Genomic DNA, 70,389 nt, shown 5'->3' with positions numbered 1-70,389 from the left:
TTCATATACTGGAGGCAAAGGTTTTTTTTTTTGCATAGATTCAAACTAACAAGTTTTGACACTATCCCAAAGGCTTTACTTGGCACTTTATTGAAATAAAATACACAAACCATGATTAATAAATTAGATTAATCATGTTAACACACAATAACATAATTTAAAAGTGTTGGGTTGTCTCCCAACAAGCGCTTTTCTTTAAAGCCTTTTTAGGTAGGCATGATGATTTCAATGATCTCACGTAAAAATATTGAATTGGAACACAATGGGAGCATCATGAAGCATATGACAAGCACATTTAATTCTAACACTCTTCCTATGCATAGGTATTTTGTGAGCAAACATTTTTTGGGAACAAGAATCAACTAGCATAGGAAGGCAAAACAAGCATATCTTCAAGATTTTCAACACATAGGGAGGAAAATTGATATTATTGCAATTTCTACAAGCATAAGTTACTCCCTCATAATAATTTTCAGTAGCATCATGAAGGAATTCAAAAATATAACTATCACATAAAGCATGATCTTCATGATGCACAAGTATAAAATTTTCTTTACTCTCCACATAAGTAATTTTCTCCCCATTCATAGTAGTGGGAGAAAACTCAGCAAAATAACTTGAGACAATTGATTGACATAACCAAATTCAATACTAAAATCATGATGATAAGTTTCATGGTTATCATTACTCTTTATGGCATACATGTCATCATCATAATCATCATAAATAGGAGGCATGCCATCATCATAATAAATTTTCTCATCAAAACTTGGGGGACTAAAAATATCATCTTCATCAAACGAAGCATCCCCAAGCTCGTGGCTTTGCATATCATTAAAATCATGGACATTCAAAGAATTCAAACTAACAACATTGCAATCATGCTCATCATTCAAGGAATTCTCATTAAATATTCTCACAATTTGTTCGTTTAACAATTGAGGACAATTTTCCAAACCATTATTTTCACGAAAGACATTAAGAAGACTAAACCATTGAGGCAATGTAAACTCCATTTTTTGTAGATTTATTTTATAAAACTAAACTAATGAAAAACAAGAAACTAAAAGATTTAACTGCAAGATCTAAAGATATACCTTCAAGCACTCACCTCCCCGGCAACGACGCCAGAAAATCGCTTGATGTCTACTACACAACTTTATTCTTGTAGACTCGTGTTGGGCCTCAAAGCGCAGAGTTTTGTAGGACAGTAGCAATTTTCCCTCAAGTAGATAACCTAAGGTTTATCAATCCGTGGGAGGTGTAGGATGAAGATGTTGTCTCTCAAGCAACCCTGCAATCAAATAGAAGAAATTTCTTGTGTCCCCAACAAACCCAATACAATGGTAAATTGTATAGGTGCAGTAGTTCGGCGAAGAGATGGTGATACAAGTGCAATATGGATGGTAGATATAGGTTTTTGTAATCTGAAAATATAAAAACAGCGAGGTAACAAGTGGCAAACAGCGAGCAAAATATTGTATTAATGCTTGGAAATAAGGCCTAGGGTACATACTTTCATTAGTGCAATCTCTCAGCAATGCTAACATAGTTGGATCGCTCAACATGGAACAAAGAATCACTCCAAAGTTCCTGTCTAGTGGAGAACAATAAGATGAAATTGGTGTAGGTAGTAGAACCACCTCAAAGGTATTCTTTCTGATCAATCTATTCAAGAGTTCGTACTAAGATAATATCAAGCTATTCTTTCTGTTCAATCTATTCAAGAGTTCGTACTAAGATAACATCAAGCTATCCTTTTCGTTCGATCTATCTAAGAGTTCGTACTAGAATAACACCAATGATACATATCAATCGACCCTAATGTCACCTAGATACTCCAATGTCATCTCAAGTATCCGTGCGTAAATTCTGCGACGTGCATCAAACACTTTTAGAGCTATCATATTCAATCCAACACAAAGAACGTGCAAGGAGCACCCCAAGATTTCTATCGGAGAACATGGTACGAAAACATGCAATCAACCCCTATGCATAGATCCCCAAGGTCATCGGAACCCGCAAGTTGATGCCTCGACATATATCAAGTGAATCAATAGAATACCCCAATGTCACTACGGGTATCCCACGCAAGACTTACATCAAATGCTGTCATACCAATATGCTCAATCCAACATGACGAGATCTTAAAGGAAAATACTCAATTCATCAGAACAAGATGGTATGGGAAATACATCATATGGTCCAACTATATTAACAAAACCCGTGTTCTTGAGATCGTGTCATCTCAAGAACAAGAGAGAGAGAGAGAGAGAGAGAGAGAGAGAGAGAGAGAGAGAGAGAGAGAGAGAAAGAGAGAGATTGAACACATAGCTACTGGTATATACCCTCAACCCGCTGAACTATTCCCTCCTCGTCATGCCTCCGCCGGGATGATGAAGATGGCCACCGGTGATGGTTTCCCCTCTCCGACAAGGTACTAGAGTCGCTCCAAATTGGTTTTTCAGCGATACAGAGAGTTGCGGCGGCAGAGCGGAAGTTCTCTCTTTACTTCTTGGGTTTCTGGTATTTATAAGATTTTTCAGAGTTGGAATCACGCGCAACGGAGCCACATGTGCCCCACAAGCCATCAGGGCGCGACCAAGGCCCAGGTCGCGCCCTGTTGTCTTGTGCCTCCGTGGCAACCCTCCTCTGGTGGTTCTTCGCTCCAATATTGCTCATATGTTTCAGAATTTCGGGCAATTCTGAGAACTTCCATTTTCTACACAAAAAACAACACCACGGTAATTCTGCTGAAAACAACGTCAGTCCGAGTTAGTTCTAAATAAATCATATAAAGTGCAGAAATGCCATATAAAGTTATTATAAACATAGGCAAATATGGCATGAATACTTTATAAACTATCAAGGCGTTGGAGACGTATCAATCTCCGCTGTGGATCATCTCAACCAACTGCTTGCTTGCGTCATCGTACATTGGCTCACTTTGTTGAGACATACATGCGAACAGAGTGCGGGCGTCGAGCTGCTCCACGCTCGTCATCCACATCTGAACACATGGCGTCATGTTGACGTCAACGTAGTAAAGCACGTGCTTAGCAGCGGATGCCTTAGACTGCTTACCGAGTTGTTGCGCAACATAGAAGTGGGGATGCTTTTATAGCTCCGCCAGGATATATGGCGTCTAGACGGATGAAAACGGTGGCAGCGGCACCCTGCGTCCTAGACCTTGCCCTGCACCATCACTAGTAGAAAACAAGGCTTTTGTCCCGTTGGTAAGGGCCTTTAGTCCCGGGTCACCAACCGGGACTAATAACTTGGGACTAAAGGCCCACCCCCTTTAGTCCCGGTTGGCCACGACTCGAGACTAATGACCCTCCACGTGGCTGGCTAGGCGTGCCAGGGGCGGGGACGTTTAGTCTCGGTTGGTGAAACTAACTGGGACTAAAAGGCAGCCATACACTGGGTTTTTTTCCAAAAGGAGGGGTTTAGGGGTTTCATATATCGATCATGGGCATCCATCCACTTTAATCCAATATCATGCCATATAACTCATTATCATCTTACGTACTCATCTAACAACTCATCATCATCTTAATCATATACCAAGTTAAAATCTCATAAAACAGAAAAACATCATAATAGTCATCATGCATCCTAATCGATCATGCCAAGTTAATATAAACGAGAAAAAATTGTCTCTCATAAGAGCTAGTCCTCACTCCTAGGTATAATGACATAAAATAGAATAACACCTATGTCTCTATGATGAAGCACAGAGATCCAACGGTCTCCAACTTGGGGCTTGCGGTCCTTATTTATTTCTCTCCATGTTTCAATTTGGAGAAATTTTGATTTGTGGTCACTTGAGTATGGAGCATCGAACTCAGCCCTCAGCGGGCATTTAATTTTCATATGACCTTTGCCCATCAATAGAGTCACTACATTATTTGGCAGTTGAAGTTGAAGAACATAATAATAACCTAATTCGCAATGTAATCAACACCATTTATGCAATAGTAGAGCGTACTTAATTAGCAAACTCTTACCAAGATATTTCGGCTAATGTCATCCGACCTCAACCTATGCACTAGTAGCATGTAAAATGTATAATTTGGGCCAGTTCCCAAATTATACGGGAAGTTCTCCCTACCAACCAGGACACCAACAAGAAAGTAGATAAGAACATTCTTCTCCTCCCAAGTTAGATGTGATCCATACGTGTAGTGTGTCATGTCAATTAATTTCCGTAATTCACTCAAAGAAACGAAATAAGCTGTAAATTATAATTTAACAAATTTAGTATATGGATGAACACCAACTATTTTCAAAATATAGAATGCAAATTACTTGACAAATATGCATGGTTGACAAACTTACATGAAGGTAAAACACAAAGCATATCGACATCCACCCAAATGTCGATGTTACATGGCATGTTATCTTCACGACGAAGATCGAAGGGTATTTCCATACCCTCCTGAAATCCATATGCCTTGCAAAGATCGTCCCAATTTGGGCACCCTATTTCTGTGTTATAAACTGCATTCATTACTTTGATCAGAACTGTGTGACCATGTATAGTCGTCAGGTTAGCTCTCCTCGTCTCCATACTCTCTGGTTTTCGAAACCGAGCCTCTCCAACATATATCTTCTTGCATGGAAAGGGAGGAACTAGTCAAATTGTATAAAACATAAAATACACATTGAAGCAAAGAAACAGAAGTCATGCTTAATTACGGAAAAACACTTTTCATCGTTGCGTATCATAGAAACTTCGACGGTCTCGTCAAGCTTGATGCTGAAGAACATGTCGTCTTGCAGGTGAGGCATGTCGCACAAACCGCGATAGTCTCCGCAATATTCACACTCCCAATAATCATCGTCAGACATTTCCTGTTTTAATGTGGTAATTTAATTTATAATCTATGGAACATGTTTGTAAATGCGTAAACAACAACCGTGACACTATATGTAAAGAATTTAAAATCTATATATAAACACAATTTCATATAGAATCTAGCATCCACTCTAACCTCTTGGAAAAAATCCTTTGATTTTCATGCCATGTAATCAAACATACACAAAAATCCTATGTTTTTCTATTCCTGATTTACTTAAGAAGCAAGGTTCATATCAGAGTAGAAAAGTGCCAAACTGAGACAAACTGCTCGCTAACATATCACAAAATTCATCAATCTCACTAGCCATCACACTATGAACATCGTACTACCTAACACTATGAACATCGTACTACCTAACACAATGGCAAAAATTTCAAAACATCTATACGAACATCGTACTACCTAACACTATGGCAACAATTCCAAAACATCTATATGAACAATTTCAAAACATCGTACTACCTAATTAATCATATGGCAACAATTTCAAAACATATCTATGAACAATATTTCAAAACATCTATATGAACAATTTCAAAACATCTATATGAACATTTATGAACAATTTCAGAACATCTATATGAACATATGTGAACAATTTCAAAACATCTATATATATATGAACATCTATGAACAATTTCAAAACATCTATATGAACTTTGGCTAGGTAGGCGACCATGGCGCCGCCGCGCTCGGGCAGGCCGCTGGCCATAGCGCTCAGTTCGAGGAGGGAAGGAGGAGGCCGGCGGAGCTCACCATGGGAGAGGAGGGCCGGGGCACAGCAGCAGCTCATCGGTGGGCACAGGGATCATGGAGGAGGCGCAGGCAGCCGACGTCGATGACGGCGGCGACGAGGATGGCTTCGGGGTGGCGGCGACTCCGACAGCCCGGCGGCGTCGGGGCAGGGGGCGTCGGCATCGAGGGGTCGAATGGGAGAGATCGGGGCCGAAACAAGCGCAACGATTTATATGGAGGGACCTTAAGTGACGGTTGGACCCATGAACCTGGACTAAAGGGTCTTTAGTCCCGGTTGGTGGCTCCAACTAGGACTAAAGGTGGGGAACCTTGCCCACTAGTAGGCACCTTTAGTCCCGGTTGTAGCCACCAACTGGGACTAAAGGTCTATTTTCGGCGGCCCAAATTTCAAGCGGGAAGGGACCTTTAGTCTCGGTTGGTGGCTCCAGATAGGACTAAAGGTCTATTTTCTCTTTTTTGGTTTTCTTTGGTTTTCTAAACATGAGAGTTTATATTTTTAGATTTGGAATAACTGTTAGACTATTTGTAGTTTTTGAAAGAATCTTTTTGGTTTAGGTCAAAATAACTACAAACTTTCTGTTAGTGCTAGTACTTTTCAAATTTACATAATTTAAATTTGAGTTTTTTTAAAATTTGTGTGAATAACTTTACTTTAAAAATAGATTTTATAGTCATTCTTTTTTCTCATGTTTAATATTAGTGTGTTTTATCATTATATTAAATTTGGTAATTTTATGTTACTATAAAACTAAATGCCTTTGTGAGAGATTAGTATTCGTCCGAAACCCTCATACTTCGAAAGAGATTGTCCATTTTGTACAAGAAGTACATCCAGCTTTTGTCGTAACACTCCCAACTTTTTATCACATGTTATGTGGTTGAAATGATGATACCATGCCAAGTTTCAGCCTTTTCGGAGTTCATTTGTACTGCTTTTCAATTTCAGGAACATTTAGCTCAAAAAATCATTAAATGCATGAAAAATAGCAAATGATGTAAGAAAGGGTTGAAAACTGATGATATGGCTTTGAATGATGCATACCGAGCACATAAAAAGTCTGGAGTTGAAATAAGTTTAAAAAATGAAATGCCTTCGTAAGAGATGAGTATTTGTGTGAAACCCTCATACTTCGAAAGAGATTGTCCATTTTGTACACAAAGTGCATTCAGTTTTTGTTGTAACCCTCCCAAAATTTAGCACATGCTAGATGGGTGAAATGATGATACCATGCCAAGTTTCAGCCTTCCCAGAGTTTATTTGTAGTGTTTTTCAATTTTACGGTCATTTAGCTCCAAAAATCATTAAATGCATTAAAAATAGCAAATGAGGTGACAAAGGGTTGAAAATTGATGATGTGCCTTTGAATGATGCATATTGAGCACATAAAAAGTCTAGAGTTGAAATAAGTTTTAAAAAAGAAATGCCTTTGTAAGTGATGAGTATTCGTGTGATACCGAGATACTTCGAAAGAGATTGTCCATTTTTTACACGAAGGGCATCTAGTTTTTGCTTTAAACATCCCAACTATTTAGCACATGCTATGTGGGTGAAATTATGATACCATGCTAAGTTTTAGCCTCTTCAGAGTGGGCTTTTCAATTTTAGGGTCATTTAGCTCAAAAAAAATCATTAAATGAATGAAAAATAGCAAATGAGGCGAGAAAGGTTGAAAATTGATGATGTGGCTTTGAATGATGCATATTGAGCACGAAAAAAGTCTGGAGTTGAAATAAGTTTAAAAAATGAAATGCCTTTGTAAGAGATGAGTATTCGTTCGAAACTGTGATGCTTCGAAAGGGATTGTTCATTTTGTACACGAAGTGCATCCAGTTTTTTTGCAACCCTCCCAAATATTTAGCACATGCTATGTGGGTCAAATGATGATACCATGCCAAGCTTCAGCCTTTTTAGAGTTCATTTGTAGCGCTTTTCAATTTCAGGGTCATTTAGCTCAAAAAATCATTAAATTCATGGAAAATAGCAAATGAGGTGAGAAAGGGTTGAAAATTTATGATGTGGCTTTGAATGATGCATAATGAGCACAGAAAACGTCTGGAGTTGAAATAAGGTTAAAAAATTTAAATGCCTTTGTAAGAGATGAGTATTCGTGTGAAACCGTGATACTTTGAAAGAGATTGTCCATTCTGTACACAAAGTACATCCAGGTTTTACCGTAACCCTGACAACTTTTTAGCACGTTCTATGTGGGTGAAATTCTGATACCATGCCAAGTTTCAGCCTTTTTTAGAGTTCACTTGTAGCGCTTTTCAATTTCAGGGTCATTTAGCTCAAAAAAATCATTAAATGCATGAAAAATAGCAAATGATGCGAGAAAGGGTTGAGAATAAATGATGTCGCTTTGAATGATACATACTGAGTACAGAAAAAGTTTGGACTTGAAATAAGTTTAACAAAATGAAATGCCTTTGTAAGAGATGAGTATTCATGTGAAACCCTCATACTTCGAAAAAGATTGTCCATTTTGTACACGATGTGCATCCGGTTTTTGCCGTAACCCTACCAACTTTTTAGCACATGCCATGTGTTTGAAATGATAATACCATGCCAAGTTTCAGCCTTTTCAGATTTCATTTGTAGCGCTTTTCAATTTCAGGGTCATTTAGCTCAAAACAAATCATTAAATGCATGAAAAATAGCGAATGAGGTGAGAAAGGGTTGAAAATCGATGATGTGGCTTTGAATGGTGGATATTGAGCACAAAAAAATTCTGGAGTTGAAACAAGTTTAAAAAAAAATGAAACTCCTTTGTAACTGATGAGCATTCGTCCGTAATCGTGATACTTCGAAAGAGATTTTTCATTTTGTACACAAAATGCATCCAGTTTTTGCCATAACCCTCCCAACATCTTAACACGTGCTATGTGGGTGGAATTATGATACCACGCCAAGTTTTAGCATTTCCAGAGTTGATCTGTAGCGTTTTTTAATTTCAGGGTCATTTAGCTCAAAAAATCATTAAATGCATGAAAAATAGCAAATGACGTGAGAAAGTGTTGAAAATTGATGATGTGGCTTTGAATGCCGCATATTGAGCACAGAAAATGTTTGGAATTGAAATAAGTTATAAAAAATGAAATGCCTTTGAAAGAGATGAGTATTCGTCCGAAACCGTGATACTTCGAAAGAGATTGTCCATTTTGTACACGAAGTGTATCCAGTTTTTGCCTTAACCGTCCCAACTTTTTAGCACACGCTATGTGGGTGAAATTTTGATACCATGCCAAGTTTCAGCCTTTTCAAAATTCATGTCTAGCACTTTTCAATTTCAGGTTCATTTAGCTTAAAAAATTATTAAATGCATGAAATATAGCAAATGAGGTGAGAAAGGGTTGATAATTGATGATGTGGCTCTAAATGGTGCATATTGAGCACCGAAAAAGTCTGGAGTAGAAATGTGTTTAAAAAAATGAAAGGCCTTTGTAAGAGATGAGTATTCGTTCGAAACCGTGATACTTCGAACGAGATTGTCCATTTCGTACACAAAGTGCATCCAGGTTTTACCGCAACCCTCCCAACTTTTTAGCACATGCTAGGTGGGTGAAATGATGATACCATGTCAAGTTTCAGCTTTTCAGAGTTCATTTGTAGCGTTTTTCAATTTCAGGGTTATTTAGCTCAGAAAACCCCATTAAATTCACAAAATATAGCAAATGAGGTGAGAAAGGGTTGAAAATTGATGATGTGGCTTTGAATGATGCATATGGAGCACACAAAAAGTGTGGAGTTGAAATAAGTTTTAAAAAATGAAATGCCTTTGTAAGAGCTGAGTATTCATGCGAAACCCTCATACTTTGAAAAAAATTGTCCATTTTGTACACGAAGTGCATCCAGTTTTTGACGTAACCCTTCCAACTTTTTAGCACATGCTATGTGGGTGAAATTATGATACCACACCAAGTTTCTACATATTCAGAGTTCATTTGTACCGCTTTTCAGTTTCATGGTCATTTAGGTCAAAAAAATCATTAAATTAAAGAAAAATAGCAAACGAGGTGACAAAGGGTTGAAAATTGATGACGTGGCTTTGAATGATGCATATTGAGCACATAGAAAGTGTGGAGTTGAAATAAGTTTAAAAAAATGAAATGCCTTGGTAAGAGATGAGTATTCGTCCCAAACCCTCATACTTCGAAAGAGATTGTTCATTTTATATACGAAGTGTATCCAGTTTGTGTCGTAACTCACCCAACTTTTTAACACATACTATGTGAGTGAAATTATGATACCACGCCAAGATTCAGAATTTTTAGAGTTCATTTGTAGCGCTTTTCAATTTCAGTGTCATTTAGCTAAAAAAAATCATTAAATGCATGAAAAATAGCAAATGAGGTGAGAAAGGGTTGAAAATTGATGATATGGCTTTGAATGATGTATATTGAGCACATAAAAAGTCTGGAGTTGAAATAAATTTAAAAAATAAAATGCCTTTGTAAGAGATGAGTATTCGTTTGAAACCCTCATATTACGAATGGGATTGTCCATTTTGTACACGAAGTATGTCCAGTTTTTGCCGTAAGCCTCCCAACTTTTTAGCACATGGTATGTGGGTGAAATGATGATACCATGCCAAGTTTCGGCGTTTTCAGAGTTCATTTGTAGTGCTTTTCAATTTGAGAGTCATTTAGCTCAAAAAAAATCATTAATTGCATGAAAAATAGCAAATGATGCTAGAAAGGGTTGAAAATTAATGGTGTGGCTTTGAATGATGCATATTGACCAATCAAAAAGTGTGGAGTTGAAATAAGTTTTAAAAAATGAAATGCCTTTGTAAGAGATGAGTATGGTTTCAAAAGAATGATAGTGTTGGGGAACGTCGCATGGGAAACGAAAATTTTCCTACGCGCACGAAGACATATCATGGTGATGTCCATCTACGAGAGGGGATTTCCGATCTACGTACCCTTGTAGATCGCACATCAGAAGCGTTAGTGAACGCGGTTGATGTAGTGGAACGTCCTCACGTCCCTCGATTTGCCCCGCGAACCGTCCCACGAACCGTCCCGCGATCCGTCCCACGAACCGTCCCGCGATCCGTCCCACGACCCGCTCCCATCTAGTGCCGAACGGACGGCACCTCCGCATTCAGCACACGTACAGCTCGACGATGATCTCGGCCTTCTTGATCCAGCAAGAGAGACGGAGAGGTAGATGAGTTCTCCGACAGCGTGACGACGCTCCGGAGGTTGATGGTGATCTAATCTCAGCAGGGCTCCGCCCGAGCTCCGTAGAAACGCGATCTAGAGGTAAAACCGTGGAGGTATGTGGTCGGGCTGCCGTGGCAAAAGTTGTCTCAAATCAGCCCTAAAACCCCACTATATATAGGAGGGAGGGAGGGGAGGAGGCAGCCTCAAAAGCTAAAGGTTTGGCCGAAATTGGAGGTGGAGGAGTCCTACTCCAATCCTACTTGGAGTAGGATTCCACCTTCCCACTTGGAAACTCTTTCCACCTTGTGTTTTTTCCTTCTCAAACCTTATGGGCCTTAGTGGGAACTTATTCCATCCCACTAGGGGCTGGTTTATCTCTTCCCATAGCCCATGAGACCCCTTGGGGCCTGACACCCCTCCTGATGGTCCCCGACACCCCTCCCGGCACTCCCAGTACACTACCGATGAGCCCGAAACTTTTCCGGTAATGCACGAAAACCTTCCGGTAACCAAATGAGGTCATCCTATATATCAATATTCATTTCCAGACCATTCCGGAAACCCTCGTGGCGTCTGTGATCTCATCCGGGACTCCGAACAACATTCGGTAACCAACCATATAACTCAAATACGCATAAAACAACGTCGAACCTTAAGTGTGCAGATCCTGCGGGTTCGAGAACTATGTAGACATGACCCGAGAGACTCCTCAGTCAATATCCAATAGCGGGACCTGGATGCCCATATTGGACCCTACATATTCTACGAAGATCTTATCGTTTGAACCTCAGTGCCAAGGATTCATATAATCCCGTATGTCATTCCCTTTGTCCTTCGGTATGTTACTTTCCCGAGATTCGATCATCAGTATCCGCATACCTATTTCAATCTCATTCACCGGCAAGTCTCTTTACTCGTTCCGTAATACAAGATCCCGCAACTTACACTAAGTCACAATGCTTGCAAGGCTTGTGTGTGATGTTGTATTACCGAGTGGGCCCCGAGATACCTCTCCGTCACACGGAGTGACAAATCCCAGTCTCGATCCATACTAACTCAACGAACACCTTCGGAGATACCTGTAGAGCATCTTTATAGTCATCCAGTTACGTTGCGACGTTTGATACACACAAAGCATTCCTCCGGTGTCAGTGAGTTATATGATCTCATGGTCATAGGAACAAATACTTGACACGAAGAAAATAGTAGCAACAAAATGACACGATCAACATGCTACGTCTATTAGTTTGGGTCTAGTCCATCACATGATTCTCCTAATGATGTGATCCCATTATCAAGTGACAACACTTGCCTATGTTCAGGAAACCTTGACCATCTTTGATCAACGAGCTAGTCAACTAGAGGCTTACTAGGGACAGTGGTTTGTCTATGTATCCACACATGCACTGTGTTTCCAATCAATACAATTATAGCATGGATAATAAACGATTATCATGAACAATGAAATATAATAACAACTAATTTATTATTGCCTCTAGGGCATATTTCCAACACTCTCCCACTTGCACTAGAGTCAATAATCTAGTTCACATCACCATGTGATTCCAACGAATCCAACACCCATATAGTTATGGGGTCTGATCACGTCTTGCTCGTGAGAGAGGTTTTAGTCAACGGTTCTGAAACTTTTTGATCCGTGTGTTCTTTACAAATCTTTATGTCATCTTATAGATGCTGCTACTATGTGCTATTCGGAAATACTCCAAATATCTACTCTACTATACGAATCCGTTTCACTACTCATAGTTATTCGGATTAGTGTCAAAGCTTGCATCGACGTAACCCTTTACGACGAACTCTTTAACCACCTCCATAATCGAGAAAAATTCTTTAGTCCATCAGTTACTAAGGATAAATTTTGACCGCTGCTGGTGATTCAATCATGGATCACTCTCTGTACCTCTCAACAGACTTTGAGTCAAGGCACACATCAGGTGCGGTACCCAGCATGGCATACTTCAGATTCTACGGCCAAGGCATAGAAGACGACCTTCGTCTATTCTCTTTATTCTGCCGGGGTCGGGTTTTGAGTCTTACTAAAATTCACACCTTTACAACGCAACCAAGAACTCCTTCTTTGGTGATCTATTTTGAACTCCTTCAAAAACTTGTCAAGGCATGCATCTTGTTGAAACTTCTATTAAGCGCTTTCGATCTATCTCCATAGATCTTTGATGCTCAACGTTCAAGTAGCGCAATCCAGGTATTCCTTTGAAAAACTCCTTTCAAACAACCTTGTATGCTTTACAGAAATTCTACATTAGTTCTGATCCACAATATGTCAACCACATATACTTACCAGAAATTCTATAGTGCTCCCATTCACCTTTTTGGAAATACAAGTTTCTCATAAACCTTGTACAAACCTAAAATCTTTGATCATCTCATCAAAGTGTATATTCCAACTCCGAAATGCTTGCACCAGTCCATTGAAGGATCGCTGGAGCTTGCATACTTGCTAGTATCTTTAGGATCGACAAAACCTCCTGGTTGTATCACATACAATGTTTGCTCAAGGAAACCGTCGAGGAAACAATGTTTTGACATCCTATGTGCAATATTTCATAAATAATGCAACAACTACTAACATAATTCTAACAGACTTTTAGCATCGCTACGAGTGAGAAAGTCTCATCATAGTCAACTGTTTGATCATTGTCGGAAACATCTTTGCGACAAGTCGAGCTTTTCTTAATAGTGACTTATCACCATCATCGTCTGTCTTCCTTTTAAAGATCCATCTTTACTCAATAGTCCTATGACTATCAAGTAGTTCTTCCAAAGTCTACACTTTTGTTTTCATACATGGATCCTCTCTCGGATTTCATGGCCTCCAGCCATTTGTCGGAATCCGGGCCCACCATTGCTTTCTCCATAACTCGTAGGTTCACTGTTGCTCAACAACATGACCTCCAAGACAGGGTTACCGTACCACTCTGCAGTACTACGCGACTTTGTCAACCTACGAGGTTTGTAGTAACTTGATCCGATGCTCGATGATCACCATTATCAGCTTTCACTTCAATTGGTGTAGGCGCTACAGGAACAACTTCCTGCGCCCTGCTACACACTGGTTGAAGTGATGGTTCAATAACCTTATCAAGTTCTACCACCCTCCCACTCAATTCTTTCAAGAGAAACCTTTCCTCGAGAAAGGATCCGTTTCTAGAAACAAACACTTTGCTTTCGGATCTGAGATAGGAGATGTACCCAACTGTTTTGGATATCCTATGAAGATGCATTTATCCGCTTTGGGTTCGAGCTTATCAGACTGAAATTTTTTCACATAAGTGTCGAAGCCCCAAACTTTCAAGAAACGACAGTTTAGATTTCTGTAAACCTCAGTCTATACTGTCTCATCTCAACGAAAATACACGGTGCCCTCTTTTAAAGTGAATGTGGTTGTCTCTAATGCATAACTCATAAACGATAGTGGTAATTCGATAAGAGACATCATAGCATGCACCATACCAAATAGTGTGTGGCTATGACGTTCAGACACATCATCACACTATGATGTTCTAGGTGGCATGAACTGCGAAACAATTTCCACATTGTCTTAACTGCGTACCAAAACTCGTAACTCAGATATTCATTTCTATGATCATATTGTAGACAGTTTACCCTCTTGTTACGACGAACTTCACTCCGAAACAGAATTGAACTTTTCAATATTTCAGACTTGTGATTCATTAAGTAAATACTCTTGTATCTACTCAAATCGTCATTGAAGTAAGAACGTAATGATATCCACTGCGTGCCTCAGCACCCATTGGACTGCATACATCAAAATGTATCACTTCCAACAAGTTACTATCTTGTTTCATCTCAATGAAAACAAGGCCTTGCTCATGTGGTATGATTTGTATGTCACTAGTGATTCAAAATCAAGTGAGTATAAAGATCCATCAGCATGGAGCCTCTTCATGCAATTTATACCAAAATGACTCAAGCGGCAGTGCCACAAGTAAGTGGTACTATCATCATTACCTCGTATATTTTGGCACCAATATCATGAACATGTGTAACACTACGATCGAGATTCAATAAACCATTGAAGGTGATTATTCAAGCAAATAGAGTAACCATTATTCTCTTTAAATGAATAATCGTATTGCAATAAACACGATCCAATCATGTTCATGCTTAACGCAAGCACCAAATAACAATTATTTAGGTTTAACACCAATCCCGATGGTAGAGGGAGTGTGCGACGTTTGATCATATCAACCTTGGAAACACTTCCAACACGTATCGTCATCTTGCCTTTAGCTAGTCTCCGTTTATGCCGTAGCTTTCATTTCGTGTCACGAATCACTTAGCAACTGAACCGGTATCCAATACCCTCGTGCTACTAGGAGTACTAGTAAAGTACACATCAACATCATGTATATCAAATATACTTCTTTCGACTTTTGCCAGCCTTCTTATCTACCAAGTATCTAGAGTTGCTCCGCCTCAGTGACTGTTCCCCTCATAACAGAAGCACTTAGTCCCGGGCTTGGGTTTAATCTGGGGTCTCTTCATTAGTGCAACAACTGCTTTGCCGTTTCACGAAGTATCCCTTCTAGCCCTTGCCTTTCTCGAAACTTAGTGGTTTTACTAACCATCAACTATTGATGCTCCTTCTTGATTTCTACTTTCGCATTGTCAAACATCGCGAATCGCTCAAGGATCATTGTATCTATCCTTGATATGTTATAGTTCATCACGAAGCTCTCACAGCTTGGTGGCAGTGACTTTGGAGAACCATCACTATCTTATCTGGAAGATCAACTCCCACTTGATTCCAGCGATTGTCGTACTCAGATAATCTGAGCACACGCTCAACGATTGAGCTTTTCTCCTTTACTTCGTGGACAAAGAATCTTGTCGGAGGTCTCATACCTCTTAACAAGGGCACAAGCATGAAATCACAATTTCATCTCTTTAGAACATCACTTATGTTCCGTGACGTTTCAAAACGTCTTCGACGCCTTGCTTCTAAGCCATTAAGTATTTTGCACTGAACTATCGTGTAGTCATCAGAAACGTGTATGTCGGATGTTCACAACATCTATAGACGACGCTCGAGGTGCAGCACACCGAGTGGTGCATTAAGGACATAAGCCTTCTGCGCAGCAACGAGGACAATCCTCGGTTTTACAGACTTAGTCTGCAAAGTTTTCTACTATCAACTTTCAACTAAATTTTCTCTAGGAACATATAAAAACAGTAGAGCTATAGGGCAAGCTACATCGTAATTCGCAAAGACCATTTAGACTATGTTCATGACAATTAGTTCAATTAATCATATTACTTAAGAACTCCCACTCAAAAAGTACATCTCTCTAGTCATTTGAGTGGTACATGATCCAAATCCACTATCTCAAGTCTGATCATCACGTGAGTCGAGAATAGTTTCAGTGGTAAGCATCTCTATGCTAATCATATCAACTATACGATTCATGCTCGAGCTTTCGGTCTCATGTGTTCCGGGGCCATGTCTGCACATGCTAGGCTCGTCAAGATTAAACCGAGTGTTCCGCGTGTGCAACTGTTTTGCACCCGTTGTATGTGAACGTTGAGTCTATCACACCCGATCATCACGTGGTGTCTCGAAACGAAGAACTGTCGCAACGGTGCACAGTCGGGGAGAACACAATTTCGTCTTGAAATTTTAGTGAGAGATCACCTCATAATGCTACCGTCGTTCTAAGCAAGATAAGGTGCATAAAGGATTAACATCACATGCAATTCATAAGTGACATGATATGGCCATCATCACGTGCTTCTTGATCTCCATCACCAAAGCACCAGCACGATCTTCTTGTCACCGGCATCACACCATGATCTCCATCAATGTGTCGTCATCGGGGTTGTCGTGCTACTCATGCTATTACTACTAAAGCTACGTCCTAGCAATATAGCAAACACATCTGCAAGCACAAACGTTAGTTTAAAGACAACCCTATGGCTCCTGCCGGTTGCCGTACCATCGACGTGCAAGTCGATATTAACTATTACAACATGATCATCTCATACATCCAATACATCACATCACATCGTTGGCCATATCACATCACAAGCATACCCTGCAAAAACAAGTTAGACGTCCTCTAATTGTTGTTGCATGTTTTACGTGGTGACCATGGGTATCTAGTAGGATCGCATCTTACTTACGCAAACACCAGAACGGAGATATATGAATTGCTATTTAACCTCATCCAAGGACCTCCTCGATCAAATCCGATTCAACTAAAGTTGGAGAAACCGACACTCACCGGTCATCTTTGAGCAACGGAGTTACTCGTAGCGATGAAACCAGTCTCTCGTAAGCGTACGAGTAATATCGGTCCGAGCCGCTTCGATCCAATAATACCGCGGAATCAAGAAAAAACTAAGGAGGGCAGCAAAACGCACATCACCGCCCACAAAAACTTTTGTGTTCTACTCGAGATTACATCTATGCATGAACCTAGCTCATGATGCCACTGTTGGGGAACGCCGCATGGGAAACAAAAAATTTCCTACGCGCACGAAGACCTATCATGGTGATGTCCATCTACGAGAGGGGATTTCCGATCTACGTACCCTTGTAGATCGCACAGCAGAAGCGTTAGTGAATGCGGTTGATGTAGTGGAACGTCCTCACGTCCCTCGATCTGCCCCGCGAACCGTCCCGCGATCCGTCCCACGATCCGCTCCGATCTAGTGCCGAACGGACGGCACCTCCGCGTTCAGCACACGTACAACTCGACGATGATCTCGGCCTTCTTGATCCAGCAAGAGAGACAGAGAGGTAGATGAGTTCCCCGACAACGTGATGACGCTCCGGAGGTTGGTGGTGATCTAATCTCAGCAGGGCTCCGCCCGAGCTCCGCAGAAAGGCGATCTAGAGGTAAAACCATGGAGGTATGTGGTCGGGCTGCCGTGGCAAAAGTTGTCTCAAATCAGCCCTAAAACCCCACTATATATAGAAGGGAGCGAGGGGAGGAGGCAGCCTCAAAAGCTAAAGGTTTGGCCGAAATTGGAGGTGGAGGAGTCCTACTCCAATCCTACTTGGAGTAGGATTCCACCTTCCCACTTGGAAACTCTTTCCACCTTGTGTTTTTTCCTTCTCAAACCTTATGGGCCTTAGTGGGAACTTATTACAGCCCACTAGGGGCTGGTTTATCTCTTCCCATAGGCCATGAGACCCCTTGGGGCGTGACACCCCTCCTGATGGTCCCCGGCACCCCTCCCGGCACTCCCAGTACACTACCGATGAGACCGAAACTTTTCCGATAATGCACGAAAACCTTCCGGGAACCAAATGAGGTCATCCTATATATCAATCTTCGTTTCCGGACCATTCCATAAACCCTCGTGGCGTCCGTGATCTCATCCGGGATTCCGAACAATATTCGGTAACCAACCATATAACTCAAATACGCATAAAACAACGTCGAACCTTAAGTGTGCAGACCCTGCGGGTTCGAGAACTATGTAGACATGACCCGAGAGACTCCTCGGTCAATATCCAATAGCGGGACCTGGATGCCCATATTGGATCCTACATATTCTACGAAGATCTTATTGTTTGAACCTAAGTGCCAAGGATTCATATAATCCCGTATGTCATTCCCTTTGTCCTTCGGTATGTTACTTGCCCGAGATTCGATCGTCAGTATCCGCATACCTATTTCAATCTCGTTTATCGGCAAGTCTCTTTACTCGTTCCGTAATACAAGATCCCGCAACTTACACTAAGTCACAATGCTTGCAAGGCTTGTGTATGATGTTGTATTATCGAGTGGGCCCCGAGATACCTCTCCGTCACACGGAGTGACAAATCCCAGTCTCGATCCATACTAACTCAACGAACACCTTCGGAGATACCTGTAGAGCATCTTTATAGTCACCCAGTTACGTTGCGACGTTTGATACACATAAAGCATTCCTCCGGTGTCAGTGAGTTATATGATCTCATGGTCATAGGAACAAATACTTGACACGCAGAAAACAGTAGCAACAAAATGACACGATCAACATGCTACGTCTATTAGTTTGGGTCTAGTCCATCACATGATTCTCCTAATGATGTGATCCCGTTATCAAGTGACAACACTTGCCTATGTTCAGGAAACCTTGACCATCTTTGATCAACGAGCTAGTCAACTAGAGGCTTACTAGGGACAGTGTTTTCTCTATGTATCCACACATGTACTGTGTTTCCAATCAATACAATTATAGCATGGATAATAAACGATTATCATGAACAATGAAATATAATAATAACTAATTTATTATTGCCTCTACGGCATATTTCCAACAGATAGTTCGAAAGAGATTGTCCATTTTGTACACGAAATGCATTCATTTTTTGCTGTAACCCTCCCAACTTTGTAGTACATGCTATGTGGGTGAAATGATGATACCCTGTCAAGTTTCAACCTTTTCAGAGTTCATTTGTAGCGTTTTCCAATTTCAGCATCATTTAGCTCAAAACAAATCATTAAATGCATGAAAAATAGCAAATAATGTGTGAAATGGCTGAAAATTGATGATGTGGCTTTGAATGATGCATATTGAGCACAGAAAAAGTCTGGAGTTGAAATAAGTATAAAAAATGAAATGCCTTTGTAAGAGATGAGTATTCACGCGAAACCCTCATACTTTGAAAGAGATTGTCCATTTTGTACATGAAGTGCATCTAGTTTTTGCCGTAACCCTCCCAAATTTTTAGCACATGCTATGTGGGTGAAATTATGATAATACACCAAGTTTCTGCATTCGCAGAGTTCATTTGTAGCGCTTTTTAGTTTCAGGGTCATTTAGGTAAAAAAAATCATTAAATGCATGAAAACTAGCAAATGAGGTGAGAAAGGGTTGAAAATTGATGACTTGGCTTTGAATGATGCATATTGAGCACAGAAAAAGTCTGGACTTGAAATAAGTTGAAAAAAATGAAATTCCTTTGTAAGATATGAGTGTTTGTCTAAAAGAGTGATACTTCGAAAGAGATTGTCCATTTTGTACACGAAATGCATTCAGTTTTATCCGTAACCCTCCCAACTTTTTAGCACATGCTATGTGGGTGAAATGACGATACCATGCCAAGTGTCACCCTTTTCAGAGTTTATTTGTAGGGCTTTTCAATTTCACAGTCATTTTGCTCAAAAATTATCATTAAATGCATGAAAAAGAGCAAATGAGGTGAGAAAGGGTTGAAAATTAATAGTGTGGCTTTGGATGATGCATATTGAGCACAAAAAAAGTCTAGAGTTGAAATAAGTTTAAAAAGTGAAATGCCTTTGTAAGAGATGAGTATTCGTTTGAAACCCTCATGCTTCGAACGAGCTTGTCCATTTTGTACACGAAGTGCATCCAGTTTTTCCGTAACCCTTCCAACTTTCTAGCACATGCTATGTGGGTGAAATGATGATAGCATGCCAAGTGACAGCCTTTTCAGAGTTCATTTGTAGCGTTTTTTAATTTCAGGGTCATTTAGCTAAAAAAAAATCATAAAACGCATGAAAAATAGAAAATGAGGTGAGAAAGTGTTGAAAATTGAAAGTGTGGCTTTGAATGATGCATATTGAGCACAAAAAAGTATGGAGTTGAAATAAGTTAAAAAATGAAATGCTTTTGTAAGAGATGAGTATTTGTCCGAAACCCTCATACTTCGAACGAGCTTGTCCATTTTGTACATGAAGTGCATCCAGTTTTCGCAGTAACCCTTCCAACTTTGTAGCACATACTATGAGGGTGAAATGATGATACCATGCCAAGTATCAATCTTCTCAAAATTCATTTGTAGTGCTTTTCAATTTCACGGTCATTTAGCTCAAAAAAATCATTAAATGCATGAAAAACAACAAATGAGGCCAGAAAGGTTGGAAATTAATGGTGTGACTTTGAATGATGCATATTGAGCAAAGAAAAAGTCTGGAATTGAAATAGGTTAAACAAATGAAATGCCTTTATAAGAGATGAGTATTCGTCCAAAACAGTGATAGTTCGAAAGCGATTGTCCATTTTGTACACAAAGTGCATCCAGTTTTTGCAGTAACCCTCCCAACTTTTTAGCACATGCTATGTCGGTGAAATGATGATACCATGCCAAGTTTCAGCCTTTTCAGAGTTCATTTGTAGCGCTTTTCGATTTCAGAATTATTTAGCTCAAAACAAATCATTAAATGCATGAAAATAGCAAATAATGTGAGAAATGGTTGAAAATTGATGATGCGGCTTTTAATGATGCATATTGAGCATAGAAAAAAGTCTGGAGTTGAAATAAGTTTAAAAAAAGAAATGCCTTTGTAGGAGATGAGCATTCGTCCGAAAGAGTGATACTTTGAAAGAGATTGTCCATTTTGTACACGAAGTGCATCCAGTTTTTGCCGTAACCCTCCCAACTTTTTAGCACATGTTGTGCGGGTGAAATTATGAAACAATGCCAAGTTTTAGCCTTTTTAGAGTTCATTTGTAGCGCTTTTCAATTTCAGGGTCATTTAGCTCAAAAAAATAATTCAATGCATGAAAAATAGCAAATGAGGTGAGAAAGGGTTGAAAATTGATGTTGTGGCTTTGAATGATGCATATTGAGCACAAAAAAAGTGTGGATTTGAAATAAGTTTAAAAAATAAATGCCTTTGTAAGAGATGAGTATTCGTCTGAAATCGTGATACTTCGAAAGAGATTGTCCATTTTGTACACAAAGTCCATCCAATTTTTAACATAACGCTCCCAACTTTTTACCACATGCTATGTGAGTGAAATGATGATACCATGCCAAGTTTCAGCCTTTTCAGAGTTCATCTGTAGCACTTTTCAATTTAAAGGTTATTTACCTCATTTTTTTCTTCATTAAATGCATGAAAAACAGCAAATGAGGTGAGAAAGGGTTGAAAATTGATGATGTGGCTTTGAATGATGCATATTGAGCATAGAAAAAGTCTGGAGTTGAAATAAGTTTAAAAAGTGAAAGACCTTTGTAAGAGATGAGTATTCGTTCGAAACCGTGATACTTCAAAAAAGATTGTACATTTTGTACACGAAGTGCATCCAGTTTTTGTCGTAACCGTCCCAACTTTTTAGCACATGCTATGTGGGTGAAATGATGATATCATGCCAAGTTTCAGCCTTTTGAGAGTTTATTTGTAGCGCTTTTCAATTTCAGGGTCATGTACCTAAGAAATCATTTTATGCATGAAAAATAGCAAATGGTATGAGAAAGGTTGAAAATTGATGATGTGGCTTCGAATGATCATATTGGGCATTGAAAAAGTCTATAGTTGAAATAAGTTTTAAAAAATAAAATGCCTTTGTAAGAGATGAGTATTCGTTCGAAACCGTGATAATTCAAAAGAGACTGTCCATTTTGTACACGAAGTGCATTCAGTTTTTGCCGTAACCCTCCCAACTTTTTAGCACATGCTATGTGGCTGAAATGATGATACCATGCCAAGTTTGAGCCTTTTCAGAGTTTATTTGTAGCGCTTCTCAATTTCAGGGACATTTAGTTCGAAAAATCATTAAATGCATGCAAAATAGCAAATGAGGTGAGAAAGGATTGAAAATTTATGATGTGGCTTTGAATGATGCATATTTAGTACAGAAAAAGTCTAGAGTTGAAATAAGTTAAAAAAATGAAATGCCTTTGTAAGAGATGAGTATTCGTCCGAAACCGTGATACTTCGAAAGAGATTGTACATTTTCTACACGAATTACATCCAGTTTTTGTCGTAACCCTCACAACTTTTTAGCACATCTTATGTGGGTCAAATGATGATACCATGCCAAGTTTCTGCCTTTTCAGAGTTTATTTGTAGCGCTTTTCAATTTGAGGGTCATTTACCTAAAAAACATTAAATGCATGAAAAATAGCAATAGTACAAGAGTTTCTAGGTAAAGCATTTAAATGCAACAACAAATGCGATCAAGATCGCAACTAGGGTAACAATTGATCCAGCAACATAGTGATACCATGCCTCTTTATTAAGGGCATATTTTCATAAAACAAAATACAAGAGTTTCTAGGTAAAGCATTTAAATGCAACAACAAATGCGATCAAGATCGCAACTAGGGTAACAATTGATCCAGCAACATAGTGATACCATGCCTCTTTATTAAGGGCATATTTTCTAATCCTTCTAATCTTCAAGCGCATTGCATCCATTTTGATCTTGATCATCGAGGACATGAGCAACATACAACTCTAATTTCATCTTCTCTTCTTCAAATCTTTTCAATTTTTATTTCAAATACTCATTTTATTTTTCAACTAAATTTAACTTCTCGACAAGAGGGTCGGTTGCAATATCCGCTTCACATACCCCCTAGATAAAAATATCTATGTCAACTTGATGGGCATAATTGTCATATAAACGAGAAATGCAACAAATAATTATAAAAGAGAATATACCACATCTGAATCATAAACCGGATGAGGGCCGATAGGGACGAATATCAAGACCATCGCACTATGTATAACAAACAATCATTCAGGTAAGAAAACTATATAAATCATACAAATAACATTTTTGTGGAATAAAAAGGATAAGAAGAAGAGGATTACCAAGGTGGTGGTGGCGACGAGACGGTGCGGGCGATCGATGGTGGTTAGGACGGGGATGGGAAGGCACTAAGTAAACCAGACCTACACATATGGAAACTAAGAAGTTAATTTGAGCTCAAATTGCATATAAATCAAATAAACTCCCACATAATTACTCTCAAACTAAAATCCACAAATCGCTATAATTATAGAGCATTGCACGAGCTAATCTAGGAATACGAGATGAAAGGACAAAGTTGCTAACCTTTGTGAACCCTTGGATGGATGGGGTGCCTCAAATCTTGAAAAATCTAGAAAGAAAATGAGGATGAACTCGAGCAATGGAAGAAAACAGAAGAGAGAAAGGAGAAAACAGAGAGCTTGGGCTCGGGCTCGGGCTCGACGAAGCACTATTTATAGTGATACTTTTAGTCCCGGTTGGTGATACAAAGCGGGACTAAAGATCTATCTCTAGTCCCGGTTTGTATTAACAACCGGGAATAATTGCCCTCGCACGGGCCCCGACCTGACAAAACCCCGCCACCACCTCTTTAGTCCCAGTTGGTAATACCAACCGGGACTAGAGTTTCCTAATAAACCGGGACATAAAGAATGTCACATGAACTGGGACTAGTGGAAGCATTAGTCCCGGTTTAAAAGCAAACCGGGACTAATGCTTCGAACCAAAGCCCTGTTTTCTACTAGTGCATGCCCGCTCCCTGCACTTCCACCACCACGACCATTGCTCCAGTCGTCCTTCTACTTCTTAAACGACGTTGCCTTTTGTTGGAAATATGCCCTAGAGGCAATAATAAATTAGTTATTATTATATTTCTTAGTTCATGATAATTGTTTACTATCCATGCTATAATTGTATTGATTGGAAACACAGTGCATGTGTGGATACATAGACAAAACACTGTCACTAGTAAGCCTCTAGTTGACTAGCTCGTTGATCAAAGATGGTCAAGGTTTCCTGGCCATAGGCAAGTGTTGTCGCTTGATAACGGGATCACATCATTAGGAGAATCATGTGATGGACTAGACCCAAACTAATAGACGTAGCATGTTGATCGTGTCATTTTGTTGCTACTGTTTTCTGCGTGTCAAGTATTTATTCCTATGACCATGAGATCATATAACTCACTGACACCGGAGGAATACTTTGTGTGTATCAAACGTCGCAACGTAACTGGGTGACTATAAAGATGCTCTACAGGTATCTCCGAAGGTGTTAGTTGAGTTAGTATGGATCAAGACTGGGATTTGTCACTCCGTATGACGGAGAGGTATCTCGGGGCCCACTCGGTAATACAACATCACACACAAGCCTTGCAAGCAAAGTGACTTAGTGTAAGTTGCGGGATCTTGTATTACGGAACGAGTAAAGAGACTTGCCGGTAAACAAGATTGAAATAGGTATGCGGATACTAACGACCGAATCTCGGGCAAGTAACATACCGAAGGACAAAGGGAATGACATACGGGATTATATGAATCCTTGGCACTGAGGTTCAAATGATAAGATCTTCGTAGAATATGTAGGATCCAATATGGGCATCCAGGTCCCGCTATTGGATATTGACCGAGGAGTCTCTCGGGTCATGTCTACATAGTTCTCGAACCCGCAGGGTCTGCACACTTAAGGTTCGACGTTGTTTTATGCGTATTTGAGTTATATGGTTGGTCACCGAATGTTGTTCGGAGTCCCGGATGAGATCCAGGACGTCACGAGGAGCTCCGGAATGGTCCGGAGGTAAAGATTGATATATAGGAAGTCCTGTTTTGGTCACCGGAAAAGTTTCGGGCTCATCGGTAGTGTACCGGGAGTGCCGGGAGGGGTGCCGGGGACCATCGGGAGGGGTGTCACGCCCCAAGGGGTCTCATGGGCTATGGAAAGAGATAAACCAGCCCCTAGTGGGCTGGAATAAGTTCCCACTAAGGCCCATAAGGTTTGAGAAGGAAAAAACACAAGGTGGAAAGAGTTTCCAAGTGGGAAGGTGGAATCCTACTCCAAGTAGGATTGGAGTAGGACTCCTCCACCTCCAATTTCGGCCAAACCTTGAGGGTTTGAGGCTGCCTCTTCCCTCCCCCTCCCTCCTATACATACTAAGGTATTAGGGCTGATTTGAGACAACTTTTGCCACGGCAGCCCGACCACATATCTTCACGGTTTCACCTCTAGATCGCGTTGCTGCGGAGCTCGGGCGGAGCCCTGCTGAGACAAGATCATCACCAACCTCCGGAGCGCCGTCGCGCTGCCGGAGAACTCTTCTATCTCTCCGTCTCTCTTGCTGGATCAAGAAGGCTGAGATCATCGTCGAGCTGTACGTGCGCGGAACGCGGAGGTGTCGTCCGTTCGGTACTAGATCGTGGGACTGTTCGCGGGATAGTTCGCGGGACGGATCGAGGGACGTGAGGACGTTCCACTACATCAACCGCGTTCACTAACGCTTCTGCTGTACGATCTACGAGGGTACGTAGATCACTCATCCCCTCTCGTAGATGGATATCACCATGATAGGTCTTCGTGCGCGTAGGAAAATTTTTGTTTCCCATGCGACGTTCCCCAACACCTTTGCCTTCGTTTCGAGGAGGCTGTTTTGTCGTGTCGCCAAGTTGATTTTCTGGGCGGCCATGATCAACGGATCCTCCGTCGCTGCTGTCTTTGAGCTTTTCGTGACGGTGAAAAAGGGCGAAAATTGACGCGGAGAGTGATGGGATGGTAGAGGAGAGGGACGAGAAGGGTGGATTTTGTCTTGGAAATAATGCGGCCAGGTTCAAATGTTCCATCGCAATTTTGGATGGATGAAGAGTGTCAAAGTCCTACATGTTCGGTGTCCATACTATCATAAAGTCCTCTCGCTTGCTTCCGATTTGCAAGAATACAGACGTTTGAACTGTTCCACGGACGAAACATAGTTCATGGGTCCGAACTACTCGAACCGGACGGATAAGAGAGGTTTGGGAGTCCAGGTTGGAGATATGCGTTGCAAAGAGGGGAGATATGCATTGAAAAAGGCACTCATGGTTTGCCGCTGAATATTCTCAGTGAATCTATTCCCCAATGCTTACACTAATAAAACCTAGGTATGGTACGAAGCCTACGCCTACGCCATGATTCGTCACTGCTTCCAGCGTCCTCGCATCTCATCAGTTCAATTCACAACTCTGTCTCCATCACCATGTCATCTCCAATTAATTTCCAATCCTTTCCCTTGCCTCTTTTAAAGCTATCAATTTCCACGCAAAAGATGTCATCCAGCTCCAGCTCACATTTACACGCACAGGCTCGCAGTAGCAGTACTAGTTGTACTAGACCTATTGCCCACTAGATAAATGCAAAAGCCTCTGTAGCTCACGAGAGCCATGAGTGAGACTCTCCATCCCCACAACGAAAGCTCAAGAACGCTTGACACTATTATTCGCATTGCGTCCAAAGATCACCGGAGCCACATACCATGAGCACCAGCTCAGATGAGAGAATGTTTGAGATGGATGCGGAGCCAGCATCGCCAGCAGACTCCGTTCCTACGCAGCATCAAACTACTTGCCGCATCATCGAGGTGTGTGAATCTACACTGCTCTTGTTCTTTTGAGACACTGTTGATACAAATGCTGGATCTTTGTAGCTTTACTTACCTCTTCTACTCTGCTTGCAAAATCTGTTTGTCATTCGTTAAGGGCATCCTTGGGGGGTGCACACCATTGGAGATGGAGATATATGAGAGGGCCATGGCGCATGTGAGGGAGATGGGGGAGGAGACGAGGAGGAGCAGCTTGAAGAAGAGGCTGGTGGCGAGGCTGAGGAAAGACGGCTACGACGCGTCTCTCTGCAGGTCTTCTTGGGTCGCCACCACCCAGCATCCGGGAGGTAAAATGTCTCTCTCCCTAAAATCATGGCTGTGTTTGCTTCCTCTGATGCTGCTAGCAAAGCATTTCAGCGTCCCCTCCTTTTTTTACCATTTCTGTGTGTGCTTGCTTGCTTCTTTTGTGACCATCCGAAACTGGGCTGGATTGCCTGCAGATAATGCTGCCTTGAAAGAGCATGTTTCTTCTTTTGGTAAGAAAACAGTTCCCGAAATTACCGCCTTTCGTGCGAGCTGCCATGTTATTTAAATAACTGGCCTCCCTATTTCGCCCTTCCCCCTCCTGCTGTTCTTGTCAACACCAACGGGGATGCCTCTTTTTTCAGGATAATAAAAGGGAGAAAACTTCACTGCAAACACTTAGTGCCACCATTAAGCATTTTTGGAGCGGACATTTCTTGGTTGCCATCACCACTCTTTTCATAGCAAATGGTTCACAGCTCTGTTAAAACACATGCTAGTAGTAAACTAGTAATACTGTTCACAGCATTAGTTTCAGTTCCAAATGCTACTGTTCAAATACATACTGATTTTACTACTGTTCTAATGTTCAAATGCATACTACTAGAACTGTAATAGTAGTACTAATTAACCATGATGATGTGCTTAATAGCACTACTGTTTTTAGTTCCAGTTAGCAGCACGCTAGTGGTTGCTCCCCCAAAAGAAACAATGAGCTGCAGCTGCCTGAGATATTTCAACCAGCTATCTATCCATCCATCCATGTCCCTTGCAGGTGAGCACGAGTACATCGACGTCCACGTGGCGGGGGGCGGCGGGGCCGGCCGGACCAGGCTAATCGTGGACATAGATTTCAGGTCCCAGTTCCAGCTGGCTAGACCAGCCCCATGGTACGCCTACCTCTCGGCCCGGCTGCCCGCCGTGTTCGTGGGCCCGCCGGACAGGCTGCGGAAGGCCGTGGCGCTGCTCTGCGTGGCCTCCCGCCGCTCGCTCCGGGAGAGCGGCCTACACGTCCCGCCGTGGAGGCGGTCCAGCTACATGCAGGCCAAGTGGTTCCCTTCCCCCGCCCCGCTGCCGGACGGCGACGGCGCGGTGGCCCAGCAGCAGCAGCAGTCCCAGTGGTCGGTGGCGAACGCCGGACCGGCCGGGTCCCGGAGGTCGGGCCTCTCGATGGAGATGGACGGCCAGGATGGCTCCTCCTGGGCGCAGTGACGTTGTTCTCTTTTTCACTCCTCGCTGTTGGGTTTGGACAGGGTAGAAAGTTTTAGGTTGGATGGAGGTGTGGTGGTGGTGGTGGTGGTGGTGCCGTGGCGCTGCTGGTCAGGGCAGTGGTCAGTGTTCTGTAGGAGCAGTGGTCACCTTTTCGAAATTTTGCTTACACCGTCAACAGTCGCCTCTGATGGCCCCGGCACGGCCGCACCACATTTTGGGGTGCATTTTCTGAGTCGAGCAGAATCCAACTCACAAGCTTAATTCTAGTAGTAACAATGTTTGCAAAAAATTCGCAACGGATACTTCCACGATGTTTTACCGCGGTCCTCATCCATATAACACTGTGGCGGCTGCTGGTAGACGTACGTCTGGGGTTTAGGCGTGACCGGTGGTCACCGGCCGCACAGTGATCTCCTCCCCTTTGGGGGTCGGGCCGCCTGGGCCTGTGCGGCGATAGTGCGGCGAGGCCACGGCGTTCTTATCGTTTCGCTGCAGCTAGCGCGCCGTATTCGCCGCCGGTGGCATGGCCAAGGACGCCTTGCTCACTGCTCGCGTCGTATCCCGCCAATCCGGCCGGCCGCACGAGGCTCCGTGGAGGGTGGATCGATTTGGAGTTTGAATGGAGTGCATCATCAGGGGGGAGCCAGCTTCGCTTTGTGCATGTCCGCCTCCGTCACTTCGCCGTGGTGCACGTACAGCGATTGGATATGCTCGTGCGTGTGAAAGACTGATGAGCTTTTGTCACTTAGCTAGCGCACCAGGTAGGGCATCTTCAATGCTGACCTTAAAATGGACACGTTATTTGTTTACGGAATGCGGAAACCGGATATTCAGCTTTGTTCCTTCAGTGTCCGTCTCTGTTTTTATAATAACACTTTAAATAATTATAGAAAATAACACAATTCATCCGTAAATAACATGCAAATATCCCTATTATAAAAATAGTTCAAATGTAAATATTACAACCGAGATAACCGGATGTTCAAGTATTTGTTTAAACTGTACGATTTCATATTCAATGATATTAGAGTCAGAGCCGGCATGTGTCGTCCCTCAAATATTGCCTCTTCAGCTTCATCCAACCATGTATATGTGTGAATGGCATGCCTTCGGTCATATAGTACATCACGACATCACGGGTAGGATATATAGTATGTAAAGTAACATTGAGTCGGCGGAATAAAATAACCAATATGTAGAGCAAGAGCAAGCAAGCAAGCAGTACTTACACTCTTGATGGTTGACAAGCCTAATGACCACATTGTCTTCATTCGGTGAATCATACTGTGACACTTCATGACGGGGTTTCACATGGTGTCCCGTCGATGCAATGTTGACTTCACATTGCGTTCATAGATGACATGGGTGTTGTAGGGGACGGAGTTATTTTGCTCGCACCTGACACTTCATGACGGAGTTGCAGATGGTGTACCATCGATGGCATGTCGACTTTACATTGTATTCATAGATGACATCCGTCTTGCAGGGACGAAGTTAATTTACTCATGAAACAAAGCATGCATGCGTTGTCAAAAGATCAAGCCCCTTGAGTTTCTGCCTACAGTGTCCGCTGATACGACCAAACACACATCGCACAATGACTTATCCTTCATCACCGAGTACCTCGTCATCGGATTTACTCTAGAAAAGAATGAGGAGTTCAACAAAAGAGCACAATGACATTTGACGGAACACGTGTCAGGTGTGGATTCTGCGATGGACGTCGTCAGTAGAGGGCGGAGGGTACCTGGCCGCAGAGGGGTCCTGGGTGGACGGCGGCACAATCTAAGGTGGCAGGCGCGTTGGTGGGGGCGGCAGACGTTTGACGATGTGTGGGTGGGGCTGCAGACGTCTGGTGATGTGTGGGCGGCGGGCAAAGAGGTACGACCATGACGGTGGATGAGGAGGGTGTGCATGCAAAGAAAAGGGGGAATAGGGGCAGAGTGGAACTAAAGTGAACCGGGAGAGGGATTTGAGTGGGCTATGCATGTCGGAATCCTACATGCGGCAGTCGAGACTCCCACCAAGCCCCCCCCTCCCAACCCCAATTATTTGCCTCCGGTTTGTGGGAAAGCGGACGCCAGAACCAATCCACGGACCGATGGGGTACCCAATTAGAGGGGGGAAATGTGCATGGACCACTCGGTCCAAACGAATGCCAGTCTTTCAAGCGCCTGTGTTGGAGATTCCCTAACAACACGGGTTGGTGCGGGCTGGTGAGTAGGTTTGTAAAGTGCCACGTTCTACTCACCTCCTCTAACTTGTTCACCTAACTCTTTCTAATATACAAATTGATGCTTTGATTTAAGATAATCTCTACATGAAAAAGATGCACAAGCATTGGAATTATGGCCATCCTATCGGTTCTTAATTTTGTTGATTGTAAATATTTAATTTTGTGACACCCGAAAACTAAATTAGTGTTTAACACATGCATGTGTTGTCATCGATGGCATGTCGACTTTACATTGTATTCATAGATGACATGCCTGTTGCTGGGACGAAGTTATTTTTCTCATGAAACAAAGCATGCATGTGATCAAGCCCCTTGAGTTTCTGCCTACAGTGTCCGCTGATATGACCACCCACACATCGCACAATGACTTATCCTCCATCACCGAGTACCTCGTCATCGGATTTACTCTAGAAAACAATGAGGAGTTCAACAAAAGAGCACAATAACATTTGACCGAACACGTGTCGGGTGTGGAGTCTGCGATGGACGTCGTCGGTAGAGTGCAGAGGAGTCATGGGTGGACGGCGACGTAATCTAAGGTGGGCAAGCGCGTTGGTGGGGCGGCAGACGTTTGACAATGTGTGGGTGGTGCTGCAGACATCTCGTGATGTGTGGGCGTAGGGCAAAGAGGTACGACCATGACGGCGGATGAGGAGGGTGTGCATGCAAAGAAAAGGGAGAGTATGGGCAGAGTGGAACTAAAGTGAACCGGGAGAGGGATTTGAGTGGGCTATGGGTGTCGGAATCCTACATGCGGCAGTCGAGACTCCCGACAAGCCCCCCTCCCCACCCCGATTATTTGCCTCTGGTTTGTGGGAAAGCGGACGCCAGAACCGGTGCACGGACCGATGGGGTACCAAATTAGAGGGGGGGTGGAATGTGCACGGGCCACTCGATCCAGACGAATGCCCAATCTTTTGAGCGTCTGTGTTGGAGATTCCCTGACAACACGGGTTCGTGCGGGCTGGTGAGTAGGTTTGTAAAGTGCCACGTTCTACTCACCTCCTCTAACTTGTTCACCTAACTCTTTCTAATATACAAATTGATGCTTTGATTTAAGATAATCTCTACATGAAAAAGATGCACATGCATTGGACTTATGGCCATCCTATAGGTTCTTAGTTTTGTTGATTGTAAATATTTAATTTTTGTGTTGATGTTTAAACTTTTTAAAACAAATTTTGTGAAATACGTTGCACATGATCGACCATTTAGAATTTTCTTTAAGGGATAGATTCATATCATTGTTTCACAGAACTTTTGCTATGTAAGTTTTCTATTTCAATGCCCGTAAACAAGTAGATATATACCCTGTGTGTTGTAGCTTGTATTTGTATAGGTTCATGTGTGTATGTTATGTTAGATGAATTTTTACTACTTCATCACACACGGTCGATCATGATTTTTTTTACAATTAGCTTCATCTCGTTGTTCCAATCAATTATCATGTTGTAAGTTTTTATTTTGATGCTCATAAAAGAAAAAGGAAATCAAGTGTAATGGTATGAGATAAGTTCACCGTATGAACAAGAGGTGTTGTTAACTCTCAGTATGCACGTAACCACACAGTTGAACATTAACTTTGGTGGGCACATACATGGACTATAAGGTCATGCTTATGTTTCTGCACTCATGCACCATGGGGCTTTGTGGGCAACCAAGGGCGTGCTTGGTTACCTGCATTACCCTCAGGCAGCCATGAACTTTAAAGCAGCGCTTAGCTATGCCCGTTAGGAACGGCTGAATCGGCAGTTTCGAGCAAGCCATGCTGGGTGATTCAAAGGAGGAGAACGTCGAGCTGCACAGTTGCGAACAGGGAGATGGCGGGAGCGATGGCGCGTCTCCGAAAAAGTGACAGGACGAATTTGTGTCACCGTCCGCTGATTCACGGTTGTCCTATATAGCCGGGGTGACCAGCGCGCCAAAACTCCCGCCACCACCCCCTCTCGATCTTTCACTCCTGACAGGATCCACCTTGACGACAAGGTAGGCGGCACAACTACTCCGGTGATCGGTTGGCTACGGTGGTGGATCGACTCCTCTCTTCTACTTCATGTCGCACCTCCTGTGCGGCTCCTCCGATGGCGTATGTAAGTTCAATGACTGGCGCCCCTCTACTAGTTCTAGCAAGATCCGGTGATGTGTTGGGGTTAGATCTTCCGATTTGTTCAACTATGATGCTGCAGTAGCTAGTTGGGTGGATTTGAAACATGCTAGGGGTTGTTTTCGTGATTGCTTGCTTGGATGTTCATGGCTGGATTGGTAGTATGCTTAGGTGTTCATGGATGGATTGGTAGTATGCTTAGATGTATAGTAGGGTAGTGTGCAAGTTTTGAACAATATCATACATACGTGTCCAAGATTAGTGTTGTCTTGAACTAGATCATCCATATGTGCATGTTTTATTGTTAGTGCAAACTATCGATGTGTAGTTTGTTGTGTTGTTGATGATGCTTATGTTTGTAGGACATGAGCACGCATTAGTCTAGCCATCATGTCGTCTGAGATCCAGTTCCCAGCGTCCTATGTTGAGGACTCTCATCTTGGAGATATGCCCTAGAGGCAATCATATATGATGATATTTTCTATGTGTTTATGAATAAAGATAGTCCTTAGATATTATCAGTGATGTGTATTAACAAGTACGCGATTTTTTTTGTGAGGCTATGCATTGAATGATGACTGACCTAAAGGGTCCCCAGTCAAAAGGGATGTGTGGGCGCGTAGCCAATCAGACTAGTGTATGACATAGTTGTTGGTCCAGTCTCATTGACCATGTAGCATTGGATGCTAGCCAGATAATATGGACCTAGAAAGATATAATCGGATTCAACGTAGTCGGATCTGACTCAAGATATGGTTTGAGTTGGACAGAACCGACTATGGGATGCAATGATAGGTCATCTGTGAGTCTGTAGTACAACATATGTTCTATGTCCTAAGACATGAGCTGGCGCATGTACTTGGGATGGTGACAGGCCTGCTGCGAGACGAAAGGCTATGTCGTGATTAGGTAGTTACAAAGGTAGCTTTCAGGCCTGTCGAGACCCATGATGCAATACATGGTCGATTAAGATGGGATTTTCCCCTTCAATCAAGAGAGATATACTCTCGGCCCCACGGGTGATCGAACGTGGCTAAGCATGACCATGCGACGAGGATTATGACATAATCCGACATGTTTGTCGGATTCATCGGAATTAGAAAGAGTTTGTGTTGCAACAAGGATGACCGTGTCACCTTGAGAACGACAACATATATCATGTGGCAAAGGGAACTGAAGTGTGAAGTACAGGTTTGCCTAACCAACTTGACCGCCCACTTGGAGTCGGCACGCTTTGCTAGAGGCTGTTACCGACTAGACGAGCTGGATGTGATGTGCCTCACGACCAAGTCGACGAGAAACTATCGGGTCACACGCTTAGGGGGGGACTCGTGGGCTTTAGGATCTGTGCGAGGCCCAAGAGTTGAGCCTGCGACAGATGCCTATATATAGTGGAGGTGTGGCACACAAATACTTGTGATCTGCATTCGGCTTTTCCCCGAAGAGGGGGGATGATGCAACATAGTATAGATTAGTATTTCCCTCAGCGATAACCAAGGTTATCGAACGAATAAGATAACCATGCAATGTCCCGTTTTTAACGCCTAGACACAGAAGAGCACACAGTTGCACCCAACACGGGCAAGAGGGTTGTCAATCCCCTTGAACTCGTTACTTGCAAGTGATAAGTAGTGATAGAAAGATAGCTGAAATATAGTAAATATAAAAGGTAAATGCAAATAATAAGAGGCAACAAGTTATTTAGAGTTTTGGTAAATATATTTGTGAATAGACCCCGGGGCCATAGTTTTCGCTAGAGGCTTCTCTCTCGTAGAAAGCATACGGTGGGTAAACAAATTACTATTGGGCAATTGATATAAAAGCGCATAGTTATGCAATATTTATTCATGTCAATGATCATTACATATAGCATCACGTCCATAAGCAAGTAGATCGACTCATGCATGCATCTACTACAGTTATTCCATCCATCGACCGCTATCCGGCATGCATCTAGAGTATTAAAGTAAAATAGAGTAATGCTTGAAGAACAATGACATGATCTAGACAAAGAAAGTACAATTAATATGAATCAACCCCATCGTTTTATCCTTAGTGGCAGCAATACAAATACATGCCTTTTCCCCTACTTTGTCATTAGGATATAGAGCACCGCAAGATTGAACCCACTACAACACACCTCCCTGACTGAAGATAGATCAATCTAGTTGGCCAAACCAAATCAATAGATCGAATAGAGTTATGAAGCTATCATAATCATTCATATAAGAATTCATAGGAGGCTCAAATATATTTCATGAATAATATGAACATAAGCCCACAATTCATCGGATCCCAACAAACGCAACACGCAAAGTGATTACATAAGATAGATCACCGCAAGAATTACGGTGATCATGGCAACGAAGAACGTGGAGAGAGAGAGATAGCCATCTAGGTACTACCTACGGACCCGTAGGTCTGTGGTGAACTACTCACACGTCACCATGGGAGCATCAAGGTTGATGTAGAGGCCCTCCGTCATCAATCCCCCCTCCAACAAGGCACTGGAGCAAGGCTCCAGATGGGCACACGACGGAACAGAGACTTGCGGCGGTCGGGAGGCTCCTTAGGGTTTTTGGGAATAATGTGAATTTATAGGACACAGAGGAACGTTGGAGGCCAAGGGAGGTGGCCCCAAGACACCAGGGCGCGTCCACCCCCTGGGCACGCCCTATTGGCTTGGCGCCACCCTATGGGGCCTCTCGTATCCTTACGAAGCTTCCAGATCCTTATGTTTACCAGAAATTTTTTTCAAAATGTTTTGGGGTATTTGGACTTTGTTTGGTACAGTATTCCTGAAAGTCCAAAAACATGCAGAAAACAACAACTTGCACTTGGCACTGGGTTAATAGGTTAGTGCTCAAAATAGTATAAAACATCAAGTAAATGCCTAAAAAGCATCCAAGAATGATAATATAATACAATAGAACAATCTAAAATTATAGATATGTTGGAGACGTATCAGCATCCCCAAGCTTAACTCTTGCTTGTCCTCGAGTAGGTAAATGATAAAAACAGAATTTTTGATGTGACATCCTACCCAACATGTAATCTCTTGCAGGTATGATCATTGAAAAATGATGATTTCACAAACATCAATATAGTAATCTACATGAACATAAGTAACATAGTCATCAATGCTCAAAATATACAATCCTTAAAAATGTTTACCTCCGCATTCATTTTCTCATATTGGCATGGCATGGCTTTGTCTTCACAACATAAATACAAATCTCAAGCACCACGGTGTTAAGCGAGGCAATTGGGTCGTACTTTTTAACGCGCTTCAGCTTTCTATTACTCACTCAATACATGAGCGAGAACCATGGATATAGCATATAGGTCGAATAGAATACGGTGATAGGTTTAAAGGGGGAAAAGTGGAGAAGAAGAAAGTCTTGCATCAACTAGGCGGTTCAATGGGCTATGGAGATGCACATCAATCGATATCAATGCAGGGATTAAGGATTTCCATGCAACAGATGCACTAGAGCTATAAGTGTATTAAAGGTCGACTCAAGCTAACTGGGTGTGCATCCAACTTGCTTTCTCATGAAGACCTCGGACATTTGAGGAAGCCCGTCATCGGAATATACAAGCCAAGTTCTATAATGAAAAATTCTCACTAGCATATGAAAGTGACAAAACATGAGACTCTCTATATGAAAAACATGGTGCTAATTTGAAGTAGAAGTGTGGAAAAAGAGAAAAGTCCCTTCTCTCTTTTCTCTCTTTTCTTTTTTTCCCTTTTTTCTTTTTTTCTTTTTCTTTTTTTCCTTTTCTTGTTTTCTTGTTTTTCTTTTTCCTTTCTTTTTCTCCTTTTTCTCTCTTTATTTTATTTTATTTTATTTTATTTTTCGTTCGGGGTCTCATCCCGACTTGTGGGGGAATCATTATCTCCATTATCCTTTCCTCACTGAGATAGTGCCCTAATAATGAATAGCATCACACTTCTATTTACTCAGAACTCAATATGATAAACTACAAAACAATATGACTCTATATGAATGTCTCTGGCAGTGTATCGGGATGTGCAATGATCTAGCATAACATGTATAATGATGATGAATCGTGACTTTGCCACGAATACTATGTCACCTACATGATCATGCAAAACTTATGACAATGAGTGTACTAGTCATATGATGTGACGGTGAAGTTGCATGGCAATATATATCAGAATGGCTATGGAAATGCCATGATAGGTAGGTCTGGTGGCTGTTTTGAGGAAGATATAAAGCCTCTGATGCGCGACAGAGCGTATCATGTCATGGGGTTGGATGCATCGACGAAGTTTGTCCAGATCCTTGAGGTGAGAATGGGTAATTGATACGTCTCCAACGTATCTATAATTTTTGATGGTTTCATGCTATTATCTTGTCAAACTTTGGACGTTTTGTCTGCCTTTTATATCTTTTTTGGGACTAGCTTATTAACTCAGTGCCAAGTGCCAGTTCCTATTTTTGCCGTGTTTTTGACCCTTTTCAGAGGAGGATTTTAAACGGAGTCCAAACGGAATAAAATCTGCGGAATGATTTTTTCCATAATAGAAGACACGCGGGAGACTTGAGAACAAAGGCAGGGGACCTCGGAGGAGGTCACAAGCCCACCAGGCCCGGCCTAGGGGGCGGCCCTAGCAGGCTTGTGAGCTCCCTGTGGCTCCCCTGCCCTAGGTCTTCCGCCTATATATTCCCTAAAATCTCCGAAAAAATCAAGAGATCATCGAAAGTACTTTTCCGCCGCCGCAAGCTTCTGTCTCTGTAAGATCCCATCTGGGGCACGTTCTGGTGCCCTGTCGGAGGGGGGATTCGGATACGGAGGGCTTCTTCATCAACACCATGACCTCTCCGATGATGCGTGAGTAGTTCACCATAGACCTACGGGTCGATAGCTAGTAGCTAGATGGCTTCTTCACTACTAGAAAATAGTTTTTTGCCATCTGCCTAGTCTTTGCCGTCTGCTAGCTGATGGCAAAGAGTGTCTTTGCCGTCAGCTTTAGCAAAACAAACGGCAAAGCACAGGCTGATGCCATAGGGTGTTTTTGCCATCAGTCACACGGACGGCAAAGAGTCCGGAGGCAGACGGCAAGGATGTAGATGGGCCCACCTGACCGTGGGTTGGCTAGGTCAAACTGGAGTCAGACCTTTGCCGTCTGCTAGCGGACGACAAAGAGTCCGGAGGCAGACGACAAAGAGTCTAGACTCTTTGCCGTCTGCCGGCACACGGCAACGCGCTAACTCCGTTAAAGGCTCCTTCCCCCACCTTGCCCCTCTCTCTCTCCCTACCCCGCGCGCCCCTCTCTCTCTCTCCCCACCCCGCGCGCCCCTCTCTGTTTAACGGCCGCCGCCACCACCGTTGCGCCGCCGCCCCCGTCGCGCCGCCGCCCATGTCGCCCCCGCCGCCGCCCCTGTCGCCCCCACCGCCGCCCCTGTCTCCCCCGCCGCCACCGTCGCGCCACCACCACCGTCCCGCCGCTGCCCCACCTCGCCCCCGCTGCCGCTGCCCCACCATCGTCGCGTCGCCGCCCCTGGCGTCCCTGGCGCCGCCCCGCCACCCCAACACCCCGGCACCTCCACAGCCGCCCCTCCCGGTGAGCCCCCACACCCCCACCCCCCACCCCACCACCCGCATTATTTTTTAGTAGTTTTAGTAGTTGTTATTGTTAGTAGTTTTAGTGGTAGGTTTAGTTAGGTTAGTAGTTTTAGTTAGGTTAGTTAGTTAGCTTGGTTAGTTAGGTGGAGGAGGAGAAGAGGAGAAGAGGAGGAGGAGGAGGGCGAGAAGAGGAGAAGAAGAAGAGGAGTAGGAGGAGGAGGAGGAGGAGAAAAAGAAGAAGAAGAAGAAGAAGAAGAAGAAGAAGAAGAAGAAGAGAAGAAAAAAAATAAGAAGGAGAAGGAGAAGAAGAAGAAGAAGAAGAGAAGAAAAAAATAAGAAGTAAAGAAGAAGAGAATAAGAGAATAAGAAAAAAATAAGAAGGAGAAGAAGAGAAAAAAGAAGAAGAAGTTGATTTTTTATTGTTTGGTATTTAGGGGTAGCTAGATTCTTTTTTAGTTACTTAGTGGTAGATTCTGTTTTGTTATAGTGGTAGATTCTGTTTTTGTTATTTTTTTTGCTGTTTAGTGCTATCTAGGTTTAGCGATAGGTTTAGTTAGCTTGGTTAGCTAGGTTAGTTAGTTAGATTAATAGAAATAATAGGAAGAAGAAGAAGAGGAGGAGGAGAAGAGGAGAAGAGGAGGAGGAGGAGGAGAAGAAGAAGAAGAAGAAGAAGAAGAGGAGGAGGAGGAGGAGAAGACAAAAGTGAGAAGGAGAAGAAGAAAAGAAGAAGAAAAGAAGAAGAGAAGAAGAAGAGAAGAAGAGAAGAAGAATACCTTCTCCTCCTCCTTCTTCTCCTCCTCCTCCTTCTCATTCTTCTTGATTTCTTCTTCTTCTCCTCCTCCTCTTTCTTCTCCTCTATCTTATTCTCCTGACCTTATTTTCCTCAACAATCAGATAATTAGCCCATTTAGCTACAAAATGTCATAAAAACCTTGGTTAGCTCATGAATATTATATTCTTAACTTGTTTTCCTCTAAAATGACATAATTAGAATATTTGTGTTGATGGGGTGGATTTACATGTGATAGTTGTCTCGTCGCTGTGAGGTCTGCTGTGCGAAGATCTGCCCGTGTGTTGTACGAGCTCCGCCCCTGCATTCGTGGGTCAGTACAAATTTCATCTCCTCCCCGCCCCTTCATTTACCGTGGCTCGGTTTCCGGATGAAACTTTCTAGATTTAGGTAATTAAATTAATTTATCAGTATGCGTGACCAGTATGTGTCTCCCGTTCGAAAGGGCGACATCTATAAATATGCATGTCTTTGCATATTTATAACCGCCATCCTTTCGAAATTGTCCAACATTATCCATGGACAGCCCGAATATGTGTAGATTGGGTTCGTTTTCCCGTATGTTGTGCTCTGGATACGATGCGTAATTTCGTCAGTGCCTCCCTGTTGTTCTCCGGATGCACATCCTCTCTGTTTATTGCGGTGACGTGTATCAGGAGAACAGCGGGGAGGTGCTGCCGAAATTTTGCGTTGGATCCGGAGCAGAGCATGGGAAAACGAACCCAATCTACACATACTCGGGTGGGATTAGGACCTATCTTTACCTATTAGCGTGTAGGTTGCCTGGACGTAATAAAAATGGCGAACCTGATTAACCGATGAGTATAAATGCTAAATTATATATAAATATATTTCTTCTGTCTTTAGTAGCTCGGCAAGATGAGTGATCGTGCGTGGATGTATACCGGTCACCCTAGTCAGCAAGAGATGACGCAAGAATGGTTTGTAAAAACAAAGGAATTTGTGAAAGCCGCATTCGCAAATGACCAGGAAAGAAACTATTGCCCCTGTCCTGGATGCGACAACTATAAAAAGACGACAGAGGCTGTAATGATTAAACACCTGCAGAGGAGGGGTTTTAAGCCTAATTATACGGTGTGGACATTTCATGGTGAGTCTATACAACGCACAAGAGCTGAGGTGGTCCGTCGTCACACGGACGAGCATGGTACCGGGATTGAAGACATGGTGCAAGACTTTGATGATGCTCGGGATTCGGAAGATGAGATGGAGGAATCTGCAAAGGCCTTTTATGAAATGTTGGAGTCTTCAAAACGTCCTCTCCATGAGCACACTGAGATCTGTCAGCTGGATGCAATTGCACAAGTAATGGCTCTGAAGGCTGAGTTCAACTTGGGAAGAGAATGCTACGACGCGATGATGACACTATTTGAACGCTTCCTACCCAAAGGCCATGTCATGCCTGCAAACATGTACCAGTCGGACAAAATACTTCGTGTACTTAAGATGCCCTATGAGAAGATAGATGCATGTGAGAAAGGATGTGTCTTATTTAGGAAGGAGTATGCACACTTGGACTATTGTCCCAATTGCGGGTCTTGCAGGTATCTTGTGGTAGACAACGGTATGGGTGAGAAGAGGCAAACCAAAATCGCAGTTAGTGTCCCAATCGATGGATTGCATCAGGATAAAGCGGCAGATCCAAGGAATCCTCGAGTCTGCGCCGCCACGGATGGTTTTAATCCCTTCGGCATGACGGCAACCCAATACAGTTGTTGGCCTGTATTTTTCATTCCACTCAATCTCCCCCCCCCCCCGGGCAGATTATGCAAAGAAAGAACATATTTCTGACGTTGATAATTCCAGGGCCCAATTATCCGGGGAAGAATATGAATGTGTACCTGCAACTGCTTAAGGATGAATTGGAAGAAACTTGGGATAATGGGGTCAAGACATACGATGCCGCTAGAAAAGAAAAATTCAAAATGCATGTGTGGTACATGTACTCTATGCATGACTTGCCAGCGTATGCGCTATTCTCTGGATGGTGTGTGCATGGAAGGTTCCCGTGCCCCCAATGCAAGTCAGCTCTTCAGTTTCATTGGTTGCAGGAGGGTCGGAAGTATTCTTGCTTTGACTTGCATAAACAGTTCCGGGATCCTGACCATCAGTTCAGAAAAGACAAGAAGAACTTTATCAAAGGTAAAGTTGGCAAAAACTTGGCACCACCTGCGTTCACAGTCCAACAGATCCTGGATCAGTTAAACGCCCTCGAGCCTGATCCACAGCGTCCAGGGTATTTCAAGGGGTATAATTCAAAACACGCCTGGACTCACAAGCCATGCTTCTGGGATCTGCCTTACTTCAAAGACCTCCTTCTGCCACACAATATCGACATGATGCACACTGAAAAGAATATCAGAGAGGCTATTTTTGGTACATTGTTCGACATAAATGGGAAGACAAAGGATAATACTAAGGCTAGAGTCGATCAAGAGACACTATGTCATAGACCGTTACAAAACATGCGAGAAGGCAAAGGAAAGCAGAAGTGGTCGAAGCCAAAGGCCTCGTTCAATCTTGGAAGGCCAGCTATGAGGGAAATTATCTTGTGGGTCAAAATGCACTTGATGTTCCCCGATGGGTATGCAGCGAATCTAAAGAGGGGAGCGAGTCTTGAAAAATTAAAAATCTTTGGTCTCAAGAGTCATGATTGGCACATATAGCTAGAGCTGGTAATGTCGGTGATGTTACGTGGCTTTATTCCTGAGGATGAATGGCTAGTACTGGCGGAGCTGAGCTATTTCTTCCGTGTTCTTTGTGCGAAAGAATTGTCGCCTGGCGTGGTAGAAGACATGGAGGAGTTTGCACCGGAGTTGTTGTGCAAGTTAGAGAAGATCTTTCCACCGGGCTTCTTTAATCCAATGCAGCATTTGATTTTACATCTACTGACCGAGGCAAGATTGGGTGGGCCCGTGCAAGATCGTTGGTGCTATGCAACTGAGAGGATGCAGAAGACCCTTCGAGCTAAATGTAAAAATAAGCGTAGAATTGAAGCATCGATGGCTGAGGCATTCATTACTGAGGAGGTGGCAAACTTAGTGACAGCACACTACGAAGCCAAAAATCATCATTTGCGTAATCCGAAGCCTCGTCACAATGATGCAGACCCTAAAAAAGATGGGTCCAACCTCAGCCTATTCAAAGGGAAGCTCGCACCACCCGGTGCTTCGAAACCAATAACGTTGGATGTCAAAGAATGGCGGAACATTTTGTTGTATATCTTCAACAACCTAACAGAAGTGCGGCCGTACATCGAGTGAGTTCTCGGCACATTTTCCCGTAACTTCTAATTCATTTGAACTGCTCTTATCCCCGGATATTTCAAACAGTCGTTACGTCGCCAAATTCTCGGATGGAGCGGTGATCGAAAATGATTCCGTCGAAGAGTATGAGCTTCTGTGAAAGACAGGAGGCGGCTATCCCTGTTTCATCTCTTGGTTCAAACAATCGGTAATTATCAATAATGGACCATTTCATTTCTTGGTCTAACTTGCGGCTAATGCAACAATCGTTTCGTATTAAACTTGTAGGCTAATTCAGAGTCTATGGACACCGAATTGAGATAAGTCGCTAATGGTTTTGACTATAAGGTCCGTTCATTTGAGAAATACAACATCAACGGGTATCTCTTTCGTACCTTTGGCAAAGAGCTATCTATGCCCGATCGGAAATCTACAAAGTGTGGTGTCTGTGCTATTGGCGAAGCTGTTATCGAGTATTATGGAAGAGTTGAAGCAATTTATGAACTTCAATTCTATGGTGAAAACCCACCGAACGTTGTAGTCTTCAAATGTTATTGGTTCCAGCCGAAGGAGACTATAAGGACTCATGAACATATAGGACTAGTCGAAATCAGTCCAAACACCCATCTAGGTGTTCCCGATGTCTATATTACAGCTCAACAGGCGACCCAAGTTTTCTATCTACTGTGCGCATGCCAAACGGATAAGAATCTGGAAGGTTGGTATGTTGTTTATGAAGTGCCGCCACATGTCAGGCCACCTCTCCCACATGAACAGGATTATGAACCTCACATTAACCCAGACACATATCATGGAGAATTCTTTCAAGAAACACGTCTTTCCGAGAAACGTTTCAAGAACCGCCATGCTTCACCCAAGAACATGGAAGTAGACAGCGACAATGAATCCGACTCCAGCCCTGAGCCGGAACCAGAAGACCTAGAACTCGTAGAGGTTACTGATGCGGATGACCTCTCAATGCTTCAACCATTAAAGGAAGGCCTTTCACAACTTCACGCCGTTTAACCCGACGAGCACGTCATTCATGAAGACATGCGTGATAGTGATGATGATGATGTATTTATTGATGATGATTATTAGTTTGTAAGATTCACAACTTAAATTATATATTTTTTAATCTTTATTATTCATGTACATATTATTATTCATGTCAGTTATTCAATTTTTTATGTTGTACTAATTTCTTTTAATCTTTATCATGGCAGGTCACCAGGTGTTGAAAGATGGTGTGCGCTGGTCCAGATCGCTTGACGGGTTCTTCCCTGGCGCCCTGCACGAGGGGTGGTACTTCCCTTCCACCCCTATCTCTCCGTAGAGCCTTGGCAGACAGTCTGTCGACACCACCCATGGGTTCTTCTTCGTCGGCGGCATTGCCCACTGGGAGAGGTGCTAGTCGGGTAGGGAAGAAGGGGAAGTGTACAGGGAGAGGTGGTGGCTGCGGAAGATCCAGGAGGACTGTTGAGCCATCCTTGCCACCACCACCAGCTCATTCACCCGAGCATAGGACTACTATGGTCGACCCGTTTACAGAGGAGGCTACGGGGACTCCGTTCCAGGAGCCTGGTGTTGACGGGCATTCGTCCCATGATACTCCGGTGCAGGAGCAGCCTCGGGTCGAGGTGCATTCGTCCCACGAGACTACGGTTCCAGAGGCTTCACCCGACGTGGAGAGGCCCGGATGGGAGACCTGGCTGGATCGGACCGAGTTGCCGGATTGGACCGAGGGTCCGGGTGGCTCAGGGGGCGGGGATGGCGGGGATGAGCTTACGGATATTGAGGGCGATGTGCAGGTGGACGGGGCCAGCGTGTACAAGCGTGGTAGTACATGTCTCCCGGTTGTGCCGGCTACCCGCGAGCAGAGGCCGGTGATTAAACCTGAAGGAGATAGGTAAGTACATTTACTCTTTTTTTAGCTTTTGCCTTCAAGTTTGTTCAAATATCTATTGCGTTGACCTTATCATACTGTAGGGGATGGGTACACCCTCTTGGAGTCCGCAGGCCGAACTCCGTCCTTGGTGTGCTTTGCCGGACAAATTTCTCGGGGTTTGTCACGTTGCCTGGTGAGGGTCAGGTTCCTACACTAGGATTTTCCTGGGAGCACTACCAGGCTACGCAGGCCCCGCCGGAGGAGATTATAGATGGTGTCTTGTGCCACACGAGGGCCGAGATGGTGATCAAGAGCTTTTGGGTAAATTATCCTTTTACATAATCTTAAGTTAACAATATAGCTAATTATTGTACAAATCGGTGTTTTCACGTTTGATTGCAGACCTTCTATAGGTGTGAGGATGGATATGAGGAGGAGGAGGCCAGGGTTCTCGAGGCCGAGTGTAGGCGGTTACTACAGAACTTACGCCAGAGGCTCGGCCGCAGGCTATTCGAGATTACTACGCCACGCGTGGTATTAAGAAGCAGAAGAAGGATTGCCGCGGAAAGTTTCTGAAGAAGGAGAAATACATGAAGGTAATTACCTATTCTTAAGTCCTTCTACGTAGTTTTCTTGATTTCATTCATAGGCGTAGCGCCCAAAATTATTTCTAATAACTTACAGGTGCCCCCGAGATGGTGTGCGGATAAGATAGATTGTTGGGAGGCGTTGGTTGATGAGTGGTACACACGCAGTTGGCGAGCCGTCCACGAGAATGCGAAGGATCGGCGTAGCCAAATGGTTGGTGTGCCACACCATCAAGGCAGCTCCAACTTACTTCAGTTCGCACGAATCTGGGTATGTGATTTGCTTCATGATTCATGCAATTTATTCTTCATGCTAATATTTTGTTCCTCTCTTTTAGGCGCATCACAATAAGACGGAGATGCCACACTTGTACGACCTTTATGGCATGGCCCATACTGCCTCGTACAAGAAGGCAAAAGCATTCTCTGAGTCTGACCTGGATGATCCCAATAACTTCACCAACATATCATCCCACGAGAAGCTCGTGGCATACAGGGACGCGGGGAAGGCTACAAAAGGGGATGACTTTAACCCTAGCCAGGAACCTTTGGATCCAGAGCTGGTGATGATATCTGGTGGCGGGAGGCCCCATGGCTCGATAGCCATTAGAGATGGGATAATACGTTGTCCACTCACTCTCCCGGAGATCAAGGCACGCCAGTCGAGAAACTGTCCTGAGATAATGCGTCGTCCACCGCGAGTCGATCTTGCCATCAAGGTTAGTTGTACGGACTAAGAACACTTTCATCCATTTCATTATGTGTGTCACCATAGATCATTACTGTGGTAACGAGGAATGGTGTTTCAGGCTGCTCTTCAGAAAGAGAGATTGGCAAACCAGGCTGCTCTTGAGAAAGAGAGATTGGCAAGCCAGGCTGCTCTTGAGGCTGCTCTTGAGAAAGAGAGATTGGCAAGTCAGGCTGCTCTTGATGAGAGGGACGAGACCACGGCACGATTGATTGAGGAGGAGAGGTCCCGGAATGAGGCGGGTCAACGGGCCATCTACGAGCTTTTTTGTGGTAAGCTTTTTTTCACATTAGCCAAATCATCTGTGTAATGTCTGTTTCATTACTAACTAATACGACCCACTCTTCAGGGTATGTGCGAGAAGAGCGGTCAAGTCCCTCCGCCGATGCCCATCTTCTCTTCGATTGGCACGGTGAGTTTCATTATAAACTAGCATTAATAATTGAGTGTCATCATGCTAACTGAGACATTGCAAAATATCTATTCTGCAGAATAACTCCCGAGCGGCATCGCACGACCCTTCTTCAGGTGTTTCTCCTCCATGATGACCACTACGGTAAGTTTCTCTTCTCCTCTTTCATATTCTCCTTGCCTTAATTTCCCCAACAATGACATAATTAGCCCATTTAGCTCCAAGAAACATAGTTAGCTAATTTAGCTCCAAGAAGAGGAGAAGAGGAGAAGAAATAGGAAAAATGAAAAGAAAGAAGAAGAAGACAAGGAGGAGGAGGAGGAGGAGGAGGAGGAGAAGGAGGAGAAGGCCAAGGACCTCCTAGTCCTTCTCCTCCTCCTCCTCCTTCTCCTCATTCTTATTTATTTCTTCTTCTTCTCCTCCTCCTCCTCTTTCTTCTCCTATTTCATATTCTCCTTGCCTTAATTTCCCCAAAAATGACATAATTAGCCCATTTATCTCCAAAATGCCATAATAAGCTCAAAATGGCATAAGAACCTTGGTTAGCTCATTAATATTATATACTTAGCTTGTTTTCCTCTAAAATGGGATAATTAGCCCATTTAGCTGTAAAAAGACATAGTTAGCTAATTTAGCTCCAAGAAGAGGAGAAGAGGAGAAATGAAAAGGAAGAACAAAAAGAAGAAGAGAAGGAGAAGAGAAGGAGAAGGAGAAGAAGGAGGAGGAGAAGAAGGAGAAGGAGGAGGAGGAGGAGGAGGAGAAGGCGAAGGACCTTCTAGTACTTCTCCTCCTCCACCTCCTTCTCCTCGTTCTTCTTTATTTCTTCTTCTTCTCCTCCTCCTCCTCTTTCTTCTCCTCTTTCATATTCTCCTTGCCTTAATTTCCCCAACAATGACATAATTAGCCCATTTAGCTCCAAAATGCCATAATAACCTCAAAATGGCATAAGAACCTTGGTTATCTCATTAATATTATATACTTAGCTTGTTTTCCTCTAAAATGGGATAATTAGCCCATTTAGCTCCAAAAAGACATAGTTAGCTAATTTAGCTCCAAGAAGAGGAGAAGAGGAGAAGAAATAGGAAAAATGAAAAGAAAGAAGAAGAAGAAGAAGAAGAGAAGAAGAAGGAGGAGAAGGAGGAGAAGGCCAAGGACCTTCTAGTCCTTCTCCTCCTCCTCTTCCTCCTTCTCCTCCTTCTTCTTTATTTCTTCTTCTCCTCCTCCTCCTCCTCTTTCTTATCCTCTTTCATATTCTTCTTGCCTTAATTTGCCCAACAATGACATAATTAGCCAATTTAGCTCCTAAAAGACATTATAAGCTCAAAATGGCATAAGAACCTTGGTTATCTCATTAATATTATATACTTAGCTTGTTTTCCTCTATAATTGCATAATTAGCCCATTTAGCTCCAAAAAGACATAGTTAGCTAATTTAGCTCCAAGAATAGGAGAAGAGGAGAAATGAAAAGAAGGAAGAAGAAGAAGAAGAGAAGAAGAGAGAAGGAGAAGGAGAAGGAGAAGAAGAAGGAGGAGGAGGAGAAGAAGAGAAGAAGAAGGAGAAGGAGCCCTCCTTCTTCTCCTTCTTCTTCTCTCCTCCTTCTTCTCCTCCTTCTTCTCCTTCTTCTTCTCTTCTACTTTTTTCTTCTTCTCCTCCTCCTTCTCCTTCTCCTTCCCCTTCCCCTCCTCCTCCTCCTTCTTGTTTTTCTTCTCCTTGTTCTCTTCTTGCTTCTTATCTTTCTTCTTCAATTTAGCTTATTTGTCATATATATGTTGTTGTTCTTCTTCTTATGAATTTCTTATTCCCATTTTGCAGATTGGATGTACTACATGCATGGAAGCTGGCATTGAAGTGCTTTAGTTTCCGTTTTTATTTGAGTTGATGAACAATGTGGAACTATATGTATATGTATGGATGGATGAACAATATATGTGCAACTATATGTATGTATATATGGATGAAACTTTGTATGTGTTGGTTCTTTTGATATATGGGATGTACGTTGATGAACAAATGGCATTGATGAGCTTTATATGTATATCGTATATGTGTTGTGACCTATTTATCATATATGTGCTATGAATTATATGTATATGTGTTGTGAAATAGAAAAAATAAACAAAAATGTGACAATATAGGCTCTTTGCCGTATGCCAGCTGATGGCAAAGGCCTTTGCCATCAGCTGACCGACGGCAAAGGTGCCACGTGGCGCCCAGCTGTGCAATATATGTGCAACTATATGTATGTATATATGGATGAAACTTTGTATGTGTTGGTTCTTTTGATATATGGGATGTACGTTGATGAACAAATGGCATTGATGAGCTTTATATGTATATCGTATATGTGTTGTGACCTATTTATCATATATGTGCTATGAATTATATGTATATGTGTTGTGAAATAGAAAAAATAAACAAAAATGTGACAATATAGGCTCTTTGCCGTATGCCAGCTGATGGCAAATGCCTTTGCCATCAGCTGACCGACGGCAAAGGTGCCACGTGGCGCCCAGCTGTGCAACCTGGGCAGTAACAGATGGCCATATAGTATCTTTGTCGTCTGCTTCCAGGGGGCAGACGGCAAAGAAGAGGGCACAGAGGAGGGGGTGGAGGAGGTGGAAGCTGACGGAAAAGAAGAGGAGAGGAGAGGCAGACGGCACAGAAGAGGGGGAGGCAGACGGCAAAGAAGAGGGGGCGGCTGATGGCAAAGAAGAGGGGGGAGGCAGACGACAAAGCCTCCGTTAGCCCCTAATGAAGGCAACGCCTGTCGGCTGCCGTCTCGACCACTTTGCCGACTGCTCCTATGAAAAGCTGACGGCAAAGCTCTTTGTCGTCCGCTTTGGGGAGACAGACGGCAAAGAAGCTACAATGCCATCGTAGGCTGACGCAGAAATTTTGTCGGCCGTGAGATTATTTGCCGTCTGTGATATTGTCTTTGCCGTCCGTGATTTACTCTTTGCCGTTTGTGATGGCAGACGACAAAGAAGCTGATTCCTGTAGTGCTTCTCTCTCTCGGATCTTCAATACAAAGTTCTCCATGATCTTCATGGAGATCTATCCGATGTAATCTTCTTTTGTAGTGTGTTTGTCGAGATCCGATGAATTGTGGATTTATGATCAGATTATCTATGAATCTTATTTGGGTTTCTTCCGATCTCTCTTATGCATGATTTCATATCCTTGTAATTCTCTTCGAGTTGTGGGTTTTGTTTGGCCAACTAGATCAATGATTCTTGCAATGGGAGAAGTCCTTGGTTTTGGGTTCATACCGTGTGATGACCTCACCCAGTGACAGAAGGGGTAGCGAGGCACGCATCGTTTTGTTGCCATCAAGGGTAAAAATATGGGGTTTTCATCATTGGTTTGAGGTTATCCCTCTACATCATGTCATCTTGCTTAAGGCGTTACTCTGTTCGTCATGAACTCAATACACTAGATGCATGCTGGATAGCGGTTGATGTGTGGCGTAATAGTAGTAAATGCAGAAAGCATTGGTCTACTTGTCTCGGACGTGATGCCTATATGTATGATCATTGCCTTAGATATCGTCATGACTTCGCGTGATTCTATCAATTGCTCGACAGTAATTTGTTTACCCACCGTGATATTTGCTATTTTGAGATAAGCCTCTAGTGAACACTATGGCCCCCGGGTCTACTCCACACCATATTTTCAGCCTTACTCTTTTTCTTCATTTCATTTTCCGCCTTCAGATCTCACTTTGCAATCAATCTTGAAGGGATTGACAACCCCTTTATAGCGATGGGTGCAAGCTCTTTGTGTTTGTGCACGTACTCTGGACTTGACAAGATTCTCCTACAGGATTGATAACTTGGTTCTCAAATTGAGGGAAATACTTACTCCTCCTGTGCTCCATCACCCTTTCCTCTACAAGGGAAAAACCAACGCAAGCAAGTCTCCGTCAACGTGTCAATTTATGGTGCAGTTCTTTGAGAAGTAGCAGAAAGATTTCTGCGCCGTTGCTGGGGAGGATTGAGTCAAGAACTCATCCAAGTAAGTGTCGCAAACTCATCTCTTGCATTTACTTTTTTGCCTCTCGTTTTCCTCTCCCCCACTTCTGAAAAAACAAAAATTTACAAAAAAATATTTGCCTTTTTCATTGGCCCTTTTTTCGTTTGGCTTTCCTTTGCTTGTGTGCTATGTGCCTTCAATATGCTTGCATCTTTGCTTGCTGAAAATCTTTTGATATGGATCCTCATCCAGTTGCTAATCTCTTTAAGAGATCCAATTATGTTGAACCATTTGCTAGTGAGTTGAGTAAACTTGACTTTCTCTATGGAGTTTTGCTTGAGATGCGTGAATCTGAAAATCGTGATGAAGAAATTTATGAAGTGATTCACGAGGTCTCCTTGAATGAAAAGCATGATTGCAATGGTTTCACTATAAATCCTATTAGTGTCAATCATGCTAAAAATATGCAAAACCCTAAGCTTGGGGATGCTTGTTTTCCTATGTCCACTACTTGTTGCAATGATCGTGATTGGGGTGACAATTTTTCTTATGATCTTGAAAATTTGTTTAAGCCTCATGATGATTATGATATTTGCAATAATATTGAAAGTGGGATTGGAGAAGTCATGACTTTAGTTGATGATAATCCCAATATTTCTGAAGAGCGTCAACTTTGCATGCATGTGGATCATGAAAATAATATCCAATGTGATAGCTATATTATTGAATTTGTTTATGATCCCACATGTAATTGCTATGAGAGAGGAAAATATTGTGGTAGAAACTTTCATGTTACCAAATTACCTCTCGTTATATTGAGATTGCTATTGTCTCTTTCTTCTTCCTTGCATTTGGTAACTATTGGTTGCCTTGCCAATTTGTTTTCCTATAAAATTCCTATGCATAGGAAGTATGTTAGACTTAGATGTGATTTTCACATGCTTTATGATGCTCTCGTTGTGCTACAATTCTTGTCTTTTGTGTGAGCATCATTGAATTATCAATGCCTAGCTAAGGGCGTTAAACAATAGCGCTTGTTGGGAGGCAACCCAATGAATTTATTTCTTTTTCTTTCTGTTTTGTTGCGTCCACACCATCATAATTCTATTATGGTTGTGTTTTTTGTGTTTCTTTTTGTGTTTGAGCCAAGCAAAACCTTTATGACTAGTATTGGTGATGGTTGTTTAATCCTGCTGGAAAAAGATAGAAACTTTTCGCTCACGAGATGATTTTTCATTTTTTCAGAAAGAGCTTTTGAGTTGATTCTTTTTTCTGCTGGTTGATATGCCTTTTTCCCAGGCAGTCGTAATTTTTCAGAATATTTGAGGTACCATAAGTATACGAAGTATACAGATTGCTACAGACTGGTCTGTTTTTGACAGATTCTGTTTTACTTGAGTTGGTTGCTTGTTTTGATGAAACTATGGATAGTATCGGGGAGTACTAGCCATGTGAAAGTAAGAATACAGTATCCTAACACCAATATAAATAGAAATCAAGATTGCTACAGTACCTAAAGTGGTGGTAGTTTGTTTTCTTGTGCTAATGTTATCACGAGTTTCTGTTTAAGTTTTGTGTTGTGAAGTTTTCAAGTTTTGGGTGATGTTCTCATGGAAAAAGAGATAAGGAGTGGAAAAAGCTCAAGCTTGGGGATGCCCAAGGCATCCCAAGCCAAATTGACACCAAAAATCCTAAGCTTGGGGATGCCCCGGGAAGGCATCCCCTCTTTCGTCTTCAATCCATCGGTAACATTACTTGGGGCTATATTTTTATTCACCACATGATATGTGTTTTGGTTGGAGCGTCTTGTATCTTAGGAGTATTTTCTTTTTGTTGTGTCACAATCATCCTTGCTGGACACCTTTTGAGACATATATGCACTCATCGTGATTTTGCTAGAATGCTCATCGTGCTTCACTTATATCTTTTGAGCTAGATAATTTTGCTCTTTGTGCTTCACTTAGATCTTTTAGAGCACGGCGGTGCGTGACTTGGTAGTTGGCTTATGCTATGAAAGTAGTCCCAAAGGTGATAGGTACCCAAAGAGGATACAAAAACCTCTATCTTCATGTGCATTGAGTAGAAAGAGAAGTCTTCATTCCTCTCACTTAGTTTTGAGACATGGATTTGGTAATATTAAGAGTTATGTTAGTAGGGTGTTGTGAATCTAGAAATACTTGTGTTGAAGTTAGTGATTCCCGTAGCATGCACGTATGGTGAACCGCTATGTTAGGAAGTCGGAGCATAATTGATCTATTGATCGTCATCCTTTGTGTTGAGGTCGGGATCGCGCGATGGTTAACACCTACCAACCCTTCCCCTAGGAGTATGCATTTAGCACTTTGTTTCGATTACTAATAAAAACTTTCGCAACAAGTATGTGAGTTCTTCATGACTAATATGAGTCCATGGTATAGATGCACTTTCACCTTTCACCATTGCTAGCCTCTCTAGTGTCGCGCAATTTACGCCGGTACACAAACCCACCACATGCCTTCCTCAAAACAGCCACCATACCTACCTACTATGGCATTTTCATCGCCATTCCGAGATATATTGCCATGCAACTCCCACCGTTCCGTCTCGTGACTTCTGCCGTCACTATCATATTGCCATTGCATGATCGTAAGATAGCTAGCGAGATGTTTCAACGTCATACGCCAAGCTAGATCGTTGCACATCCCGGTACACTGCCGGAGGCATTTCCTATAGAGTCATCATCATTCTAAGCTTTTGAGCTGTGAGTACATAAAAGTGTGATAATCATCATTGTTAGAGCATTGTCCCATGTGAGGAAATAAAAAAAGATCCCAAAGAGCCCAAATAAAAAAAAATAAAAACGAGGCCCAAGAGCCCAAATAAAAAAAAGGAGATAAAAAGAGAGAAGACAATGCTACTATCTTTTTCCACATTTGTGCTTCATAATAGCACCATGTTCTTCATGATTTAGAGCCTCTCGTTTCGTCACCACCATACGCTATTGGGAATCTTTATTATATAACTTGGCTTGTATATTCCAATGATGGGCTTCCTCAATTGCCCTAGGTCTTCGTGAGTTTTCACATACTTATAGCTCTAGTGCATCATTTGTATGGCAATCCCTACTCATTCACATTGATATCTATTAATGGGCATCTCCATAGCCCTTTGATACGCCGAGTCAATGTGACCATCTCCTCCTTTTTGTCTCACAACCACCACCACACTCTATTCCACCTATAGTGTTATATCCATGGCTCACGCTCATGTATTGCGTATAGTTATAAACAGTTTGAGAAAGTAAGAGTGCAAAAACAATTACTTGGCCAATACCAGGGTTGTGCATGATTTAAATTAGTTGTGTGAGGATGATGGAGCATGGCCAGACTATATGATTTTGTAGGAATAACTTTCTTTGGCCTTGTTATTTTGAAAGTTCACGATTACTTTGCTAGTTTACTTGAAGTATTATTGTTTTCATCTCAATAGCAAACTATTATTTTGAATCTGATGGATCTGAACATTCATGTCACATCAAAGAAGTTACAAAGGAAAACTATGCTAGGTAGCATTCCACATCAAAAATTCAGTCTTTATCACTTCCCTACTCGAGGACGAGCAGGAGTTAAGCTTGGGGATGCTTGATACGACTCCAACGTATCTATATTTTTTTATGGTTTCATGATATTATCTTGTCAAAGTTTGGACGTTTTGTATGCGTTTTATATCTTTTTTGGGACTAACTTATTAACTCAGTGCTAAGTGCCAGTTCCTGTTTTTGCCGTGTTTTTTGGCCCTTTTCAGAGGAGGATTTTAAACGGAGTCCAAACGGAATAAAATCTGCGGAATGATTTTTTCCATAACAAAAGACACACGGGAGACTTGAGAACCAAGGCAGGGGACCTCGGAGGAGGTCACAAGCCCACCAGGCCCGGCCTAGGGGGCGGGCCTAGCAGGCTTGTGAGCTCCCCGTGGCTCCTCTGCCCTAGGTCTTCCAGCTATATATTCCCTAAAATCCTTGAAAAAAATACTTTTCCGCCGCCGAAAGCTTCTGTCTCCGCAAGATCCCATCCGGGGCACGTTCTGGTTCCCTGCCGGAGGGGAGATTCGGATACACAGGGCTTCTTCATCAACACCATGACCTCTCCGATGATGCGTGAGTAGTTCACCATAGACGTACGGGTCCATAGCTAGTAGCTAGATGGCTTCTTCTCTCTCTTGGATCTTCAATACAAAGTTCTCCATGATCTTCATGGAGATCTATCCGATGTAATCTTCTTTTGCGGTGTGTTTGTCGAGATCCGATGAATTGTGGATTTATGATCAGATTATCTATGAATCTTATTTGAGTTTCTTCCGATCTCTCTTATGCATGATTTCATATCCATGTAATTCTCTTCGAGTTGTGGGTTTTGTTTGGCCAACTAGATCTATGATTCTTGCAATGGGAGAAGTGCTTGGTTTTGGGTTCATACCGTGCGGTGACCTCACCCAGTGACAGAAGGGGTAGCGAGGCACGCATCATGTTGTTGCCATCAAGGGTAAAAAGATGGGGTTTTCATCATTGGTTTGAGATTATCCCTCTACATCATGTCATCTTGCTTAAGGCGTTACTCTGTTCGTCATGAGCTCAATACACTAGATGCATGCTGGATAGCGGTCGATGTGTGGAGTAATAGTAGTAGATGCAGAAAGTATCGGTCTACTTGTCTCGGACGTGATGCCTATATGTATGATCATTGCCTTAGATATCGTCATGACTTTGCGCGGTTCTATCAATTGCTCGACAGTAATTTGTTTACCCACCGTGATATTTGCTTTTTTGAGAGAAGCCTCTAGTGAACACTATGGCCAGCGGGTCTACTCCACACCATATTTTCAGCCTTACTCTTTTTCGTCGTTTCACTTTCCGCCTTCAGATCTCACTTTGCAATCAATCTTGAAGGTATTGGCAACCCCTTTATAGCATTGGGTGCAAGCTCTTTGTGTTTGTGCAGGTACTCTGGACTTGAAGATATTCTCCTACGAGATTGATACCTTGGTTCTCAAACTGAGGGAAATAGTTACTGCTCCTGTGCTGCATCACCCTTTCCTCTTCAAGGAAAAAACCAACGCAAGCAAGTCTCCGTCAACGTGTCAATTTCTGGCGCTGCTGTTTGAGAAGTAGCAGTAATACATGGTACCGAAGATGCTAGCAATATTGATGTGGTCAGACCGTGAGAGTGCGTACTTCCATGGATCCATATTAGTCCTAAACAACTCATATACTTATCACAATGTTTTATTAGCTCTCTCGAAGCAAATTACTAATCACATGCCCTGAGCAGGTTGGCACGAGCTAACCATTGCGCACCCCTGAGCTAAACCGCATTAGGATTTCAACGAGAAATAAGAATGCTCACACATCATCACCATGGCATAACCAATATTTAGATGAACTGGAAATTAACATCCTTTAACTATCGATATTTTAACTAACCGCCAACCATGCATTCACACCTTCCATATTACCAAATCAATATCGTTAATTCACAATTTCTCTTTATGTGCTACGTGTGGTTTTGGTTATGCACTATTTGAATACCTATTATTCTTGGACCAGTCTTATAACGCATGAAAATTACCATCAATATTTATTAACTCTCAAACAAATTTAAGTGAATAATGAGAGTGGAATTATTTCTATAAATTCTATATGCCATCATGCTCTAGAAGATATAAGTGAAGCGCTAGAGAACTACTTAGCTGAAAAGATATAAGTGAAACACATAGCGTATTCTAAAAAATCATGGTGAACATGAGTCTCTTTAAAGTGGGTTTGTCCATAAAAAAATGATTGTGGAAAACTAAAACAAAAGCAAACTATAATACACGCCGCTCCAAGCAAAACTCATATCATGTGATGAATAAAAATATAGCTCCAAGTGACATACGATGGATTGATACGAAAGAGGGGATGCCTTCCGGGGCATGCCCAAGCTTAGATGCTTGATTCTTCCTACAATTTTATTTTGAATGCCTTGGACATCCCCAAGCTTAGGCTCTTTGCCACTCCTTATGCCTTCATTCATCGTGATAACACCAAAAATTTGAAAACTTCAGCACATAAAACTCATGAGATTCGTTAGTAGGATGGGCAAACCATAAACATTAGGTATTGTTATAATTGATTTATATTTTATTATTGCATAAGGTACCGTATTCTAACTTTCCGATGACTTATACCCCCTGAAATAATCCATAGCATCATCAAAACAAGCAAACTATGCAAGATAAAATAGAATTTGTCTAGAACACAACAGTTTGTAGTGATAAGCAAAGACATGCTACTTATGTAATTCCGAAAATTCTAAAAATATAGGAAAAACTGAGGAATTTGTATAGAAATACTCTGTGAAAAAATCAGGTCAAAAAGAGGTTCCAGTAAAATCAGATAAATTCTTCATTGGACGTAAAAGTTTCTGTTTTTCCACAGTATCAATTCTACTCATTATTGGAATCATCCAAAGGCTTTACTTGGCAAAAACACTAATTTAAACATAAAGACACAATAATTACAGTAGCAATAATAATGTTATATCACACAAACAGAAAGTAGAACAAGAAAAGATGACTATTGGGTTGTCTCCCAACAAGTGATATTGTTTTACGCCACTATTGGGTTGTCTCCCAATAAGCGCTATTGTTTTACGCGCTAACTAGGCATAATGCATAGTTTCAAGTGTTGTCATCTTTGACACTACATCCATAAGTAGTCCTCATGATAAATTCATAAGGTGGTTTAATTATTGTACTAGGGAAGTGTTCCATCCCTTTCTTCAATGGTAATTGGAACCATATGTTTCCCTCCATCATATCAATAATTGCATCTATAGTTCGTAAGAAATGTGTGGCAAGTATTATTGGACACGATGAGTTGCATTCAATATCAAGAACTATGAAATCTACAGGCACATAATTTCTATTAGCAAGTATATGAACATCACATATTCTACCCCAAAGTTTTCTTGACAGTAGAATCCGCAATATGCAAGTTAAGGGAACACTCATGTATATTGATGAAACCAAGCACATTACATCACTACTGCAGGATGGTCCAAAGACAACACATCAGTCAGAGACCCTTCGATGAAACTATGTGCGATCCATCAATCGCAAATGGTATAGTTCAAGCTCTGTCACCAATGACACGAACTGTGTATGGTGGCGGATCCATCAAATATAATTCAGAAAAGAGATGTGTGTGCGATATGTGGCATACAGTTCGTTCTTAGGGACTATTTGCGATTAGACGAGATAAGACAAATAGTTAAGAAAATACATATCTGTGCCAAGGACGGCATACATTTCACTCGAATAAACCGTTTGCTCTGATCCAACAGAATGCAAACGAGTTAGCATAAGAATGTGTGTGTGATACCCGACAAATAGTTCATTCATCAAAATTGTGTGGGAAGACCAACAATAACACAAACAATTCATCCGGACAAGCTGTGTGTGTTGTGGGCAGACGGTTTCTACCAAAGAATCGTATGAGATGTGATTTGCTCTGTTTGCACAACATCTATGCTCTGTCAACAGAATACTAACATTATTGTTGCCTAAACAACTTTAACATCTAATTACATAAATGACTCCACAACACATGTACATTCCTCAGTATAAATTTAGAAGAAGTAGATAATAACTAAATCATATTGTTCTTCTCACGACAGTAGCCGCCACTGCTCTGCTTGTGGCTATCCCTCACCGTATGCAGGAAGGAGGCACTTCCTCATGTCAATGATTCTCCTGTACATCTCATAGCTTGTGTATGTGTCCTTGCCAGCGCACTTGATGTGTTATTCATCCAGTTTGTTTACCCAGGCCTTGTGCCAGATAGACTTGTCATTGTCGTAGTTAGCCTTCATGTCTCACTAGTAGGTGTCGATGATGGCTGTGGCAAGGTCAACCAAGGAGTCCTTTTGCTTCTTCTACTCGCCGCCCAGACCGTGTACTAACCTTGGATGTTACCAAGCTTCTGGCAGGACAAGCCCGAAGTCTGGAATACCTTGAGATCATTGCTGGTGTCCACCGTTGTGAACCTATAATCGAGGGTTTTGAGAAACCTAGTGAGACGCTCGCAAGGCCTTTTGGCCAGAGAATAGTGGTAGATGAGCATGTGATGGAGCATGCACAACTGGGCGATGACAACCATATGACCATGCCACACATGACTCTTGGTGTACTCGAGGTCGAAGGCGACCACTTTGTACTTGTCATCCTCAGCAAGTAGTTGCTCCATGATACATCTCCAACGTATCTATAATTTTTGATAGTTTCATGCTATTATCTTGTCAAACTTTGGATGTTTTGTATGCCTTTTATATATTTTTTGGGACTAACTTATTAACTCAGTGCCAAGTGCCAGTTCCTATTTTTTCCATGTTTTTGACCCCTTTCAGAAGAGATTTTGAAACGGAGTCCAAACGGAAGAAAATCCCCGAAAGATTTTTTTTTTGGAACGGAAGAAGATCAGAGAACTTGGGAGCCAAGCCAGAAGAGCCCCAGGGGCCCCACAAGCCCCCACCCCGCGGCTAGGGGGCCGCGCCATCCAGGCTTGTGGGCCCCCTCGAGGTCCCCTGACCTAGATCTTTCGCCTATATAATCCCAAAAATTCCAGAAAAAATCAGGAGATCATCACAATCGCTTTTCCGCCGCCGCAAGCTTCTATCTCCGCAAGATACCATCTGGGGCACGTCCTGGTGCCCTGCCGAAGGAGGGATTCGGACACGGAGGGCTTCTCCATCAACACCATGACCTCTTCGATGATGCGTGAGTAGTTCACCATAGACCTACGGGTCCATAGCTAGTAACTGGATGGCTTCTTCTCTCTCTTGGATCTTCAATACAAAGTTCTCCATGATCTTCATGGAGATCTATCCGATGTAATCTTCTTTTGCGGTGTGTTTGTCGAGATCCAATGAATTGTGGATTTATGATCAGATTATCTATGAATCTTATTTGAGTTTCTTCTGATCTCTCTTATGCATGATTTCATATCCTTGTAATTCTCTTCGTGTTGTGGGTTTTGTCTGGCCAACTAGATCTATGATTCTTGCAATGGGAGAAGTGCTTGGTTTTGGGTTCATACCGTGCGGTGACCTCACCCAGTGACAGAAGGGGTAGCGAGGCATGCATCATGTTGTTGCCATCAAGGGTAAAAAGATGGGGTTTTCATCATTGGTTTGAGATTATCCCTCTACATCATGTCATCCTGCTTAAAGCGTTACTCTATTCGTCATGAACTCAATACACTAGATGAATGCTGGATAGCGGTCGATGTGTGGAGTAATAATAGTAGATGCAGAAAGTATCGGTCTACTTGTCTCGGACGTGATTCCTATATGCATGATCATTGCCTTAGATATCGTCATGACTTTGCGCGGTTCTATTAATTGCTCAACAGTAATTTGTTCACCCACCGTAATACTTGCTATTTTGAGAGAAGCCTCTAGTGAACACTATGGCCCCCAGGGTCTACTCCACACCATATTTTCAGCCTTACATTTTTTACTTCGTTGCACTTTCCGCCTTCAGATCTCACTTTGCAAAAAATCTTGAAGGGATTGACAACCCCTTTGAAGTGTTGGGTGCAAGCTTGTTTGTGTTTGCGCAGGTACTCTGGACTTGACGAGACCTCCTTCTGGATTGATACCTTGGTTCTCAAACTGAGGGAAATACTTAGTGCTCCTGTGCTGCATCACCCTTTCCTCTTCAAGGGAAGAACCAACGCAAGCCCAGCCTCTGTGGGATAGCACTCCAATGTGTTGAAGGATTTCTACATAACGACTGGGTTGTTGGTGTACACCACGGAGAGTTGTGTCTTCTTGATGTGAGTGTCCACTTTGACAATAATGGCAAACTATAGCTTGCGCCGGCAGCCGCCATTGGATCCGCACAGGAAGATTGAAACAATGAAGAGATGTGCATCATCTCTTTATTATTTGTTATCGTGGGTGTTATTCTTGTGTTGTGTGGTGTGATCGAAAGGTCGAAGAGATGAAGGTAAATGGTCGCGGAAATAAATGGGTGGTTGCTGGATGGCGTGGAATCTCAGCATGTTCACATGGTTGTTTTTGCAGCGCTTAACTGCATGGTGGCACACATATAACTACATGGTGTCTCCGGGTGTGGCGCAACCGCATGCATATGGTGCCCCAAATGTGGATGGGCTCCAGCAGAGCACGCGCACACGGCCCCGAGTAGAGCGCGACACGGCCTCCTCAATCGGTCGCCTTATGCGTAAAGGAGTTCATGACGGTGCGTACAGAACGGGCATTTGCAATGTAATAAAATGCAAATGCTTTATTATTATTAACCATTTGTGTACTTATCATTTCTCCTTCCTCTATCCCATCTTGTCACCGCGTTGCTGCCCGAGGATTCTTGTGCATGCATCGGGAGCGTGCATGTGTTTCTTTTGATCTTCCCGTTCTTGCGCAACTGCACAGGTTCCCAAACAAGCTTCCCATCGGGCTCGCCATAATCCCACAAACCCCCAATGCGTGTCCGTCTGCTTTAAAAACCCTCACGGGTGGTGTCTGCACAGTGATTCATTCCCTCTTTCCTTGTAGCTTATCTAATTTTATTCTCCCCCAATCGCCAATGGCACCTGTCCGTCGTCGTATCTCCGCCACTCTGTCAGAGGACAACTCTAGCTAGGAGGCTACACCGCATCAGGGACGGAGTGCCCGGAAGCATGGCGTCCTTGTTGGGTGTGCGCACGCCACCGACCACATGCTCCGCCACCGTTGCCCGAAGGCAGTTGCTGCCAGCGACCACCGTGGCCGCCACCCCATTGTCGACCGATGCTACGACCACCCCACCAGCAGCCACATTGGCAGCCACCAAACCATCGTCCGCCTTAGCCTCCACCCCACCGTCAGACACTAGGGTCATTACCCGCTCCTTCACCGTGGCCTAAAGACTGGAGGAGGAGGACGCCGACAATGCCCAGACGCTCGGCTTTTGTGTCAGCGGCCAAGCACACCACATGAACTTCCTACACGAGGAAGAGGAGCACGAGGTCACGCATGCAAAGAGGCTCACCGCAGCAGACGCCATAGCGATGGTGTGGAATGAGGGGATCTACGCCGGGTCTTATTGAAGGAGGGGATCTACGCCGGGTCTTATTCAAGGAGGTGCGTTAGGAGTGGCAAAAGGCAATAGTGATAGGCGACGGATTCAACCAATCCAGCTCGTCGGTAAACTCCTCCTCCTGTACCTCTTATTGAACGCGCTCGGCACAGGATAGGTTGCTCGAAGTAGTACAAAGCCCCTACATAGTAGTAGTATTTAGGGAATATTTTGTTTGGTTCATCTAACTGTAGATATGGTTGAACTGTACCATCTACTTTAAATTAGCTAGTATATATAGTTGAACTAGCTATTTCAGTACGTGCTTGGCCGCAATTGGGCAAAAGTTTGTTCGGTTCAGCTACCGAGTTGAACAATTTTGTACAAAGACCACTACTTAATCTATGAATGAAATATATGTGTACTGAATTTCAGTTGCAAAATTGCACCATAATAGTGATTTTGTTCATGCGAAATTTGACAAATGGCAGTGTTACAACGATGTTAAATGTCAATTTTACTAGATCCACAAATGCCAATGTTTCCAATTTTACAAATGGCAATTTACACAAAAGGACAGACGCAAATCTAAACTCATTGTGTGTACTAAGCACACGGGTTATCATACACAACCATTTGCGATGACACAGTGAAGAAAATTCGTCACACCAAATTTTTGGCTTGGCTTAGTAGCGAAGGAACCATTGCCCTCAGTGTGCATACATGTAATCAACCTGAAACGTTTGTGATGGTGATGAAAGGACACACCTCCCCGATGAGCATGCGGAGGACTGCTCGCATGCCTCCCAACTACTCAAACACGTGTCCGCATACTACCTCCTAGCCAATACAGAGTTCGACGCATGGTAGTGATATGTCTCCAACGTATCTATAATTTTTTATTGTTCCATGCTATTATATTATCAACTTTGGATGTTTTATATGCATGAATATGCTATTTTATATTATTTTTGGGACTAACCTATTGACCTAGAGCCCAGTGCCAGTTCCTGTTTTTTCCTTGTTTTTGACCTTTTTCAGATAGGAATATCAAACGAAGTCCAAACGGAATAAACCTTTCCCCGAGATTTTTTATGGAAAATATCAAAAATACCAGAAGAAAAAGATACCATAGGGGAGTCCCGAGGAAACCACGAGCCAGGGAGGCGTGCCCACCACCCCTGGGCGTGCCTAGGGGGCTCGTGACTCCCTCCTGGGTCCTCCTGACTTGTTCTTAACGCCATCCGCTCTTATAAATACAGAAACCTCCAGAAATAAGCCTAGATCGGGAGTTCCGCCGCCGCAAGCCTCTGTAGCCACCAAAAACCAATTGGGAGCCCGTTCCGGCACCCTGCCGGAGGGGGAATCCATCTTCGATGGCCATCTTCATCATCCCAGCGATCTCTATGATGAGGAGGGAGTAGTTCTCCCTCGGGGCTGAGGGTATGTACCAGTAGCTATGTGTTTGATCTCTCTCTCTCGTGTTCTTGGGATGTCATGATCTCGATGTACCGTGGGCTTTGCTACTATAGTTGGATCCTATGATGTTCTTCCCCCTCTCCCTTCTTGTAATGAATTGAGTTTTCCCTTTGAAGTTATCTTATCAGATTAAGTCTTTAAGAATACTTGATGTATGTCTTGCACGTGTCTATCTGTGGTGACAATGGGATATTCATGAGAGTACTTGATGTATGTTTTGGTGATCAACTTGCGGGTTTCGTGACATCGGGAACCTATGCATATGGGTTGGCACTCGTTTTGACTCTCCGGTAGAAACTTTGGGGCACTCTTTGATGTTCTATGTGTTGGTTGAATAGATGATTCTGAGATTCTGTGATGCATATAGTATAATCTTGCCCACAGATACTTGAGGTGACAATGGAGTATCTAAGTGACATTAGGGTCTTGGTTGATGTGTTTCTTAAGGTGTTATTCTAGTACGAACTCTATGATGAATCGAACGGAAAGAATAGCTTCGTGTTATTTTACTACGGACTCTTGAATAGATTGATCAGAAAGAATAACTTTGTGGTGGTTTCGTACCCGACAATAATCTCTTCGTTTGTTCTCCGCTATTAGTGACTTTGGAGTGACTCTTTGTTGCATGTTGAGGGCTAGTTATATGATCCAATTATGTTATCATTGTTGAGAGAACTTCACTAGTGAAAGTATGAACACTAGGCCTTGTTTCCACGCATTGCAATACCGTTCGTGCTCACTTTTATTATTAATTACCTTGCTGTTTTTATATTTTCGGATTACAAAAATATATATCTACTATCCATATTGCACTTGTATCACCATCTCTTCGCGAAACTAGGGCACCTATACAATTTACCATTGTATTGGGTGTGTTGGGGACACAAGAGACTCTTTGTTATTTGGTTGCAGGGTTGCTTGAGGGAGACCATCTTCATCCTACGCCTCCTGCGGATTGATAAACCTTATGTCACCCACTTGAGGGAAAATTGCTACTGTCCTACAAACCTCTGCACTTGGAGGCTCAACAACGTCTCCAAGGAGAAGGTTGCGTAGTAGACATCAAGCTCTTTTTTGGCGCCGTTGCCGGGGAGGTTAACGCATGAAGGTATATCTTTAGATCTTGCAATCGAATCTTTTAGTTTCTTGTTTTATCACTAGTTTAGTCTATAAAAGAAAACTACAAAAAAATGGAATTAAGGTTGCCTCATATGCTTCATCTTTTTAATGTCTTTCGTGAAAATGATGGGAAGGAAAATTGTGATCAAGTGCTAGAAGAAGAATTACATAGAATGCTTGGCATAAAATATGTGAATGATGAGCATGATTGCAATGTTGTTAGTATGAATTCTTTGAATACCCATGATGCTAATGATATGCAAAGCCACAAGCTTGGGGATGCTATGTTTGATGAAGAAGATCTTTTTAGTTCCCCCACTTTGAATGATCAAATTTATTATGATGAAAGCATGCCCCCTATTTATGATGATTATTGTGATGATACTTATGCTATAAAGAAGAAAGATGATAAAACTTGTCACAATTATGAGTACCCTTTTACTGAACATTACTCTTTTAATGTGGAAACAATTCGTAGTGTTCCAATCTTTTACGATACTCCCACTAGTTTTGATGAGAATAAATTTCCTTATGTGGAGAGTAGTAAAATTTCTATGCTTGTAGATCATGAAAAGAATTTTTTAGGTGCTGGTTATATTGTTGAATTCATTCATGATGCTACTGAAAATTATTATGAGAGAGGATCATATGCATCTACATATTGCAATAATATCAAGCTTCCTCTGCATGTGTTGAAACTTTTGAAGTCATGCTTGTTTTATCTTCCTATGTTAGTTTATTCTTGCTCCAATAAATTGTTTGATCACAAAATCCCTATGCATAGGAAGAGAGTTAGGCTTAAATGTGCTAGTCATATGCTTCCATTATGTTTCAATCATTATCTTTTATGTGAGCATCATTGAAATCATCATGCCTAGCTTGAAAGGCATTAAAGAAAAGCGCTTGTTCGGAGACAACCCAATATGTATCCTTACTTCTTTTATGTGTTCACATGATTAAGCTATTTTATTAATCATGTTTTGTAGCTTTTACTTCAATAAAGTGCCAAGTAAAGCCTTTATGATTAGTTTGGGTGATAGTTGTTTGATCATGCTGACAAATATAGAAACTTTGCACTCACGAAATCAATTTTATTTTCTATCTAGCTAGTGCTTTTAGGTTGATTCTTTTTTATGCTGATTTATATACAAATTTCCTTAATTATCATAATTGTTTCAGAATTTTTGGAGGTGCAGAAGTATGGTTATTGTTCAGATCATTACAGATTGTTCTGTTCTTGACAGATTCTGTTTTCAATGCATAGTTTGCTTGTTTTTGGTGTTTCCATAGATTATATTGAGTAATATAAATTGTGTAAATAGTAAGATACAGCAGGCATTGTGTGAAAATAATTACGAGTCTTGTTTTGACAGTACCCAAGTGATTGATTTGCTCGTTATCATACTAACCCATCTCACGAAGTTCCGTTAAGTTTTGTGTTGTGAAGTTTTCAAGTTTTGGGTAAAGTTCGGATGGACTAAGGAACAAGGAGTGGCAAGATCCTAAGCTTGGGGGTGCTCAAGGCACACCAAAGCCATATTAAAGGACACCAAAAAGCCTAAGCTTGGGGATGCCCCGGGAAGGCATCCCCTCTTTCGTCTTCAATCTAACGGTAACTTTACTTGGGGCTATATTTTTATTCACCACAGGATATGTGTTTTGCTTGGAGCATCATTTTCTTTTATTAGTACTTGATTTTTGTTATTTAAATTAATGTTTTTCATCATTTGGTTCAATAAAAATGTCAAGGGTAGCCTTTACCATGCTTAATTGGCAAGTATAGGAGTTGCTGTTCCAAAACAGAAAGTTTGGTTGTAGTGCAAAAATTCCCTAGAATTTTCTGTACATTGGAATAGCTTGAAATTTGGATAGAGTATGCTCCTATGAATTCTCTACATAATGGAATTGTTTCAGATTATTTGGTGTTAATTAAGTATGGATCTTGCTGCATTCTTGACAAACTATTCTGTTTAGGAAGATTGCTGTTTTGTTTGCATATGTTTGTTTGTTTAATGATTCCATTTGAGGATGTGAATTTTAAATATGCAGAGGCATTTAGTATGCAATGTGAAATAATAATTTTAGTGATTCTCTACAGTAGAGTATGATATAGTTTTGCATTGATTTATACTAACCTATCTCACGAGTTCTTGTTGAGTTTTGTGTGGGTGAAGTTTTTAAGATTTTGGAAACTACCATATGAGAGGAATTAAGGAGACACAAAAGCACAAGATTGGGGATGCCCAAGTCATACCCTATCCATATTTCAAGAAGTCTCAAGCGTCTAAGCTTGGGGATGCCCCGGTTGGCATCCCACCTTTCTTCTACAACAATTATCGGTTAGTATCGGTTGAACCTAAGTTTTTGCTTCTTCACATGTTTCGTGCTATACTTGAAGTGTGTGTTTTATTTTGTTAGAATAAGGTACTTAGGATCTGAAATTCTTAGATGGGAGAGTCTTCACATAGCCAAATAATTATTCAACTACTCATTGAGCTTCACTTATATCTTGTGGAGTAGTTTGTCGTTTGCTCTAGTGCTTCACTTATATCTTTGTAGAGCATTGAAATGGTTTTATTTTATAGAAATAGTTGAACTCTCATGCTTCACTTATATTATTTTGAGAGTATTAAACAGCATGGTAATTTTCTTAGGTTGTGAATCTAGTCCTAATATGATGGGCATCCAAGAGGGATATAATAAAAACTTTCATATAGAGTGCATCGAATACTATGAGAAGTTTGATTCTTTGCACGTAGTTTTGAGATATAAGGATGGTGATATTAGAGTCATGCTAGTGAGTAATCATGGATTGATAGAAATACTTGGGTTAGAGTTTGTGATTCCCGTAGCATGCACGTATGGTGAACCGTTATGTGATGAAATCGGAGCATCATTTATTTATTGAGTGTCATCCTTTGTGTGGAGGTCGGGATCACGCGATAGTTAACTCCTACCAACCCTTCCCCTAGGAGCATGCGTCTAATACTTTGCTTCGATAGCTAATAAAATTTTGTAATAAGTATGTGAGTTTGCTACCTCTTGAGCTTGCATTGGTTTTTCCCTTGAAGAGGAAAGGGTGATGCAGCACAGTAGCAGTAAGTATTTCCCTCAGTTTGAGAACCAAGGTATCAATCCAGTAGGAGTATCAAGCCAAGTCTCCAAAGTACCTGAGCAAATACAACAAACTTGCACCCAACGCTACAAAGGGGTTGTCAATCCCTTCACGATTGATTGCAAGGTGAGATCTGAAGGCGGAAAGTGCAACAAAGTAAAAGTGTGGAGCTGAAAATATGATGTGAAGTAGACCCAGGGGCCATAGTGTGCACTAGAGGATTCTCTCATGATAGCAAATATTACGGTGGGCGAACGAATTACTGTCGAGCAATTGATAGAACCGCGCAAAGTCATGACGATATCTAGGGAAATGATCATACATATAGGCATCACGTCCGGGACAAGTAGACCGATACTTTCTGCATCTACTACTATTACTCCACACATCGACCGCTATCCAGCATGCATCTAGTGTATTGAGTTCGTAACAAACAGAGTAACGCCTTAAGCAAGATGACATGATGTAGAGGGATAAATTCATGTAATAGATATAAACCCCATCTTTTTACCCTTGATGGCAACAACACGATGCGTGCCTCGCTACCCCTTCTGTCACTGGGTGAGGTCACCGCACGGTATGAACCCAAAACCAAGCACCGTGGCTAGGGGGCTTGTGGCCTCCCCTCGTGCCCTTTTCCTTGGTTCTCAAGCTCCCTGGGTATCTTCTATTCCGGAAAAAATCTTTTCGGAGGTTTTATTCCATTTGGACTCCATTTAATATTCTCCTCTGAAAAAGGTCAAAAACACGGAAAAAACAAGAACTGGCACTTGGCACTGAGTTAATAAGTTAGTCCCAAAAAAGATATAAAAGGCATACAAAACATCCAAAGTTTGACAAGATAATAGCATGGAACCATCAAAAATTATAGATACGTTGGAGACGTATCAAGCATCCCCAAGCTTAACTCCAGCTCGTCCTCGAGTAGGGAAGTGATAAAGACTGAATTTTTGATGTGGAATGCTACCTAGCATTTTTGACCTTTTGTAACTTCTTTCATGTGACATGAATGTTCAGATCCGTAAGATTCAAAACAATAGTTTTCTATTGACATGAAAACAATAATACTTCAAGCAAACTTCAAGGTAATCATGAACTTTCGAAACAACAAGGCCAAAGAAAGTTATCCCTACAAAATCATATAGTCTCGCTATGCTCCATCATCCCCACACAATGAATTTAAATCATGCACAACCCCGGTATTAGCCAAGTAATTGTTTTCGCACTCTTACTTTCTCAAACCTTTTTCAACTCTCACGCAATGCATGAGCGTGAGCTATGGATATAGCACTATAGGTGGAATAGAGTGTGGTGGAGGTTTTGAGGCAAAAAAGGAGGAGATGGTCACATTGACTCGGCGTATCAAAGGGCTATGGAGATGCCCATCAATAGATATCAATGTGAAAGAGTAGGGGTTACCATGCAATGGATGCACTTAGACCTATAAATGTGTGAAAGCTCAAAAGGAGAACTAGTGGACGTGCATCCAACTTGCTTGCTCACGAAGACCTAGGGCAATTTGAGGAAGCCCATCATTGGAATATACAAGCCAAGTTATATAATGAAGATTCCCACTAGTATATGGTAGTGCCAAAACAAGAGACTCTCAATCATGAAGAACATGGTGCTATTATGAAGCACAAGTGTGGAAAAAGATAGTAGCATTGTCCCTTCTCTCTTTTTCTCTCTCTTTTTTTGTTTTTTTGTGTGGGTTCTTCGGCCTCTTTCCATTTTTTTTGTGGGAAACTTTGGCCTCTTTTCTTTTATTTCCTCACATGGGACAATGCTCTAATAATGATGATCATCACACTTTTATTTACTCACAGCTCAGTGCTTAGGACAATGATGACTCTATAGGAAATGCCTCCGGCAGTGTACCCGGATGTGCAAAGATCTAGCTTAGCGTATGACTCGCTAGATATCTTATGATCATGCAATGGCAATATGAAAGTGACGGCATGATACGTACATTTTGCATCATGCTTTCATGTTGATATTTATTGCTTTTTGGGCTTTTATATTACTTGTGGTACCATATTTATGCCTTTTCTCTCTTATTTTGCAAGGTTTATTTGAAGAGGGAGAATTCAGGCAGCTGGAATTCTGGACTGGAAAAGGAGCAAATCCCAGTCCACTATTCTGCACATCTCCAAATGCCGTGAAAAGTTACGTGGATTTTTTCTAGATTATATAAAAAATACTAGGCGAAAGAACTACCGGAGGGGGGCTGCCAGGGCGCCACAAGCCCTAACACCGCCACCCTCCTGGTGGCGGCGTGCGGGCTTGTGGGCTCCCTGACGGCCCACTAGCCCCCCTCTTTTGCTATATGAAGTGTCCTGGTCCAGAAAAAATCAAGAGGGAGCTTTTTCGTGGTTTCCCCGCCGCCACGAGGCGGAACTTGAGCAGATCCAATCTAGAGCTCCGGCAGGACAATCCTGCTGAGGAAACTTCCCTCCCGGAGGGGGAAATCGTCGCCATCGTCATCACCAACACTCCTCTCGTCGGAGGGGAGGCATCTTCATCAACATCTTCATCAACACCATCTCATCTCCAACCCCTAGTTCATCTCTTGTAACCAATCTTCGTCTCGCAACTCCGGTTGGTACTAGTAAGGTTGCTAGTAGTGTTGATTACTCTTTGTAGTTGATGCTAGTTGGATTACTTGGTGGAAGAGTTTATGTTCAGATCCTTGATGCTATTCATTACACCTCTGATCATGATTATGATTATGTTTCGTGAGTAGTTACTTTTGTTCCTGAGGACATGGGATAAGTCATGTTAATAATAGTCATGTGAATTTGATATTCGTTCGGTATTTTGATATGTTGTATGTTCTTTTTCCTCTAGTGGTGTTATGTGAACGTCGACTACATAACACTTCACCATATTTGGGCCTAGAGGAAGGCATTGGGAAGTAGTAAGTAGATGATGGGTTGCTGGAGTGACAGAAGCTTAAACCCCAGTCTATGCGTTGCTTCGTGAGGGGCTGATTTGGATCCACTAGTTTAATGCTATGGTTAGACTTTGTCTTAATTCTTATTTTGTAGTTGCGGATGCTTGCGAGAGAGGTTAATCATAAGTGGGATGCTTGTCCAAGTAAGGGAAGTACCCAAGCGCCGGTCCACCCACATATCAAACTATCAAAGTAACGAACGTGAATCATATGAGCATGATGAAACTAGCATGACAGAAATTCCCGTGTGTCCTCGGGAGCGTTTTTGCTCCTATAAGACTTCGTTCAGGCCTGTCCCTTGCTAAAAAAGGGATTGGGCCACTTGTTGTACCGTTGCTACTACTTGTTACTTGTTACTCTTTGCTTGCTACCTTTCACCTCGCTACACAATCACTTGTTACCGCTACTTTCAACGCTTGCAGTTATTACCTTGCTGAAATCCGCTTATCAGAGCCTTCTGCTCCTCGTTGGGTTCGACACTCTTACTTATTGAAAGGACTACGATTGATCCCCTATACTTGTGGGTCATCACGGCACATGTCATGAGACGGAACGGTGGGAGTTGCATGGCAATATATCTCGGAATGGCTATGAAAAGGCCATGATAGGTAGGTATGGTGGCTGTTTTCAGGAAGGTCTATGGTGGTTTTGTGTAT

The 70,389-nt window shown here is 42.3% G+C and overlaps 1 protein-coding gene across 1 annotated transcript; it reads left to right on the top strand.

Annotated features, from left to right (window-relative positions):
- The first annotated feature begins 26,582 nt into the window (after positions 1-26,582).
- LOC123440634 lies at positions 26,583-28,546 on the top strand. The gene is made up of 3 exons (XM_045117198.1): positions 26,583-26,895; positions 27,014-27,203; positions 27,935-28,546. Exons 1-3 carry the CDS (start codon positions 26,791-26,793, stop codon positions 28,369-28,371), a joined length of 732 nt encoding a protein of 243 aa, XP_044973133.1. The 5' UTR covers positions 26,583-26,790; the 3' UTR covers positions 28,372-28,546.
- The last annotated feature ends 41,843 nt before the right edge of the window (positions 28,547-70,389 follow it).

The sequence above is a fragment of the Hordeum vulgare genome, chromosome 3H, assembly GCF_904849725.1.
Source record: "Hordeum vulgare subsp. vulgare chromosome 3H, MorexV3_pseudomolecules_assembly, whole genome shotgun sequence".
Lineage (NCBI taxonomy): Eukaryota > Viridiplantae > Streptophyta > Magnoliopsida > Poales > Poaceae > Hordeum > Hordeum vulgare.
Note: the sequence above shows the minus strand (reverse complement) of the source record. Positions and strands in the feature narration are given on the sequence as shown.

What these genes read in the sequence shown, in the direction of transcription:
- LOC123440634 (XM_045117198.1), top strand. Translation starts at nt 26,791, where the DNA reads ATGAGCACCAGCTCAGATGAGAGAATGTTTGAGATGGATGCGGAGCCA. An exon ending in CTACTTGCCGCATCATCGAG is followed by an intron (nt 26,896 to 27,013) that starts GTGTGTGAATCT and finishes TCATTCGTTAAG; the next exon opens with GGCATCCTTGGGGGGTGCAC. An exon ending in CACCACCCAGCATCCGGGAG is followed by an intron (nt 27,204 to 27,934) that starts GTAAAATGTCTC and finishes TGTCCCTTGCAG; the next exon opens with GTGAGCACGAGTACATCGAC.